Raw genomic sequence first — 72,089 nt, 5'->3', positions numbered from 1 at the left:
TTTTCTGGTGACCTAAGCATTATCCTTGACTCCTCACTCTCCCTTAACCCGTGATACAATCGTTTTCCAAATCTTGCTGTTTCTATCTCCACAATATTTTTCACACCTGTCTCTTTCTCTCTACTCACACAGCCCCCACCTTGGCTCAGGCCCTGATCACTTCTCACCTGGACTATTGCAATAGCTTCTTAATTGGTCTCTATGATTCAAGTGTTTCTTCACTCCAATCTATCTTCCACATAGCTACCAAAGTAATTGTCCGTAAGTATAGATCTAATTATGCCATTCCTGTTCTCAATAAATTACAGTCTCTCCCTATTGCCTACAGGATAAAATATTCATTCTATTTGGCATGTAAAGCCCTTTACAATATGACCTCCAAAGGTTTTCCCCGTCCTTTTTTTTTTTAGGATGGCATTATATATTTATTTTTAATTTAAGGAATAAAACAAACATGTTTATAACAGTACAATAAAAAAAACCCCACTATTGTCATGGAACTACAAATCTACTGTGCACAACTTTCTATTTCTTTCAAATGCACAACAAAATTATCATTAAACTTTCTTCTTTTGTTTTCTTCTTCCCCCAGAGATGTCTACCATTAGACACACACGCATTTAAAATTATTTCATACACATTTCTATTTTCCAGACTTTTATATATTACTGCCCTTCCTGTAATCTATAGTGCAGGAAAGTTGGTCTTGTCTCTGTTTCTCATACATGGCACTCTGTCTCTTGTATTTGTGACTTTACTCTTCCCCTGGACCTGAAGTTCATTCCCTTCTCATCTCATATAATCTCTAACTTCTTCCAAGATGCAGCTCAACTACCACCTTCCACAGGAAGCCTTTCCTAATCTCCCTCATGCCCCAAATGTTGATGCCCTCCTTCTAACTACCTTAGTTTTAAATACCTTGCATTTATTTTATGTTATGTTGTATGTTTTTGTACACACATACATACATATGCATGTATACACACATAAATACATACATACAAACACATTGTTTTCCCTGATAGAATATAAATTCCCTGAGAGTAGGGTGTGTTTCTTTACTATTTGTGCTAGTTTCCTCAGTGCCTAGTATAGTGCTTACTACAAAGCATGAGCTTGTGTTTAATGCTTGTTGATTGATTGATTGAAGAGAAGGTAGACTTACTCTTCAATCAAGATGCTGAATAAGTTTCAGAAACTGAGTCCAGCTAAAATGTGATATTGACTTTACACTTGGAAAGGATGGATCATGGGTAATAGTTTTCCATGGAGCTGGACAGCTTATTTGGCTTTTTAATTTACCCCATGGAGCCCTCCTTTTAAGACTTTTAAAACTGTAGATTTTCCATGGGGAAGACAGGAACAGATTGAACTTTCTGATTGTGTCATAATTCATGTTTATCAACTGAAATTAAGAAGGGAGGGATCACTGGGGGGACTTTCTCCAATGGGATGTGCTACTTGAACCCACTCAATGAAAAATGAAGTGTGTCTGGATTAGTCAGAATGTGGAAATGTTCAAAAGATCATGCAAGATGTGGTTGCAGAGTAAGAGAAATGCCCTATAAGGTCTATTTTATAGACATGGAATTAAAGATGGACCACTCATGTAATACCCAGATGACTGTCTGGCTTTTGAGGAATATGCTTTCCCCCACCCAAAGATAAATGGCTTGCAATTGGATAAAAGTCAAAGTTGCATTTGCTTTCCCATGTCCATAACATTATATTTTCTCCCAAAGGATGTTTAAGGAATGGATCTACTTCACATGCCTGTGGTATTTCTCTTAGAACCTCTCCCTTCTCATAACCTTTTCACTTTTCAAACTCCAGAAGAAAGAAAAAAACCAGAACAAAAATAAAGAAATTAAAAAAAATCCTCAAACATCTTGTAAGAGTTTTAAGGTCCATCCGATGCTGGGAGGGTTTGCAATTCCAATGAGAATCCTTGCAATCTTGCTTCTTTCCTCATATGCTGAATTGTTTGTTGGCACTTAATAAAGATTCATCACTCTCCACTTTTGAGTCAAAGGTCATGCAGTCATAAATCTATAGAGGGTATTTCATATGGGTCAGAAAACTTTCTCTTCTTTTTTCACCATAATCCAAAAATTTCTTTTTAAGCTCTATGACTTGAAGATTTATTGCAGAGTCAGAAGGCAAGGGTACATGGAGAGGAATATTGTTCTGATTAGGAGGGTAAGTCTTAAAGAGTTACCTAAAGCATAGAAAGGTTAAGTCACTTTCCCAGGGTTACACAGAAAATATGTGTCAGAGATGGAACTTAAAAGCAGCAGTTCTTGTTTCAAGGCCAGTTTTCTATCTACTACATGAAGATGATTCTTATCTTATACATAGTATATACTCAATAGATATTTGTTGAGTTACCTGGAACCACTTTAATACTGGAGACAAAATTACAGGGAAAATATAAAAAATCATTGAAGAGAATAAACTGGTTTCAGATACGAATAAATGTTTTAGAAGTATATATTAATGACTAATTGGTGAATTACTCATGCTTTTGATGTAATTATTAAAATTATTTCCTGAAGAAACCATATTAACTAAGCTTGTATTAAACTATTAGTTCCTATTCATACTTGAAAGTCATAGAGCTTTATTTCTTAAAAAATATATATCTACATATTTGATAGTGGCAGCTAGGTGGCTCAGTGGATAGAGCACTGGGCCCAGAGTCAGGAAGGCTCATCTTCCTGAGTTTGAATTTGGCTTCAGACACACTTACTAGCTCTGTGACCCTGGACAAGTCACTTAACCCTGTTTGCCTCAGTTCCTCATCTATCAAATGAGTTGGAGAAGGAAATTGAAGACCACTGTAATATTAGAACCTTTCATTTCCTCTGTGGAGGAAACTTCCAGTGAGGAAATGTATCAATGTAGATTTGTGTCTTCTTTGTAATTTATAATTGTAGGGACTAGAGAGGAGCATTAAAAGGTTAAATGATTTACTAGTTTGTGTCACAGGTGGGACTTGGACCCAAGTTTTTCCAACTGGGAGTCTAGTTCTCTAACCACTATGCAGGGGCTACCTTTCTTCCTTAAAAGTATTCTAACAAATCCATCTTAGTCTTTCCCATAAGTTCCAAGGTATAATACCAGCAAACATTTGTAGGGTGTTTTGAGCTTTTCAAGGGGCTGTCTTCACAATAACCTTTTGATGGAAGTAGTACAAATAACATCATCCTCATTTTACAGATGAGGAAACTAAAGCCTACAAAGGTTAAATGCTTTCCCGAGCAGAGCCAGGATTTGAACGGAGACCTTATGACTTTTAAGATAGAGTACTTTCTACTGGAAATAAGAGCTTTTATTTCTCATTAAATAATTGGATCTAGGTTTCACCATGACTCACAGGCTGGGAGGCCCTCCATGATCTGTCTCATCAGAGTGGGTGGGTGTGTATTAAGGGCAATTGGGTATTTACTTAGTAGCTTGAAAGGTAATATTTACTTTGAGTGTTTTTGGAAATAGTAAACAGGGGGTTGAAAAGAGTATAGAAGCAGAGACTTAGTAGTCTGACATAATGAAAATTGGCTGTGGTGGCCAGGTGGCACAGTGAGTAAGAGCGCTGGCCCTGGAGTCGGGAGACCCGGTCTCGGTTCTGGCCTCAGATACTTAGCATCCACACAAAATAACTGGCAGTTTAACTTTGAGCAAGTTACTTAACCCCAATTGCTTAAAAAAAGAAAATTGGCTTACTTGAATGGTGCATTTAACTCAAACTTATCCATTACTTTCCCCAATATTTGTCTTCTTATTTTCTCTCTACATCTGGAATACAAGATCTGGGTCAATTATAAATAAGAACAATACAAGGTGAGATAAGTCAAGAAATGCCACTCAAAATTGGTTTTATATTGAAAATTTATGGGAAATAGGTTGTTAGATGTGAACAAATAACAATCATATTCCAATCAATGTGTGGCCTTCCTAACTTGTATAGAAGAAAGAATACCAATTCTGGAATCTGAGGACTTGGGTTTAAGTCCTACTCACTGTTTATTGGGCAAGCAATTTCCCTTCCTTGGGCCTCCATTTTTTCTCCTGTAAAATAAATTGGACTCTGATAAATGCCTAAGTGGAGACCAGAGCTTTCAAAAATTGGAGCAAGTTGAGCTATGTTTCATATGAGCCTCTAATGCTTATGTTATCATTTGGACAGAGACCAAAATTCATACCAGATATGATCTCATTTTGATATTTCAACACCTAGCTGGGAAAGTAACTGCTTATGAGTTTTGACACAAGGAAGATGTGACTCCACATTTAAAATAAAATATTTAAATAATAAATTTAATAAAATATTAAAATAAACTTTATTAAAATAAAGTGTTGAAGCAATTAGCTGGTTAGTTACATCTAAAACCTCTTAGATTTCCCCACTAACTTGGGTAGATAATGGTTTTGCTGCTGCACATTATTTTTACCCTGAAGACTTTGTCCCACAGTTCATTGATAGTTCATCAAAATATTTATAAATTTGGTTTAAGTAAAGAGACCTACTTTGAAAGAAGCAAAGGTCTGTCTTTCAAACTTTTGAGAGGCAGCATTGAACAATGTAAAAAGTCCTGGATTTGGAGTTAGAATGCCTGGCCTCACATGTGGGTTCTGCCATATACTAGTTGTGTGATCTTGGGCAAGTGACTTCATCTCTCCTAACTTGAGTTCTTTATCATTACGATCATTAAGAATGTATTTTAGAGCAAAAGATCAAGAATATCAGGGGAATCAATGAAAAAAATGTGAAGGAAGATGGTCTAGCTGTACCAAATCTCAAACTGTATTATAAGATCAATCAAAACAATCTACTAGCTAAGAAATAGAGTGGTGGATCAATGGAATAGATTAGGTACATAATACATTGTAGTAAATGATCATAGTAATATAGTATATGATAAACTCAAAGATCTAAGATTTTGAGACAAAAATTCATTATTTGACAAAAACTGAAAACTAGAACACAGTATGGCAAAAACTAGGTATGGACCAACATCTCACACCATATACAAAAATAAGGTTAAAATGGGTACATGATTTACACATAAAAGGTAACACCATAAGCAAGTCAGGAGAGCATGGAATAGTTTATTTGTCAGATCTATGGATAAGGGAAGAATTTAGAGAGCATTACCAAATGTAAAATAGATAATATTGATTATATAAAATTAAAAACTTTTTGCACAAACAAAACCAATGCAACCAAAATTAGAAGGAAAGGAAAAAACTGGAAATTTTTTTTGCGCATTTCTTAAATATATAGAGAATTGAGTCAAATTTATAAGAATACACACCTTTCCTCAATTGACAAATGGTCAAAGGATATGAACAAGAAGTTTTCAGACAAAGAAGTCAAAGCTATCTATAGTAATACAAAAATACTCTAAATCACTGTTGATTAGAGAAATGCAAATTAAAACAATTCTGAGGTACCACCTCAAACCCATCAAATAGTCCAATATGACAAAAAAGGAAAATGATAAATGTTGAAGGGGATGTGGGAAAACTGGGACACTAATGCACTATTGGTGTAGTTGTGAACTGATCCAACCATTCTGGAAAGCAATTTGTAACTATGCCCCAAGGGCTGTAAAAGTCAGCATACCCTTTGACCCAGCAGTATCATTACTAGGTCCCTATTCCAAAGAGATCAAAGGGAAATGAGAAGGATCTATATGTAAAAAATATTTATGGCAACTTTTTGTGGTGTCAAGGAATTGAGATTTGAGGGGATGGCCATCAACTGGTGAATGGCTGAACAAGTTCTGGTATATGATTGTGATGGAAGATTATTGTGCTATAAGAAATGATGAGCAGGATGCTCTTAGAAAAACATGTAAAGTTTTACATGAACTGATATGAAGTAAAATGAGTAGAACCAGGAGAACACTATACACAGTAACAAAAATGTTTTATGAGGAATAATGGCTTAGCTATTTTCAGAAATACAATTATCCAATACGATTCTAAAGGACTCATGATGAAACATGCTATCTGTCTTCAGAGAAAGAACTGATATTATCTGAATACAGACTGAAGCATACTATTTTTCACTTTCTTTCCTTCACTCATTTTTTGTTTGACTCTTCCTGTACAAAATGACTAATATGTAAATGTTCTATATGATCACACATATATAACCTATATCAGATTGCTTGCCACCTCAGGGATGTGGAAGGGGAAGAAGGGAGGGAGAGATAAAATTTGTAACTCAAAACTTTAAAAAAAATTTTCACATTAGTTATGTTGTAAAGAAGAATTAGAACCAATGGGAGAAAGGACAAGAAAGAAGAAACAAAAAAAGAGAGAGCACAAATAGAATGTGCAACCTGCATTCAGACTCCATTGTTTTTTTTTCTGGATATGGATAACATTTTCCATCAAGAGTCTTTTGGATTTGTCTTAGATCCTTGCATTGCTGAGAAGGGTTAAGCCTATCAAAGTTAGTCATTGCACAATGTTGGTGTTACTGTGTATGATGTTCTCCTGGTTCTGCTCACTTCACTTAGCATCAGTTCATGTAAGTCTTTCCAGGTTTTTCTGAAGTCCACTTGCTCATCATTTCTTATGGAACAACAGTATTCCATTACCTTCATATACCACAGCTGTTCAGTCATTCCCCAAACTGATGGGCATTCCATCAATTTCTAATTCTTGGCCACCAAAAAAGAGCTGCTAGATTGTACAAGTGGCTTCTTTCCCCATTTTTATGATATCTTTAGGATATAGATCTACAAGTGGTATTTCTAGGTCAAAGGGTATGCACAATTTTATAACCCTTTGGGAATAGGAGCTCACAATTTTAAAAAAACAACCAATGTTAAGAATTTTTTAAACATGTAATGGGGGTGGAGGATAAAATACTATTTTTTTTAAAAGAATGTCTTCTAGACATTAAGGCCAAAACTATTTGCTGTGCCACCTGGCTACCTACCACCTGTTTAACAATCCATATTGCTGCAACACTGCACAAGAATTCTCAGACCTTGTATTCCCCAACAATTTATCCTAATCATGGAACATCATGGAATGTATATCAGTGCTTTGGTTTGTGTTTGGAAATTTGTTGATTATTTTAAAGCTATAAGCATCAGCTCAGGAGACTTCATCCTGGTAACTAGCTTGCTGGGTAATTTCACACATTTCACTTCATGTCTCTGGGCTTCAGTTTCCTCCTCTACAATGAAAACCCCAAACTTAACAATCTCTAAATCCTATCCTAAGTTTAACATCTTTATTCTAGTGTAGCCTTTTGGATCACAAATTGGGCAAGAAACCTCCTGGAAACTAAATAATTTTTTCTGTAAACTAGAGAGAAAAGAACAGAAGGTCTAGGCAGGCAGATTTTCACAAAGAAAGCCAGGACAATCCCATAATGCCATAGGAATAGAGAGTTTCAGGCAAGCCATAGCTGTTTTCTGCTTATAAAAGCAGGGATGGTACAAGTTTCCTTAGACTTTGGGTAAAATACATGTTTGACCAATGGTGTGGATCAATTCTCAAAATCTCAGTGCTGGGATTGATCTTAGAGATGATTTAGTTTAACCCATAGCTAAGGAATCCTCTCTATAGTGTCCCTAACATGTTTCCACCCAGACTTTGAAGAGCTCTAGTGATGATGAACTCAAATAAATTTTTGAATAACTCTCTTTAACTTCCCACCATTGTTTCTAGTGCCCATGATTTTCAGGCCAGGTATAAATATCCAATTTCTCTTTTTCATGTACTTGAAGACAGTTATTATATTCCCATTTAAGTCTTCTATTTTAAGACTAAGTATCAAAGTAACTCAATTCAACAAATATTTATTAAGCACTTACTATGCATATACTGTTCTGGTCATTGGGTTCAATGCCATGTGAGGAGTTTTATTTAAGATGAAGACTTAATATGGAGTAATAAAAGATGTTTTGAGGTTGTTGGTTTTTTTGTTTTAGGTCTAGCATGCTTATGACAGTTGGATTGATGGCACATTGAACTTGGGGTCATTGAAACCCGGGTTAAAATCCCTCCTCTTTTACTTCATGTAGAAATGTGGGCAAGTAACTTATTTTTCTGCCCCCCCCCCCAAGTTTATTCATCTGTAAAATAGAGGTAGTACTAGAGACAGCATGGCATAGTGAATTGAGAGCCTATCTTGGAAACAAGAAGACTTGGGTTCAAGTACTTTCTCTGACACATAGTGATTGTGTGATTCTCAACAAGTCTCTCAAACATTGGTACCTTGGACAGCTCTCTAAGACTCTAAGTGGCAGAGCCAGTACCGATCTATATTGACATTAAAATTTCTATACACGGAATGAAATCATAGGTCAATTACCTTCTCCTCCCTTCTTCTATGCCTGTAATACATATCTCACAGGGATTCTGTGAGGTTCAAATAAGATCATGTTTGTAAAGTGTTCTACAAGCCCTAATAGCAATTATTCTCATAACAGAAATGCAGATCATGTACACATCTTGGGTTCCTGCCTTTCCTTTTCTCTTTAGAGCCACTGAGCATTGGTTCTGGGTCAATATTGCTTATTTCTCCATTATACTATAGTAAAAACTGATTATGACCTGTTGTGGTTGATGTTAGTTTGGGATTTTGGGTTATTTTGTGTGTATTTCTTGTTGGGTAGCTGTGACTGGTGCTATTTAATAGAAATGCCTTACCAGAGAGTGGACTGGTAGAGGTAAGACCATGAAGTAGAGTGGATAAGGGAAAGTTTAAGAAGGTTTTGAATGAAGGGAATGGAGTGGCTGGTGAAAGAACTCTACTGAAGGGGATGAGGAGATTTTTAAAAAGCTATTTTGAAAGTGTCTTGACTGTCATAAGAAGTGGAGGGGGTGAAACAAGAATTATTCATAGCCCTAATATAAATTGGATGAGTGTACTCCATTTCTTGTGCAGACAAGAATATGTCAGTGACTGAGTCATGGACAAAACAAACAAAATATAACTTGTATGGTTTAGGAACCTGAAAATCTCACAAGGAAAAGGAAAGAAATAAAGTCCAAGAAGTTGGTCTAACTCCAAGGGATATTGTTGAGAATGTCTTGCGGGAGTCTAGTGAAGTGAATTAAATCTTATGACATCATGGATGGGATGACACTGGATCTGTTATTTCACTGGTATAAGAAGCTCTTGATGAGAAAAAAAAATCCTTCTACCAATATAGATCAACATATTTGCTGCAAATTAGTTTTACAGAGCTTCCTAAAGTGCTAAGAAATTGTGACTTTCCCTGGGTCTATATATCTACTACTACTATATGTCAAAGGCAGGACTTAATCCCAGATCTTTCTGACTCTGAAGTCAGTTTTATATTTACCATTTCATGCTAATAACGTGGAACAGGGAATACCTTTTCCTTGTAACTCAAGTAAAAACTCTGTAGGAATTGTATAAGAAAGGATTTCTCATCTCTTAACCTTATTAAACTGGCTCCGTTTTGATATCCTCCTTTGTATTTGTTGAATAAAGTTTGCTTGAAGACATTTAGAGAGGAGGAATCCAGTGCCTCCTGAGCCATTCATTTTCTTTTTGGATAAATCTAATTGTAAACAAAATTTTCCTTTTCACTGCTCCAGGTTAAGCATTTCTGGTTCCTTCAAAAGATTCTTATATGGCATAATTTGAAGACTTTTCACTGTCAAGGCATTGAACCCTGTTCTAGACACTGGAGATTATCAATGTTCTTCTAAAATCTGATGCCCAGAACCTAATGTAGTCCTTCAGATAAATCTAACCAGGGCATGATAACATAGTAGCACTATGACCTCTCTAGCCCTGGACACCATCCCTATCAATGTTGACTCAAACCACATTAGTTTTTTGATTACAGTTTTATATGATTTACTCCTCAAGTTAATCAACTAATACCCCCACCCCCAGACAGTTTTCAGAGGGATGGATGGGTAACTGTGTCTCTCCCATATTATATTTTGAAATAGAATTTTTGAACCTAAGTTATCCATAATGAATTTCATCATTCAATTTATTACAGGGAACACCAAGTAGATGAAGATATCTGGAACTTAAGAATGTGAGGAGGTGGGGCACAAGCTGGGAAGGACTTTAAATGCCAAACAGGGGAGGGGATGTCATATTCTGTAGGCAATAGGGAGCCAATGGAGTTCAACACAGGGTCAATCATGGGCTTTTGAGATGCTCTACTAGATACCTGCCAAATCAATTGACACTGAACCATTAATGTATATTTATTATTTCTGGCCATTCAATGATTACCAAGTCTACATGCTTGTACTAGTCTTGTCTATACCTCTCCATGTTGTCAACAAGAATTGCATGAGATACTTTATTAAATGTGCTGATAAATCTGGGTTAACTGTATCAATAGCATTTTTTGTCATATGCCAATTTAAGCTTTTATTATTATTAAATATTTTATTACCAATTTAGCTTTTAAAAAAGAAATAAAACGAGTCTCACAGGACCCATTCTTGATGGAGAAAAGTCGACTCTGTGACCATTTTCTAGATATTCATTAAGTATTCATCTAGGAGTACATTCTAGAATTTTGCAGGGGGTTAAAGTCTGTTTCATTGACCTAGTTTAAAGACTCCACTCTTTCCTCTTTCAGAATTTGGGATAACATTCACTTTTTTTCACCCTTGAGAACAGGTACCTTTTTGGCCTTTCTTTGTATCCCTAGTGCTTAGGATAGTGTTTGAGACATAGCTGGTGCTCAATAAATGCTTATCGACTTGATTTCTCCATGATTTTTTTCAAAGACCACTGAGATTGGCTCAGTTTTCACATTTGACTCTTCTTTCTGTGGCCTGACTTTTAGTTCTTCTGGGCCAAGTGATTCAAATTCATCAAGATTGGCCAGGTGCATTCTCCCTTTTCATCTTGGGTATCAATTAATTATCTAGGCAGTATAGCAGATAAACTTCTGGGCATTAAGGTATGAAGAGCTCAGTTCAAATATGGCTTCAGACACTTCCTAGCTATGTAACAATGGGCATGTTACTTAATCCCTGTTTGCCCCACTTTCCTCATCTGTTAAATTGAGATAATAATGGCATCTACCCCAACAGGGTTGTTGTGACATAAATGAGAAAATAATTTTAAAGTAATTAGCACAGTGCTTGGCACATAGTAAGTGCTATATAAAAATTAGCTCTTATTATAAACTTAATGTGTGCCAAGCATTGTTTCTCAATTCCTTAATAGACTTTTTTTTTTTTGGTTCTGTCCTTCCCAGTCCAAAGATGATTTTTTTTATTGAGAAACCATGTGAATACAGAGAGTTAAAGCAAAGCCTGGGGTGAGGCAGAAGTCCAAGAACAAATCTATAGTCCTTCCAGGTTAATACTTTTCCCTTTGTCTCTGTCAATAATGCACTCGTCCTTTTGGTCTTGACTTTTAGTGAGTGACCTTTAGCTGCAATTTAAGGTGCTGTCGCTCTTGTATTTGACAGCTGTGAAGATTCATTCTGAACAGAGCAACAGTTATTGGGTCTAGAGGGCAGGTCAGCTAGCTATTGCTGGGTTTCTACCAAAAGGAAACAAAAACTGAAGATGCAGATTATTGAGTGATGGATGTTTTGCCCTTTGATCACAATCATGGAGGACCATAGACCAGCAGATACTTTAGCTTTCGACTCAGGTGCCTCCTGTGGACCTACATTCAATGTATTTCTTTTTTTTTTTGGGGGGGGGGGGTTCTGGTAAGAGATGCAGAAGCAAGCAAGGATGAACATTGCAAGAAAAAATATGGAGGGGCAGCCAGGTGGCTCAGCAAGTAAAAGCACCAGCCTCAGTGTCGGGATGACTTGGGGGATCGAATCCAGGCTCAGATACTTAGCACCACACCTAGAAATAACTGGCCGTGTAACCTCGAGCAAGTTACTTAACTCCAATTGCTTAAAAAAAAAAAAGAAAAAATATGGACATCTCTTTACCCCTACCCCTAGATTTTCTAATGTTGCTTTAGGGTTAAGATTCACTTGCAGGATTCTGACCTTCCTCCCCTCAACACTTGTGAGCTCAGGGCTTAGACAAACACTCTCAGCTTTTTACAATCAGTTCTTTGATTTCACAGACCATTATTTAAATCACCTTGTGATCATTGAATAGAAATATGAATGCCTGTGATGAGGATGTTAAAAAATGAATTCTCTTTATAAAAAGCTATTGACAATAAGTTCTGGGGAGGAATATGACTTTGTGAACTGAGTTCCTGGATAAGCCAAGGGCATATCCTAGGTAGTCAGAAATAGTCAGTTTCTTAAATTTCAGGAATTTTTCTTTTCAAAGTATATTATGTCAGTCAATAAACATTTATTAAATGCCTACTATGTGCCAGGCATCTGGCTAAGCACTGTATATATAATATTTATTTCTTGTCTAGCTATTATAGAGTTAGAGAAGGATTTGATCAAGAGCTCTCCTGAGTATAGTTCATGAAACTTTTGGCCTGAAGTCTAGTGGTTTTATATGTAGATCAGTAGCCAATGCTGTGTAAAGGATGAGTGCTTCACAGACACTTGGGCTGATTTTTGGAAGAAAGAATTGACTCAAGTGCTTAAGATGGGCTAATTTCTGGAAGATCTCCCTGGACTCTACTAAATTGTATGAGTGAGACTGGGCTTAGGCAAGGACAAAAGAGACACTGGCATCCAATTGACAAGAAGAATCCCCTAATTCCTACTGAGAAGACCTTCTGTATTCCAGAATCTGCCCAAGGTATCTTATAGGACAAAGATGGGCATATGGAAGCATACATAGAGAAAGTTGTATGGGGCCCAGGGAGGCTTTTAGGTAAGAAACCACTTTCTCTGTGAGCCAGGGGGTCTTGAGCTAAGTTCAATAGAAACATGGATGCTAGCAATTTGGGCTCTCTTATGAAAGCCTTTGCCATGTGAGTGATCTCTACATTCCCCACACCACTTTCGATCTGCTCTGGTTAGGTGTGTTCCCACATGGATGAAATTACAGGGGTTTGTAGCACTGATACACCATTTATCCTTTTCATTTGGCCCTTTGAGAGCATTCATGAAAGGACTATATAATTGACATTCATGCAGTGCTTTACATACATTCAGTTTCATTGTGGTGACTGGATGGAGAACTGACCTGGGTTCAAATCCTGCCTTTGACACATACTGTTTTGAGACCCTAGACAAACCATTTAATCTCTCTGTGCCCTAGGCAAATCTCTAGGATCATAGGTTGCAGAGAAAGTGCCTACCTGCATTGGTAGAGGGAGTTTCCTGCAGCAATGAAATCACAACTCCAGTCCCTCTCCTTTATAGATATTACCTCATTTGAATCTCACAGCTGAGAGATCACAAAACAGAAGGTTCTCTTGGTTGACTTTTCATCACTTCCAATACCACTAATCAGGAGTTAAATTGTGACCTTGGCAATACAGCAGCTTTTCCCCTTGGTTTTACTCAATGTATCTCCTCTATAATGAGTCACCTTGATGACCTCAATATACCAGTTATAGTGTGATAAGTCATGGAAGGAATGAATCTCAATTTAATTTTTTAATACTATTAATGACTTAGTAATACATTGTTCAAGAGTCTCTCAAACTAATCTTTCTTTCCAAGGCTTCATCTTAGATTAACCTCCCCAGTTTTCTTTCTCTAATTTTTCTTCTGGGTTAACTCATAGAATCTTGGATTTGAGAGGGACCTGGAGTTTACTTAGTCCGACACCTCTACCTCATCAAGTATGAATCCCATCTACTGTAAGCCCCCAAAGTGATTATTCACCTTTTGCCTGAAAGACTCTGGTGATGGAGAATTCACTATATACCAATACCACATAGTATTCTTTCATAGCCTTGATTTGTAAGAGACTTTTCCTTATGTTGAGCTGAAATCTACTTCCTTATGACATTCTTCCATTGCTCATAGTTCTGCCTCCTGGAACTGAACCAGTCAAATCAAATACCTCTTCTACATAACAATCTTTCAAATATTTGAATACAGTCATGCAGCTATTTCTAATTGTAATCTCTTCTTCAAGTGAAACATAGTGGTAATTGATATTTACAAAACACTTTAAAATAGCAAGCCATTTTACATTTTTCTTATTTGATCTCCAATTCTATGAGGTAGTAACTACAGGTTTTATCATTCCCAATTTACAGATGAGAAAACTGAGGCTTAGAGAGATTAAATGTTTATGACATTCAGCTAGTCACTGTAAAAAGTGGGATTCAAATTCAGGTCTTTATTGACTTCAGGTCCAGCCCTCTTGGTAGAATAAATCACTAGAATTGGAGTGAAGATGAACTTGGTTGAAATCCTACTCCATACACTTATTCACACAATCTCTCTGAGTTAAGTTTCCTCATTGGTAAAATTGGGATAATAGTAGTATTTTTTTTTTTGGAGGGGAAAGGTTGGGCAACTGGGGTTAAGTGACTTGCCCAAGGCATAGCTAGTTTTTTGTGATAATTGTCTGAGGCCAAATTTGAACTCAGGTCCTCCTGACTCCAGAGCCGGTGCTCTATTCACTGCACCACCTAGCCACCCCAATAATAGCATTTTTTGAAAGGACTTTGGTGAAGCTTAAGTAAGATAGTTAATGTGAAGCAAGCTGAAACCTTAAAGTGATTAAGTGATTATTCTTTTTGCTTTACCTAACTTGTATTTGATTAGAATTCAGCTAGTAATATTTTTGTGACAGTTCAGTGTTATTTTTATCATCATTGTCATAATCATCTTCATCATCACCATCATCACCATTGTCATCATTATTACTAGTATCCTATTCTGCTTATTTTCTTTGATGGGGTTCAGACAGAGTCAAGAAAAGTCAAGTCTGCAAGTTCTATGTGCTAGGCACTGTGCTAAGTGCTAGGGCTACAAAGAAAGGAAAAAAAAGGCAACCCCGCCCAAAAAAACCCAAACCCACCAAACAACAGTTCTTGCTTTCATAGTCTCATGGAAGAGACAACCTGAAAGGAGATATGTACAGACAAGCTATATACAGTATAAATTGTAGGTAATTACAGAGAGAATGCACTGAAAGTAAGGAGAATTGGAAAAACTTCTTTCAAAAGGTGGGATTTACCTGGAACCTGAAAGAAGGAGCCAGGAGATAGAGATGAGTAGGGAGAGAATTCCAGGCATAAGGGACAGCTAATGAAAATGCATGGAATTGAGAGATGTTATGTCATGTGCAAGACAGAAATGGTCCATGGCCAGTTCACTCTCCTATTATTCTTTCCTGTTTAGTGTTCTGTAGACTGCTACAAGGTGAATAAAATGACCGTTTTTTGCAATTGGATAAGAGTATTGATATGTAAGTTTATCTTTTGTAGACCCATTGAAAACATTAATTAGCTGTATAGCCCTATGCAAGTCAATTACCTTCTATTTGCCTCAGTTTCTTCAATTGTAAATTGGAGACAATAATAACACCTACCTTGTTAAGGTTGTAAGAATCAGAAAAGATATCTTTAAAAAGCAACTTAGGGGCAGCTAATGGTACAGTGGATAGAGTGCAGGGCCTGCAGTCAGGAAGACCTGAGTTAAAATCTGGCCTCAGATACTTACTAGCTGTGTGACCCTGGACAAGTCACTTAGCCCTTGTCGTCTCAGTTTCCTCATCTGTAAAATGAGCTAGAGAAACCATTCTTGTATCTTTCCCAAGAAAACCCCAAATGGTATCACAAAGAGTCAAACACAAGTAAACAACAACCAGTCTCCTATTCTGGCCAGGCTTCATGGTGGATAGAGTGCAGGACCTGGAGTCAGGAAGATCTGAGTTGAAAATCTGGCTCCAGATACTTACTAGCTGTGTGACCCTGGACAAGTGACTTAGTCCTGTTTATTTCAGTTTCATCATCTATAAAATGAGTTGGAGAAAAAGAGAGGAAACCATACCAGTATTTTTGCCAAGAAAACCCCAAATGGGGTTACAAAGAGTCAAATATGATTGAACCATAACAACCAAAAATATTTAGCATATAGTAGGCATTATATAAATGCATATTTCTTGCCCTTTCCTTTCCTTCTCTAGTCTGTTCTCTACACAGATGCCTAAATGATTTTCTATACTAGCTTCATACACAATGCTCCTTCTGCTATTTATGTGCCTTTGCCCTGGCTGTCCCTCATTCCTGGAATTCTCCCTTTCCTTACCTCTGGTTTTAGAATTCATAACTTCCTTCAAGATTCAGCTCAATGGCCAAGCAAACCTTTCCTAGTTTCCCTAGATGCTAATTCCCTCCTCTCTGGGATTATCCCATTTTCACTTCATATGTGTGTTGTTTATATTATGCATACTCTCTCCTTTATAAGAATGTCAGCCTCTTGAGGGAAAGAACTGCTTCTGCTGTTGTCCTTATGTTTCCAGCACTTAGCACAGTTCCTGGAACATAGTTATCTCTTAATAAATATTGATTGGTGTGAACATAAAATGCTTTAATATCCTCACTAATCTTCAATCTATTTCACATATGTATGTGTATATATACATATATATATATATATATTTTATTTCAATGCATGACTGAGCCATAAGTACAGAAGTGAGTCAAAGGTTTTTTGATTATAAACAAAGGTATCATAAATATCACAACACTTTTGAGTGGGTGGTTCAATGACAATAGAATGACAGAGAATGATCAATCTTATTATCATTTTCACTCTATTATGTTTCTTCTTTTAATCAATCTTTGTGTAGCCTCATTTCAACTTCAGCATCCTGGCCTTCTTCTTCTTTATTCCAACTCACTAAAGTTTTTCCTAAAATGTGCCAACAACAACTTAGTATAGTATTCCAGATGTCATTTGACTGAGGCAGAATAAAATGTCATGAGCACCACTCTTGTTTTGGACATCATAACTTTGTGACTTGAACGTTAAATACAGCAGCATTTCTTTTTCTTTTCTTTTTTAAAAGCAATCAGGGTTAAGTAACTTGCTCAAGGTTACACGGCCAGTTATTTCTGGGTGTGGTGCTAAGTATCTGAGCCCGGATTTTATCCCCAGGTCATCCCGACACTGGAGCCGGTGCTCTTACTCGCTGAGCCACCTGGCCACCCCTCACAGCAGCATTTCTTTAGCAGTTGAAGTCTTTCTTAGGAACCTGCAACTCTTAAGAAATTTCCTGAGCTAAAGCTGCAATGTTCTTTCTTGTAAGAAATCACTTAATAAAAGAATGTTTTTTAAAGAGAGTTAAAAATGTGATTTGGTGTTATTTAATCACAGCAATATGTCCATAATATAAAGGGATTAAAATATAACACACATATAATTGCAACAAGACAGAACATGGGCTAGTATATAGAGGTCTGACCTCAAGGTCAGTAAAACCACATCCTGGCTTTGTGACCATCTAAAATTCACTTAATTTCTAAGACTCAAGTTGCCAGGCAGGTTCAAGTCCTCATTAGAGTTTTCCTTTTGGAAGTTTCTTAGACTAATGAAATCAAAGATCCAACCTCCTCCCCTCATCCCTCCCAATTGGAATGCTAGTAGTCTGTTCATGGCAGGAAGTCACTCAGTGATTTCAGAACCCATATTGGACCTCACCATCAAGGTATTCTCAGGGTGGTACCTTGTTAGTCATGTTGCCCCTCAGGGGATGCTATATGGGAGGATCCATGCATGAGTAGATTGTTAGAATATGTGACCTCTCATCTCCCCTCCAACTTGGAGATTCTGGTTTAAAAAAAAATGATTCTGTGTTTAACACTGAAGATTTCTTAGCTGAATAATACACTTACAATCTGAGGACTTCTGTTCCATCCTCCATGAACAATCATTCCCTTCTGTTCAAGTGCATAATTTTAACTGTTTGCTGAAAGATTAAACCAACCATGAAGCAAAGAAGAGCTAGAACAAAGGCAATATTGTCTATCAATTAGCACTAAAAGGGAGTCCAGAATGAATAGACAATGGAAGCTCAGAGCACTTACTGCCGTAAATCTAGCCTTCTGTGGGCAAGTTGGCAATATGTCCTGAGAGAAACTGATTTGCAAGCCAAAGTCAAAAGCAAGGATGCAAAAGGGATGGATAGGAAAAGGAAAAGGCTTGCTCTTGATTGGTTAGCATAGTTTATCCCCTATCCAAACAACTTTAGACCAGTGCTTTTTGCATGCTTTAGAAAATTCATTACCATAGATTTGTAAAGAGCTAATTGCAAGAGTCTTGTTTTGAAAGAGAAAATGGTTTGAAATTAAATGTACCAATTTTCTGTAATTTAGAGACAGATGATTAGGAGCCTTAAGAATAAGTAGAATAAATTGACTTGATTTGGAGGTTAAAAGCTAGAAGGAGAATTGACCTTGATGTTTCATTTTTATCAATTACTTCATTTAAGCTAATTATACATGACAGAGAAAGGCTTTCATTTGCATGAGTTTAGGTTCCTGAAACTGCAGAGTATACTAATTATAAAGCTTATTTCCAAACTTTGCAGGTATTGTATATACTAAAACTTGAATAGTTAAAACTACTAGTAGGTAGCAAGTGGATGGCACTTAGTGAAACTGAAAGCTTAGCATGTATATGTGATGAAATTTCAAATTGAGTTGTGGGTTCAAGTAGAATTACTGCAAGTGATTTCTGAGTAGGTGGGTGGGGCTCCTCTGCAATGAATCAACAATGTGATATGGGAAACAAAAAAGTGAATGTGATCTAAGGTGCCATTAAGAGAGGCATATGGTATAGAATAACAGAATATTGTTGTTTCTACCTTCTCAATATTTCTTATATATGTTCCTTTCATTCACATAGCTACTACTTTGATACAGCCCCTCACCACCTCATGCCAGGACTATTGCAATAGCTTTCTGGTTGGTGTCTCTCACTGCCTCAAAATTTTCCCCTCTGCAATCCATCCTCCATTCAGCTGCTGAAGTTAATCTTCCCATAGTATAAATCTGACCAAGCTGTTCCATTCCCCTTGCCTCCAATAAACACACTCAATAATCTCCAGTGGGTTCTTATGAATTTCAGAATCAGAAAATTCTGTTTTGCTTTTAAAGTCCTTTACAACCTTGACCTTACTACTCTACATACTCTTTGATTTAGTAATTTCTTTCTTCACACTCCATCTATTGATTTAATTTCCTTTCTTTCTTTTCCTTCGTTCCTTCGATCGTTCGTTCGTTCCTTCCTTCCTTTCTTCCTTCCTTCCTTCCTTCCTTCCTTCCTTCCTTCCTTCCTTCCTTCCTTCCTTCCTTCCTTCCTTCCTTCCTTCCTTCCTTCCTTTCTTCCTCACTCTTCTTCTCTCTTTATTTCATTAAGGACAGTTTTTGTTTTACTCTATAGAAAATTCAGAAGCTGCAAAAGCCTTACAGTTAATCCTCTTTCCACTGGACCTACACTAGACAGGTAACTCATAGTAATAACAGAGAACAAAGTCCAGATTTGATTGGGGAATTCCTCTGATCCACCATCTTATGGTTCTCTCTGCTCTTGTGTTTAAACTTCAAATTTTCTCCACAGCTCCAGTCTTTTCATTAGGAATGCTTGAAGTCCTCTATTCATTGAAGGCACCTTTTAAAAACACAGTTTTTCTGGGTAAGTTATTTTTGGCTGCAAGTCCATATCCTTTATATTCTGGAGTATCATGTTTCAAGTTCTCTGCTTCTTTGTAGTGGTAACTGCTATATTATGTCATCTTGACTATGACTCTTCTCTACTTGAATTCTTTCTTTTTTGCTGCTTATGGTATTTTTTCTTTCGTTTGGAAGTTCTGGGAATTTGCCTATGATGTTCCTGGAGATTTTCATTTTGGGGTTTCTTTCATGAAGTGACCAGTGGATTCTTTCTTTGCCTTCTGGAGATAAGAAGTATGAATGGTTTTATTTTAATATTTGTTGAAGTTTTATGTCTAGGTTCTTTTTTGGGTGATAGCATTCAGATAGCCCAATGATTGTTGATTATTTTGTCTCAATCCATTTTCCAGGTCAGTTGTTTTTGTTATGACTCTCCACATTTTCTTCTATTTTTTCAACCTTTTGGCTTTGCTATAATTATTTCTTTTTGCTTCACTCCATGGTTTTTTACTAGCTGTTTCTCATGCCTGGAATTGTCTCCCTCTTTGCCTCTGCCTACTTGGCTTCCCTGGTTTTCTTCAAGACTCAACTTAAATCTCACCTTGTGTAAGAGATCTTTCCTCTTTCCCCTTCCACCAGCTGGTAGTGCTTTCCCTACTGACATTACCTTCCACTCACTCTGTTTATATCTTGGATGCATTTAATATGTGCCTAGTAGTGTTCCAGGTACAAGAATTGCAAAGACAAAAGTGGAATTGTCCCTGTACTTGAGAAACTTACAGTTTAGCAGGGGAGACAATGCACGAGCATCATATTTCACCACATAATCATCACAGATTTTACACAACATTTTGCAAAAGTGCGGTGCAACCATTATGTGAAGCTTTGGAAAAACTATGCTGGTATTACTTAAAATCACTTATTACTAAACTGTCTTTGGCAAAAGATTAAGATGTATGGAATACTCATGAATATTTGTTAAAGCTAAATACTGACAATGTGCATGCATTGAGAATTCTAGGTTCACGGCTCACACTGTGGCAGAGATAAATGTGTATCCATACGCCCGCCGCTGGCGTACACATTGTGTGTGTGCATTGGCGCTCTGTTTACCTTTTAAGTGGCATGACAAATAGAATTATACCATGCAATAATTACATGATGAAAGGTTATAAACCAATATTTGGACTGGACAAAACAGGGTGCTACAATTATGTTGTGAAATGTAATACACACACACACACACATATATATATATATATAAATATACATAAGATGTGAAATATATCTATCTATATGATAATTTGGGGTGACAGGAGTCATTAGCATCTGGAGGGATCAGGAAAAGGCCTCATGTAGAAAGTGGCACTTTCACTAAGTGTGAAAGGAAGCTAGAGATTATAAGAGGCAGAGATGAGGAGGGAGTACATTCAAAGTAAGGGGGATAGGCTGTGCAAAAGCACAAAGAGGGGAGGTAAGAGGAATGATAACAAGGCCACTTTGGCTGTAGAGTATGTGATGGAGCATGTGATGGGGAGTAATATGGAATAATGCTGGAAAAGAGGCTCGGGGTCAGGTTGTAAAGGACTTTAAATGCCAAACATATGAACTTACATTTTATCTTAAAGGTAACAGGGAACCACTGAGCTTATTGAGTAGGGGGATAACATGATGCAACTCATGCTTAGGAAAATCACTTTGGTAGTTGAATGGAGGGTGGATTGTAGTGGGGAGAGACTTGTGGCAGGCAGACTTACCAGCATGCTATTGCAGTAGTCCAGGTGTGAGAACATGAAGGTCTATAATAGGGTGGTGGCTTTGTAAGAGGAGAGAAGGTGATGATGCAAGAGATATTACAGCCCTGAGAACAGAATGACTATGGGGGATGAAAGACAGGGAAGAGTCAAGGAGTATGACTGTGTTGTAAGTCTGGGAGGATTGTGGTGACCTTGAGATTAATAAGGAAATTTAGAAGCAAGGAGTCACATTTCTCTCATTTATGAATTAAGCTTAGAGAAGAAATTGGTGAGAGGAAAGACTTAAGGTAGGAGACCAATCAGAAGAGAGTTCAGAGTCAAGGGTTGTTTTCAGGACTTGAGTCTGAATTGAATAGAATGGGGCAAAAATAGCACTGCACTAGGAGACAGAAGGCCTAGGTGTATGTAATCAAGTTTAGAGAAATCACAGACCACTGTCCCTAAGGTTTTTCATCTGTCAAATGGGGCTAATGATAGCATCCCAACTTATCTCAGCAGACTGTTGAGAGGATAAAATGGATTTTTATTCAGACATTCAGAAGTATAACCTGCTTTTGGCAGGGGTGGCAGGAGAAGGTATAACAATAAAATTACCAAAATTCCAAATGAAGGAAATCCAAGATGAAGAGATTTTTTCCCCCTCAATAAGGAGCTCTGATCAGATTTTGTTCATGCCCTGCTTCTTTGTTTTCAAAAGTGAGACAATCACCCCAACAGCTAACACCTTTGCTTATGTCACTTTGTGAATAACTCATCTTTCTGCAGCTTAGCTGTTCTTTCTCTAAAGTGGCTTGTTCTCAGATGGGAAATGCCCTGATTGGATAAGTACCAAGCAGCCTAGCATAGTCTAATGCAACTTAATATGATGGTTTGTCCTCACTGAAAGTCCTATAAATGTTTATGGAAGTTGACAATAAAATTTATTACTAGGTTTTCACAGTTAAGGCTGAAGGCAGGGTTTGGTAAACTCTTTGAATAATTCAGGGTTTCAATTATTCAAGTAATTTCTGAAATACTGTTCAGGAACCTTCAACTCCCCTATCAAGAACATTTAACAATCCACAAATCAACCAACAAACATCTGTTAATTTTGCTTGGTGAGTTCATCCACTCCCATTGATTCAATTATCATCTCTATGTAGATGATTCTCAGATATGTTTATCCATAGTTAACACTTCACCTGACTGTGACTATTACATTTCCAACTGCCTATTGGACATCTTGAACTGGGTGTCCTATAGATATCCTAAACTCAACATGTCCAAAATGGAATTCATAATCTATCCCCTGAAACCCTACCCTTCTCCTAAGTTCCCTGTAATTGTCAAAGACATCACCATCATCCCAGTCACCCACATTACCACTCCTCAGTGTCCAATCTATTTCCAAGTCCTATTGATTCTACCTTTTCACCATTTCTTGCACAATACTCCCCCCTCCTTTTCTCTGCTCTCACACTGCTCCTATGGTGCAGGTCCTCACCACTTCACTCCTGGACTATACCATTGGTCTTCTAGCCTTAATTCTCCCCACCCTAGTCCATCCTCAACTCAGCTATCTTCCTTAAGCACAGGTCGACCATATCATCCCCCCTCCTCCTCATTCAATAAACTCCAATGACTCCCTATTACCTTGAGGATCAAATATATAACACCCAGTCTGGCTTTTAAAGTCATTGCCAGCCTGGTCTCTTTCTGCCTTTCCAGTATTCTTAATGTACTCTGCAAACCAATGATACCAGTCTTGTTGCTCCTCACACATAACACCATCTCTTGCTGACTATGGGCCTTTTCATTGTCAGCCTCCCATACGTGGAATACTCTTTCCTCACTTCTACCTCTGGATTTCCTTCAAGTCTCTGTTAAAATCTCACCTTCTGCAAAAAATCTTTCCCTGTCCTCCTCAGTACTGGTGTCTTCCTTCTGAGATTTTCTCCAGTTGACCATATCTATCTATCTATCTATCTATCTATCTATCTATCTATCTATCTATCTATCATCAATCAATCTACCTATCTATCTATCTATCATCTATCTATCTATCTATCTATCTATCTATCTATCTATCTATCTATCTATCTATCTATCTATCTATCCATCCACCTATCTATCTATCTATCTATCTATCTATCTATCTATCTATCTATCTATCTATCTATATCTATCTATCTTGTTTGTACATAGTTGTTTGGGAATTGTCTTCCCCGTTAGACTGTGAACTCCTTGAGGGCAGGGATTGTTTTTGTCATTTTTTTTTTGTTTCCCCAGTGCTTTGCAAAAGTGCCTGGTACATAGTGCTTAAGAAATGCTTTTTGACTTGGCTTGACTTGACAAAGCATATACTTTGTGCCACTAACCTAATAAATTCCAGGGAATCAAATACAAGGATTATACAGTCTCTTCTCCTTAGGAGTTCATGTTCTTGAATGTAGTAGTTGGCCTTGAAGGCAGAAGAGATTTGGATTGGAATTCTGTCTCTGAAACTTATGATCTGTGGGACTTTGGGAAAATAACCTAATAAATCTTAGGTTCCTCATCTATAAAATTTAGAAAAATAATATCTGTACCACCCCCAGTGGGGCTGTTACAAAGATCAAATGAGATAAACACTTAGCAAATCTTAAAAGATCTATATAAATGTCAGTTATTACTATCATTAGCATCATAGTTATTGTTATTGCTGATCAGTGACAAACCTCTCTACCCAGCCCTTCAAGTCACATTTTCAAATGCTTGCCAACTGCCTACCAGGAGGTAGTGTGTCACAGTGGAAAAAAAACCCAACCCATTGGCTACATAGTCAGAGGACATAGGTTAATTTCCCCATATTGATAATTACTACCTCTGTGATGATGCACAAGTCATTTAAATTTACTGGGTCTTGATTTCCTCATCTGTAAAATGAGAAGATTAGATAGATAGCCCTTGAGATTCCTTCCAGGTTTTGATTGGTTTTTATGACACTATGAAAACTAAAGTCACTATTCTCTTCCACTGACTTCCTCATTTCATTTAGCTCATGGTACAATATTCTTTCAAGAATACAGGCTTGAAACATTGAGTGACCTTTGAGTGCTCTTCCTCAACCCCACATACAATCAATTAACTTTCCTTCCACAATCTCTCATTTGTCCTCTCTTTCTCACTGGCATGGGCACCAAGGGCCTTTTGACTGGACCACTTTAATGACTTCCTAATGGTTTACTCTGTCTCTGGTCTTTCCTCTTATCAATCCATCCTCCCCACTGTTGCTAACATAATCTTCCTAATGTGTAAGTCCAACTCCATAATTTCCCTCCTTAAAGGCTTTCAGTGACCCACTACTGACTCTAAGACAAAATATAAACTCCTTACTTTGGCATCTGAAGGCCTTCACAATGTCACTACAACCTACCTTTATCATCTTATTTAATGGCATAACTCTTTGTACACTTTGTGTCTTAGCTAAACTGGGCTAACTATTAGTTAATACCTTGGCTTATCCTGTCCTTACTTTCTCTATACATTTGTGTGTATGTAGTCATGCACAGATATAGAAATATATATGCATATATTTATATCTGTGTGTATATGTATGTGTGTGTGAGTGTGTGTGTATTTTTTCATCTCTGTATTGGTATGGTGCAATGAAAAGAATGTTGGATTAGAAGTCAAGGGACCTGGGTTTGAATCCTGGCTGTGCTACTTTCTTCATGTATGACCTTGAGTTAGTTACATAACCTTTTAGGACTTCCATTGCCTCATGTGTAAAATGAAGGTGTTGCTCAGCTGAACTCTAAGCTCCCCTGAAACTCTGAACCTGTGAGCTTGGAATATACAATGATGATAACAACAATAAGAACAACAATACTTGGGAATTGTATAATATTTTAAGGTTTGCAAAGCATTTTGCATATGTTAACACATTTGATACACACCTTCCACATCTCTAGCTATTGATATCCTCTCCCATTGAGGCTCAACGTTGATCTCTATTCTCCAAGAAGACTTCTCTGCTTTCCCCATCTCCAAGTAGAAATGATCTCTCCTTCAATTTCTCAACCTTCACTTATATCCTTACAATGTTCTAACTTGTATTTGATTATCTACATATGTGTCTTATCCCTTGACTAGACTATAAGGTCCTTGAGGACAAGGACTGAGCTTCCATTCTGTTATATCACCCACAATGCTTTTCATGGTTTGCATGCACAAAAGAAATGTTCAGTACTTTCAGATTGACTGATTGCTTGACTGATCCTTAATAGGCCCTGACTTTGTTTGAGAGGTAATTGAAATAAAAAGCTGCTCTTCTCCTGGGCCCAAGAAGCTCTTTAGTGCCTCTTTGCCAATCAGAGAAGCCAAAATGATTAGTTTCAGCCATACTCTTTACTAATTAAGTATTATAAATGCTCATCAGGGAGCTGCCAAAGTGATTTTCTTTTGTTATTTGAAAACTGTTTTCTTATTGTGAACCTACCAACCATCAACAAACAAATATTTTAAGATGCAAATAATGAGGAAAAAAAATCAATCATGGAAGATATTGATTATCTCTGTAAGTAAAATAATGTTACCAAATTGTTGTTATTCATATCCCCTTATGAAGTTCTCAAAGATTTTTATGCATTAAAATGTTTTATTGATAATCTTTTTTGCATGTCTATCCTTATCCAAGAACTTATCCCCTTTCAGATAGTACTCCTCTCCCTTTTTAACAACTATGTATTCAAACAAAACAAATTAACACATTATCCATGTCTGAGAATGCATGTCTCTCTCAATAATTCTAGCTCTAAAGCATGAATTTCACCATGCCATTTCCTTGTTCAATGAACTCTAGCAGCTTTCTATTATTCATAGGAACAGCTACAAACTTGTCTCTTTGGAATTCAAAATGCTCTATGACCTGGCTCCAACCTACCTTTCCAGACTTATTATATATGACTCCCATTCACAAACTCTGTGATCTAACCAAAATGGCCTTCCTCATGTAGCATGCTCTTATCTCCTATCTCTTTATCCTTGTGAAGGTTGTCTGCTCTGCCTGGGGGCACACCACCCTCATTTTTGCTTCCCAGAATTCCTAGTTTCTTTCAAAACTCAGTTCAAGCACCAATCATGAATAAGGTCTTTCTTGATCTCCTAAGATTCTGGAGTCTTCTCTTCTAAAGTTAGTTTATACTTGTTTTACATATATCTTATTTAAACTTGTATGTATACAAGTTGTTTTGTCAGATAGAATGTGTCTTATCCCCGAGGGTAGGAACTGTTCCATTTTAATCTTTGAGCCCTACCATAGTGCCTATCATCTAGCAGGTATTTTGATAGATATTTGTTGACTGATTGAAGCAGTCCATTGTTTGAAAAGAAGGTCTTTTACACTCTTTTGAATGTACAGTTTTCAAAATTGTCCAATCTGCAAGAAAGACCATTGAGGCAGAACTCTGAGCCAATGGCACTTTATGAAAGAGTCCATGTTCCCCTCCAGTGAAGTGTACTTCTTGATATAAGATGACCCCTTCCTACAGGGACTTAGTTTTATAGTACTTCATACCAAACCAATAAAGATGGAGCAGACCAAAAACATAGAATCTCATTGGTTGATAGACCTTGCCCTTTACTGTCCTGGAGGGTCTACACAAAATACAGAATCCTGTTGTTTGTCAAATGGACTAACGAGCAGACCTTGACAGACCCATCTTGACCTTTCAGGTTGTCTCACCAAACAGATGAGCACACCCATGGGCTGGTAGAAAGGTAGGACACAGATCAGCAACCAAGGTCACTCATTGGCTATGTGCTCATGGTCATCTCCCCATTTTGGGCAATAGAAGAATGACAAGGGACAGAGGGGCAACAAAAATAGCTAGACAACTTTCCATGTAATTGAGTCACCTCTGCCTCATTGGACTTGGTCACCATAACTAGGAAAAGGAAGGGTGGAGGTCCTTTAGTTACCTTCCTATGATTGAGTAAGTGAACTTGAAATCTGCAGTTCACAACTCTGAGGCCTACAATCAGAACATATAAGCACCATCTCTATGGAAACATATCAAACTGATTAATCCTGATTGGAATAAAATAGGGGTCCAATTAATCATCTATCATACGAAAGTGATGTTTCATTAGGCATGGTGGCACATGTCTGCAATCACAGTTCTGAGGATGGGCAGAATGGTAACAGAGGCTGGCATATTCTTGAGCATGGTATAGGGTTGTTCCAAGGTGAGAAGACAGTCAAGTCATAGTGAGAAATGTGTAGAATCAGAAGCACAACCCAGTGTGGAATGAAGTTCTGAGCTGTTGTGGGCAAGCTGGTTGAATGTCTTCATTAGATCCAGTATCAATATGATGAGGGCCACTAGGTTGGCTAAGCAACAGGGAGGGCAAACCCACGTAGGTCAGAAATAGAGCAGGTCAAATCTCTTGTATAGATCAGTATTGTACTTCCAGCCTAGACACGATGGAGGGACCCAGTCTCAAAAAAAAATGCCTCATCTTTTATGAGCTGGTCCTGTTAGTATTGAAATGGGGCCATTTGTTGTTCAAAAGTAGGGGAGTTTTTGGCATTTTGGTAGGTGAACCAGGATTCATTTCTGATGCCAGTTTGTTCCTGCCTTTCCCTGAAGAATTACAATCCCTGTGGTCCATTACAGTGGCTTACTGGGTTCATGCATCTTCTTGCCTTAGCAAATGAGCCATAGATTCCTAACCAATTTGGCATGATTGGCGCTTTGTCCTAGGAGCTGGATTTAGAAAATACTGATAGCATTTTTGGTACCTCAGCAGTATAGAACTTAGCACATCATTAGCAAGAATAATTAGCTAAAACAGTAAGATGCCAGACATCAGGCTGGGGTAAACTTTTTCCTTGCCTTGACCTACTCTACTACTTTTCTCTACCCCCACCCCCTGCCACCACACACAGAGACCTCACTCCATGTCTCAGGGTTTTAGCATCTCTGTCCCATTGCTCCCCTGCCCCCCACACAGGGTAGTGTCCCAGGACCTCCTCCAAATCAGCTGAGGTTTCACTTCATGTTGCTTGCTTATATGTCCTGTTGACAGTTCTGTAGGGACGCCTGGGATATCCCAAGTATGGAGGATTCTGAGTATGGAGAATATAAGAATTTCTCTGCCTGTGCAATGGAGAGGTCTCTCTCCAATGGCACTGGCATTTCTGCCAATAACAGCCTCCCTCCCTCCATGCTTAGTAGAGATGTTTTCTACATCTGGCTTCCATCCCTGTCACGGTCCAGTACATTGCCACTCATCTATTGATTGCAACTACTGACCTTTCTTACCAAATACTCTTCAAAAAGGCTATGAACATGAATGTTCGGGGATTAGTTGTGTGTGTGTGTGTGTGTGTGTGTGTGTGTGTGTGTGTGTGAAAGATATAAAGATAGAGATGGGGAATAGAGATAGGGCAGGGATGGAACTTTCCAGGCAATGAGTGTCATACTGAATAGCTTTTTGCATCTGAGAACCCCTATACCATTTATGAGCTGCATTTTTCTGGGATGTTCTCTGACTATTAGAAATCAGAGTAGTAGTGAATGAAAGAATGAAAAAGTGTGTATTAAGTGATTACTCTGTGGTAATCACTGTGTTAGGTACTGGGGATGAAAACACAAGGAAAGAGATGAGTCTCAAGGAAACTGTACTTTAATAGAAGGACACAATACATTAAGGAGTGATGACCAAAGAAGAATTTTGGTCTGGATGATTACAGGAATGGTGAGTTGATATATGAGGCAGCTGATTCTTTCCTGAAGCCATGGTAGTATTGATTTGATTGTCATTCCCATTACTTACTCTATGCCAAGAGTGAGAGGTGGCAAGTTTGGGGAGATGGAAGAAAGACAACAAGCATTTATCAAGTGCTTACTATATTCCGGGCACTGTGACAAGTGGTAGGGATAGGAATATAAGCAAAAAGAAAAGTAGTCTTTGCCCTCATTGAGATTATATTTTAATAGGGGAAGACAATACATAAAAAGGAGCTGAAAACTGGTGGATATGTGTGTGAAGGTACCCACCCATGAAGGCAAGTTCATAAAGCCAGAAGCACAGCCAGGAAGGAAATGAAGCACAACTGGCCTGGACTTGTTCCTAAAATGGTGACCCTGGAGGGAACTCACCAATGAAGGAAGGGGTTAGCATGGTATAGGGTTATTCCAAGGTGAAAAGACAAGTGAGAAACATGTAGTGTCAGAAGCACAGCCCAGAGTGGAGTGAAGTTTGGCAGGGGTACGGAAAGTAGTGGCAGGTGACAAGGTGAAACAGGTAGAAGCATAAATTAACTGTGAAGCATGGTCTGGTCTAGGACTAGCCAGATTTAATGGACTTTGGTGAATAAGTTTGATAGTCACCCACTTACCAATCAGTATCGCTTACCCTCAGCTCAGGAATCCCCAAATAGAATGGATTAATTTCCACAGGGTATGGGGGCATGGTTTCAGGAGGTCTATTCTTGAGTGTGTTATTCAGTTAGAAAAAGTAAAGCAGTGGTGGGACAAATGGTGAGATGTCTGCATAGAATGGTGGAATGTTATTTAAAGATGAAATGAAAATATTTGTAAAGCACTTAGGACAGTGCCTGGTATGTAGTAGACACTTAATAAACACTTGTTTCCTTCCTGAATGGATGATGGAGTATAAAATGGAATGATGAACTAAACTGAAGTGTTTCACATTGTAACCAAGGGAATTCTTTCATTTCATAACCCAACAGCCTTCTTGGACTTCTGAGTTTTATCATCTCTTTCAACTCAACCTGGGTCAGTAATGAGTAACTGGCATGTTATGGAGGAAGAACCATGGTAATATCTGATCTGATGGATCAACTGTATAAGACAATGAATAATATCAAAGGAGCCCACCCTGGCACTCCCACTAAAATAGGGAAGAGGAAGGCCTGTGATTTCATACTTTGCCCAAGCTCACGAATTCACTCATGTATCTAGGAAAACAGAATGGGGAGAAATTCTAGAATTCCAGTTCAATTTAGAATCTTTAGTGGCTTCCTGGGAGCACCATCAAGAGGGAGGTCTGGGGTGAACAAATTCCCAAGGCAAGTCTCCAAACCACACTTCCTCCTCCATCCCTGATGTCATACTCTGAAGAGTGCCAGTCATTTGCCCTGTCCACCCCTGTTTCATACTGTCTGCAAAGCCAATCATGAGAAGCTCTCTTGAGGATTGCTGCTTTGATTAACTTTAAGGATCTAGTCGCATAGTATAGTAAACTCTATTTATTCAGTAATAAACTAAAGCAAAACATTCAAGAAACTAAAGCACAACATTCACAACAATATAACATAACAACTTATTACTAAGGTGGCCACATAGTCTTAAATAAAACATATCATTCAGTAAGTTACAATTTCCTTAGTCAATACAGAGTGTCCAAGTAAAATCTTTCATCTTTATTCCTTAAGGCAATCATCCTCAAGGGGTAGCAGAAAGTACAAACACCATCCACCCCTAGGTCACAATAAGTCACAATCTTATCAGTCAATGCAGAGTACCTGAATAAAGTTCTCCTTCAGGGCTTCTGTCTAAGAACAACAGACAGGTTGCTTTTGTCTTACAAAACAACAGAGTGCCCACATCACAAGCATTCTCCCTCTCAGTTCTGCTTGGCCCCAACTCTGCTTGAACTTTTCTCTGCTCTGTTGCTTCCTGTTCCACCCTTCCTGTTCCCCTCTTTTGGCAAGCTCCTCCCACCATGGGCTCCATGTCTTTAGGCCTATTAAAGGCAGGGAAGGTCTCCCAACTCCCTTGGGCCTATTAAAGGCAACATAATGTATACTGTTTCCAACAAAGACTTGATACAATCAAAGACAAGGCTCAAAGGCACTTGAATAGCTGAAACAAAAAGCAAAGTACCACTTTGCTTGTCATTACCCTGTCCTGTCTAGATGTAGTGCAGATTGCCTGCCTAGAACCTCTCTCTTGACCATGCTACCAATAAACCCCAGGACCTTCTAAAAGGAAGTTTGTGGAGCAGATAAATTGTATTTTCTGTTCTCTTTCATTTACTTTGAAATTCTCTCTCTCTTCCTCTCCAACATTTACTCTTTTCACAGGAAAGGCTTTTACACCTTGCATTTTCATGAGGAAATTGAGGTTCAAAGAAGTCTAAATGCTGTATCCATCATCATGTAGCTGTGATCAAAGATCTAAATGGGACCTAGGGGGTCATATAGTTCAACGCTCTTGTTTTACAGAAGAGGAAAACTGAAATCCAGGGGGTGTAAGGTCACAAAGGTGTTAAATATAAGAGATAGGATTCAAACCCAGATCCTTTGCCTTCAGGGACAATATTTTTTTCACTGCTCAGCCTCAGTCAAGTGGGAAGTCTGACCTGAAAAATTTTCTCCTCCCAATATATTCATCAGATTCACAAAACCTATAGCAAAAATCCAGATACTTTCTGGGACAAAAGGTCAGAGACAGATAGTTTTTGAGTATGGACACTGCTTTGTGTCCAGAGGATGGCCATGGGCAGCTCCCTACTGCAGGTGAAGTCACATGGAGAATTCTTCAGAGGTACTGATCAGGTCATCCTCACTCACACAACTCCTGATAAATGCCACTTGCCCAAGAAAGTATGCTGTGCTGTTAAAAATAAAACCATCCAGCTCACAGGGTCATTCTCTGAATTTGGTGTGTGACCTTCATCAAGCCCCCTAACTTGTCTTGGCCTCAGTTCAGTCAAAGAGGTATGTAGCACAGTGGAAAGAATACTTAAGTCAGAGGCTTTGGATTCAAATTCTGTCCTTAGGTTTAATACTTCGTGACCTTGGGCAAGTTAATTAAACCAAGAAGGCTTCAGTTTCCTCATCTATAAAGTAAGAGGATTGAAATTTGTGGCCTCTGGGGTCCCATCTAGATCTTTGATTCTAACCATGTAAAGATGTCATATGATTTAGGTTGGGTTGTGGGGGAGAGGAGGAAAATGCTATGAATATGAACCATTATTTTGTTGATCTGAACAATTGGGACACTTATTTCCACCCCAGAGAGGTAGTATGTTATAGTGGATAGACAGCAAGTCTAGAGTTAGAAACACCTGCTTTCAAATTTTGCCTCTGATATGTAAGGTCTGTATGTCCTTGGAAAAGTCATGTAACCTCTTAGTGCCTCAGCTAACTCTAGGACCATAAATTGAAGAGCCTATGCTGATCTCTCCAGAGAGTTTGCTCACTGGGAAGTCCCTATACCAATGAAATCACAAATCTCAGATCTGGTTCTATCCCCCTTCTCCTTTTCTCCTTCACCCCACCCCAATGTTTGTTGTAGTTTCTGATGAAAAGTTATTGTCAGATTTAAGGAATACTCTAAGACTGGCTCTGAAATCACATACTAAGAGATCTTCTAAAGTAGGATCCCCAGAATACTCTAGCCACCAGAGGACTAGACCAGTGATGCCAAACTCAAATAGAAACATATCTCTACTCACTGTATATTGATAGACAAAACCACAAATCAACATTATCTATGTCCTATTGTATTCTTATTTATTGCATTAAATGTTTATCAATTACATTTTAATCTTGCTGGAACTGTAGTTGAAAGTATTGCAGGCTTCTTGGAGTTTGGCACCTCTGGACTAGGCAATCTCTAAGGTCTCTTGATTGTGTAATCCTATACTAGCAGAATATCAAATATATGCTAGCCTGTAGTATGTATTGTATGTGTGTGTGTGTGCATGTGTGTGTGTTTAAAGCTCAAAATCAATAATGTAATTGAATGATTTCCTTTATGTGCCTAAGGTTGTTATTTTAAGTGGATGAGACTATTGGGTTTGCTTCCTGCACTGGTAATCAGCTTTGGAATCATTCGAAGTATCGATCTCCCCAAAGACCACTCAGTTTTCTCCTTGAAACTTTCCCAGAGTTCTTCTCACCGTCCATAGCCCTCCCTCCCAAAGGGCAGAAAGGTGCTTCTGGCCACTTGCTGACTCCTTAATTTCCCTCTCCAAAGCAGCCTTGATTCTAGAAGCAAAATACAACTGCGGAGTGACTCTTTTCACTTGCATTCTGACTCATATCACACAATCTCAAAAACACATACACACCACACACACACGCACACACACTCACATACATAGAGCCTCTCTGTTCAACAATGTGCTTTTTTACACAGTGAAGGGGCCAAACAACAGGTCCACTATGTCCAGAGATATCCTAGGGCAGAGAAACCATTTGGGACCCAGCAAGAGACATTGTCCTCAGTGAGGCACTTTCTCCAGCTTGGGCCTACTGACAATCCAGACCTTTGTGATGACCAAAGAATCATGGCCTGTGAGCTTCCCCTCTGACTCCGCCCTTGTTGGACCCAAAAGGTCACCAAGAGTGATGTCACAGAAAAGCATGAAGTCGGAGTTTGGCCCTAAGGAAGAGTCACCCAAAACAGCTAGCTGTGTCTGGCTTCATGATGGTGGAGTGACTGCCCACTCTGACCCTCCCTTCCCCCATTCTCCAGGGAGGTCATATCCAGCTGAAAGAGTTCCACCCGGGCTTGTAGTCTGAGTAGGAGTTTCCACTAAGAAAAAGTCATCTCCTCATCAAATTCTCTGCTTTCTACGTGCTGACATCATCTCCCCATTAAATTGTGAGCTCCTTTGGGGCAGCGACTGTCTTCTGACTCTTGTCTGTATCCCCAGGGTTTAGCACAATGCCCGGCACATAATAGATGCTTAATTAATGTTTATTGACTAATACCCAGTGTGCAGGTTGGGTTGAGTCATAGGATTATAGAATTTAGAACTGGAAGATATCATACAGGTCACCCCAGCCCTACTACCTCATTTAAAAAATGGGAAACCTATGCCCAAAGAGTTATGAGTTACTTGTCCAAGGTAATAAAAATACTGAATTTGAACCCAGATCATTGGACCAGAGATCTAGAAGAAACATCAGAGACCTAATGGGCTCTCTTCATTTTATAGATGAAGAAACTGAGGCCTGTGGAGATTGTGACTTGCCCAAGGTCATACAGGTATTAAGTATCAGAGGTGGGATTTGAACTCATCACCTCTGACTCTAAAGCCAAGGAACACTCTTTCCACTGAACTGCACTGCCCCCTTTGATTTCAGATCCAGTTAATTTATTGCTAAAGGCTGGGTTTGATCATGAGAGACCATGGTGCCTGTCCTCTAGCCTCTCAATGTCTTCTCTTCTACTTTGTCCTTCTTCTTGTCTGACAGTATCCTGAGTACTCTTCTGATAGAAATCAAACTCCCTAAGTTCCTTTGGGTAGCCTCCTCTAATAATAGGAGCTAACATTTACATAGTGTTTTAAGGTTTACAAAAAGTTTAATGTGTATTATCTCATTTGATCCCTGCAACAACTCTGACGTAGGTATTTGTTATTACCCCCATTTTACAGATGAGGAAGCCAAGGTCTAAGACAAGTTAAATAACCTGTCCAGAGTCATAGTTTCATAGATTGAGAACTAGATGGGACCCTGGAGGCCTTCTAGTCCAGTCTCCTCATTTTACATATGAGGAAACTGAGACCAAGAGGAATTAAATCATTTGTCATCCAGGTAGTAAGTGTTGATGATGGGGGTGGATAGTGTAGATTTGAACCTAGTTCCTTTGACTCCAAATCTAGTGCGCCTTTCCAGTTTGGAGCACCTAGGTGGTACACTAGATAGAGTATCTGGCCTGAATTAAGGAAGACCCCTCTTCCTGTGTACAAATCCAACTTTAGACTCTTCCTAGCTGGGTGACCCTGGGCAGATCACTTAACTTTGTCTCAGTTTCCTCATCTGTCAAATGAGCTGGAAAAAGAAATGGCAAACCACTCCAGTATTTCTGCCAAGAAAACTCCAAAAGGGGTCATAAAGAGGTGGACACACTGAAAAATGACTGAACAACAGCAAAATAATATTGTGTCTGAAGATGCACTCAAATCCTGATTTTCTGACCCTGAATCTGCCACTCAGTTCAGTAAACCACCTTGCTGTCATACCAGAGCCCCTGTACCAGAGGACATAACCCATTTCTGTGTTCCTTTCCCTTTTCATGCCCTCTCCCCACTCCCTCCCCACTTCCTCTCATACTTAGCCACAAGCATTCTTTCCAAGGATCTGTTCCTTGAAAGAGGTGCTGCCTGGCATTCATTGAGAGATGAGGGCAGTGAATCCTGGAGTGGTTATTAACCAGTGCCTGCAAATACCCACTGCTTACCAGGGTCCAAGTCTCTCTAGCCTGGAATTGAGCAATCTGGGGACTCTGAAGCTTCAGAGAGATTTAGGTACTCCAAAAAATATACTGAACAGAGCAATGCAAAACAGAAAAAGTTAGAAACAGGTGACCTAGAAAGGATAGATAAATTTATTGCAACCAAAGGACTATAGATTGAGTAGTGGAAGACATTAGAGACCATCTTGTTTGATCCTCATTTTACATAAAATCAGTAGAGGCCAAGAGAGGGTAAAGTGTTTTGCTCAGTCACATAGGTAGTAACTGAAGCAGATAGGATTTGAATCCAGGTCATCTGATTCCAAAACCAGAGTTCTTTTCATTCATTTAGCCTAAAGGAGAAAAGATTTTAGTGTAACCTAAGGCAACTAAGTGGGATAGTGAATAGAGTGCTGGACTTTGGGTAAAGAAGATCTGCATTTGAATCTTGCCTCACATACTAGATAATCACTTAAGTTTTCCCAGTTTCAGTCTTCCTACCAGTAAAATGGGAGTAATTTCAGCTCTTATCTGGAGGGGTTATTGTGAAGAGCAAGCAAGATTTTATGTGTAATGCACTTTGCAAACCTTAAAGTGCTATGTAACTGTCCTTCTTCTTATTCATTATTAACCTTATGGCCATTTTTGAGTTTGAGAAGGGTATGTAGCATGGGTTGGCAGTAAGTTAAGTAAGGAAAGTAGGTTAAATTGGTCTTGGCTAACTGGGTGCCTCCCCTCTCCATTGTCCTCCTCTGTCCCAATGTGGAACCCACTTAGGTTTGCCCTCCTTGGGAAGCTCCCCTGTATTTTAGACGTTTTCAGGTCTAGGAACTCCTTTGTCTGAATGAATGACTGATGGTACAAATTCCAGTCATCACCTTGGTAGTCCAGCAAGAAAGAACTTTTAGGGCCTCTGATACTTAGGGGCTTCCCAAAATGCATCTTATTGGTGACTAACTCCCCAGTAAGTGTTCTTAACTTGGGGGCCAAGAACTTTATTTAGAAAAAAATTAAATAACTATATCAGTATAATTGGTTTCATTCTTTGGATTTAATTTCATATATTTCATATGATTTGGCTGTGTTGTTTAGAATATATATGTGTATGTGTATATATGTATATATACATATATATATTATATCTCAAAAATATAATTGTGAAAAGGGTTCCATAAGCTTTATCAGCCTACCCCAAGGGTCCATGACCCCAAAATTCAAGAACCCTTGAGTTACTGCATGTATTCAAGCCCTGGTTATCACCAGCTCCTCCCTAACTTTACAGACAATAGAACAAAGGAATATTGATTCAATTTGTTGAATATCTGAGTGTTGGGATTACATAAATCAAGGACAGACTAAGGGACCTTGTGAAACCCTTTCCCCAGCAGAATGACTATATCTGCATGGGTTGGTTTCAGAAAAGTTCTGCCTAGGCACAGGAGCATTCCCTAGATGACTTTTAGAAGATCCTTTCAACCCTTTAACTGAGTCTGTGATACTCTGGTATACTTAGAAGACAGGAGCTCTAAATATAGAAGGCATTATTATTAGCTGTTAAATTTCTTCCCACCTACGAACTATTCTAAAGCTAAGAAAAAGGAAGCTTGAGTCTGTACTGAAGTGTTAAGCAGGAATGAAGGTATGTTGGGGGTGGGGGGAGTGGCAAAGAACAGGGAAGTCCCAGGAGGAAGAGGGAAAAGGGTCAGGTCAGGACGGGGTTGGGGGGGTGTAGTTTACGTCTAAAATAATGAGGTGTGACCCATAAATATGTGCTAGGACTTCTGGAACATACATGAACTTTTCAAGGGCAGTGCACACAGACCATCATCAAATACCTGGCCCTTTGGTTATGGCTAAGGCCTTCTCTGAATATAGTAGGATCCCTCCAGGGAGTGCTAGTTATGGGTATAAAAGTTAGAAATTAAAAGTTTGGTCTAGAATTTCCTAGGACCAGTCTAGAGTAGACCTCAAATCTGGGAGGCTCTAAAAATGGGAATAAATTGGAAATAGACCCATCAATCCATCAATCAATAAGAGGCAGAGTGCTGGAATGGAGCTAGGGAGATCTGAACTTTAGCCCCATCTCTGCCACTAATGAGCTGAATGACCTTGGCCAGGGTGTTTTAGGGCATTGCTTTCCTCAAATGTAAAATGAAAGGTTTGGATGGAATGATGATCACCAAGGTCCCTTCTAGCTCTGACATTCTATGATTCTATGAAAGAGCTCCTGGACACCTACTATGTATCTAGCACTATTCTAGATGTTTAGGTTGGGGTGTGAGCAAAGGCAACTTATCAGGCACAGTTCCTGCCCTAGAGGAACTGGATGCCACAGAGATTGTGAAAGATAATTGACTAGATCTGTAACTGATTGGATGTATAGGGTTGTGCTGGTAAATGTTTAACAACCAAATCTCTGGGAAAAATGTATGCAATATTTATGTTCATGTGTGGAGGAAGGTGAGGAGGTAGTGAGGGACAGGAAGAAGTAGAAGATTATTCAGCAGTTTCAAGCTAGGAAGAATAGAGGTGCCAGACCTCTAAGACATATCTAGATTAGAAGGGGCTCCATGGCCCTGGCCACCTCATCATAGTCAACAGAAGGACAATCCTAGATGCTTTTAAACTGTGCCCTGTGGAATTTTCAGTTTAGAGGGCAATGCCAATAACCATCACAATACAATTTTTTTCAAAGCACCTTACTATTCCAGGGATTTATTTATACAGAGGACAGATTTATACAGACTTATTTATTTATACATTATATATATACACATATACATATATATAGATACATACATACATACATACATATATATATATATATATACTTCTTACTTATACAGATTTATACGGAGGACAAATCCTGTTTCTACATGTTCCTTTTCCTTGAACATATATAATGTATCTCTCTATTGAACATAGAAAACCTGGGAAAAGGCCTTCATGCTAGAGTCTTTTCTCTACTGATTATCTCTAATTTATCTAGCTTGTTTGTACATAGTGGTTTGCATGTTGTTTCCTCATTAGACTATGAACTCCTTAAGAGCTGGAACTGTCTTTTGCCTTTCTTTATATTACCAGTGTTTGGCAAAATCCCTGGCACATAGTAGGCACTTAATAAATGTGGGGAAGAAAAATGTAGCTGAACAAGCCCTGGAACTGAAGTCAGGATGTCTGGGCTGGAGTTCCAACTCTGTCATCTGGTAGCTGTGTGATCTTGAACAATGCCCTCGTCTGTAAATTGTGACTGATGAGAATTCCTGTACTGTCTACTTCCCAGGTTTTGGAGAAGGATTAGATAGGATAATGTATATGAAGTCCCTTGAAAATCTCCAAGTGGAGTAGAAATGTTAGCACTAATGATAGCTCTTGTCTATGGATGTCACGGTTACTGGAGCTTTCACTTCACTATGGTTTGATGCTATTATGAGGTATTGCTATAAAGTAATTATACTACTCTTTAAACAAACACACCAGAACTTATGCCTCTAAATGAGCTTTATCCCTCAGAGAAGTCAATGCCCAGGGTCTAGAGTTTATTCCCATAATGCTGCCCCTGCTCAAAACATTTTGGAAATTGCTCTTTTTAGGAGCTGCTTTTGTAGTCAGTTGATGAGACACAAAAGGAAGTCAGCTCTCTATGCTTACTTTTTGATGACTGGTACCACCACCACCACCACCACCACCACCACCACCACTACTATGATGATGATGATGACGATGACTACTACTACCATTTATATAGAATTTTAAGGTTTGCAAAATGCTTTGCAAATATCATCTCATTTTGTCCTTGCAATAACCCTGGGAGGTTGGTGTTATTATTATCCTCATTTTGTGAATGAGGAAATAGAGGCAGGTGGAGGAGTTGTCCAAGGTCACATATCTAGTAAGTGTCTAAGTTCACACTGATAGAGTGGTTTATGGTTTACAAACCACTTTCTTTACAAAACACCCAGCAAAAGAACGGCAAAGGCTATTATTATTGTTCTTAGCTTTGACTATCATCTTTGAGGTAGCTCATTCCATTCTAATATAACTCTGGCTCTTTGTTTTTCCTGATACTGAGATGTCATCTACTTCCTTTAACTTTGACCCACCTTAGTTCTGCCCTTTCACATGCATAGAACAAATTTCCTTTTTCTTCCTCATAACAGTACTTTCAATACTTGAAATGTGCCATCACATTCCTTTCTCTTCTCCTGGCTTCTCTCCTTTGAGCTAAATCTCCATAATTCTTACCAATATTCCTTGGATGACATAATTTCCGGACCTTTTGTCATCCTGATTCTACTTTGCTGGATGAACTCTCATTTATCAAAAGTTCCCTTAAAAAGTGGTTTCTAGAATTCAAGAAAATAGCAGAAGTGTTTGTCTGCCCAATGCAATGTATGATGTATCTATTAATTCCTTTAACTTGGCTTTATTAACGTCCCATGAGCTCTTTCAGAAGCCTCATTTTAGCTCATATTGACCTGTAGTCAGTTGAAACCATCAAGTGCCTTTCTGTACTAACTGATAATTAAGGCAGGTCTCCACCATTATATATTTGTGGAATTGATTTTTTGAACCTAAATTACAGGACTTTATGTTGATTGTGATTGTGATTTTGATCACTGTTAAATTTGCCCTACTACTACTCTCATCTTAGTACACCTTTTTTTTGGCAGATGTCAAAGATAAAATCTACTGTCATGGGATGAAAACTTGCTACCCCCTTGTATATTAAAAAGGAAGGTGGGGACAATTATGAAAGAGGATTTCTATTCCCAAAGAGGAGTTTTTAAATGGATTTAATCAAGGATAACATCACTGGAATAAATGTACAGACTCTTGAGAAGTACATGGTGAATGAATGGTGAAATACACATTTGAATATGTAAATTCTAAATTAGTCATGTGAGTAAGAAGACATACTTGGTTTATGTTCTATGTAACTCAATGTTCAGCATTTGTACATATATCATGCAGAGAATATGGGTGTATTATTTGAGTAACTATAGTCTTCATGCCACATTATATGCTGTTCAAAACATATGAAGTAACTAGTACCACTCCATTTTGGGCTAAGAAACACAAGGCCAGTTTCTACCACTAACTAGCTAAGAGATTATGGGTGAGTTACTCAATTACTTTCTTCCCTTGTAAGTGTATTGTTATTTCAGTTTCCTCATCTGGGAGACAAGGGCACTGGTCTAAATGATCTCACAGTTTTCCCAATTCCATTCCATAGCTCCACAACGTTAACATACTATACTGTGCACTCACAAAGACCATATCTTCATAGTTGGCTTCAGTCTCCGTCAACAACAGATTTTTTCCTCCTGAGATGGCCAAGGAGCAGCAAGATGGAGAAATCGGAGTTTCCTGTCTTTCTTTCCTCTTCTGGTGGAGTTGCAGGTGCAAAATGTGGGCAGTGGAAAAGAAAAGAAAGACTACAAAGCGGTATGAGGTAAACTATAAACTGATTAATTCGCTAATTAGCACCCGAATAATTAAGAGTGGATGATACAGGTGCAATTTGCCATACACAATCATTGTCTTCTTGTGTAAATTGAATTTTTTTCCCAAAAGTAGGAACAATTTTAAAATGTTGTAAGGGAATTCCATATTTAAAATAACTCAGCAATAAATCCTTTCATAGATTTAACAGTATTTTGGTAACGCATAGTAATAGTCATAGAGTGGGCAGACAGAGTAAAGGCCATCCATTTGAAAGACCTCATTTTAGAAATAAAAAACTCAGAGATTTCAAGCTGGACCTTGGAGGCCACTGAGTTCAACCCCCTTTCAATTAAGCAACTTGCCAAGGTAACATAGCTAGTAAGTGTCTGAGGCAAGATCTGAACTAAGATCTTCCTGACTCCAAGCCCAGAATTCCATCCTCTGTGCAATCCAGAGGAGGAAACAGGCCCAGGAAGGTTGTAATTTGCCCAAAGTCACCCAGACAATAATCAGCAAGAGCAAGAATACAATAATTGCTAGATAATTTGGGGAGAGTTTTTCACATTTTTGCATACTGCTATATTCGGTCCCTTCTTTTCCCTATGGATACATGCTACTTTGGTTCTAGCAGCGCTTAGGCAGCTGGAGATACCCAGAGACTCTGTTGATCATTCTTGGGCTCTGTCAGACATTTCTTCATGCTCTTGACTCAGTTTCCTCATCTGTAAAATGAAGAAGTTGTACTAGAACTATTTAAATATTTATTTATATATCTACCTATCATCTATCACATGTGATACATGTATATATATACATATTATACATGTAAAATTTATTTTTATTTCTACTAAAATGCATACGGGTGTGTATATATGTGTATCTCCAGACCTATCATTTCATCAGTGTAGAGAACACTTGGTATAGTGATCATTTTATCAGCACACATCATTTGTTAAGTATGGTCTTAAAGAATTACCTTAGGCATTAATAGTTGCTCCTGGTCACCAGTACAAATCAGTTTCAGGACTTGAACTCAGTCTTCCTGACTTCAAGGTTGTCCTTTTATCCATTTAACTATGTTGTCTCTTTGTATATGTGTGTATAAAAACACATGTAATTTATTTATATTGGGCAACTAGGTGGCATAGTGGATAGAGTTCCAGGTCTGGAGTCATGAAGACTCATCTTCTTGAGTTCATATCTGTCCTCAAATATTTACTAGCAGTGTGACCCTGGGCAAGTCACTTAAGTCTGTTTGCCTCAATTTCCTCATCTGATGGAATGAGCTGGAGAAGGAAATGGCAAACTGCTCTAGTACTTTTTCAAGAAAACCCCACATGGGGTCACCAAGAGTCAGACATGATCGAAACATGTCTGAAAACAGCTGAACAACAACAATATGGGTATATAATATTTATGGATACTTGCATACATATATACATGCAAAAAAGAGCATAAGAAAAGAAACAAAGAAAAATGAGCAAATTAAGTGACCAACAAAAACTCAGACTTTGGAAATGATTGGAGAAGTGTCTATTCCTTCCCTTTTTTCACAACTGTTAATCTCACTCCAGGATCATGCAGCTAATAAGTAGTAAACCAGGTTTCAAAGCCAGAGCCTTTGTATTGCAATCCAGGGTTCTTTCTGCTACATCATGCAGGTATTGTTTAGTAGCAATTCTGTCTGTCCACCAGTTCTGAAAAGGACTTTTGAGGTCATAGAATCCATATATGGATCAACTGAGGAAAGGCTAAACAAATGATGCTATATGAATTTAATGGAATACTTTCCAACTGTAAAATATGTTTAATGTAATACATATATTATTGCCAGATCAGAAAGATGAATATGAAGAATTCAAATAAAGGTAGGAAGATTGTACGATCACAGAATTTTAGAGTTGGAAGGACTTGAGCAGCCTACATGCCCAAATGAAACCCCATGGAAACAGCCAACAATAAGAAATCCAGACTCTGCCTGAAGACCTCCAAGGGGGATGGGGGAGGGTAGGGGCAGCGGGGATGATGATGACTTTCCAAGGCAGTCATTCCATTCATTAATGGTTCTAATTGTCAGGAAGCTTTTTCCTGATCTCAAGTGACATCAAGACTAAATTATCCTCTTTTTAACTTCCACCCATTGCTTTTGATTCTGCCCTCTAGAGCCCAACAAAGAAGTCTAGTTCTTGTTTAAAATAACAGCTCTGCAAGTACCTGAAATCGTGTTCCTTTCTTTACTCCCAAGTCTTCTCCAAGGTTAACACATTTCCTTTACTTTCAGCTGCTCCTTATACGGCATGGCTTCAGGTCTCTATCATCCTGTTTGCTCCCTTCTGGATGTTCTTCAGCTTATCATTTCCCTTCCAAAAATGTGCTACCAAAACTGAGCCCATGTACTCTGACTAGGGCTGGATCTGACACTTACTACCTTTATGACCTTGAGCAAGTTCACTTTTCCTCTTTGGGTCTTAATTTTCTCATCTGTAAAATGAGGTGTTTGGACTGGTTAACCCCTAAGGTCCAGATATCTACATCTATGATTAATTTGAAATGGGAAGGAAGAAAGCAAAGGTAATACTTGCTGTAGTTATGTCATTAATGACAAGCATAGCAACAAACTCATGCTATGAACATAATAAAGGTGGTCAAAGATCTGGAAAACAAAGATCATGTGGGTACCACCATTAAAGTCAGGATATACATCTTTTGGGGGGCAAAATTAACATAGATATTACTGAAGTTATTTTGTTTATTAGTTTCCTGGCACTACTAATTTCACTTTGTGTCAGTTCCTATGTCTTCCCATGTCTCCTTGTTTTCATATCATCCTTTCTTTGAGTGCAATACTATTCTTTCACTCATAAATGTATTTATATTTAAATAAGGGCATCCTAAGACATATGTTTTTATCCAAAACAATGTGGCTAATGGTTCAATTTCAGGTACTTTGGTGTATTGAAGAGGAAGGAATATCAGTGATGTAATTAGGTTAGAGGGGTATGGTTCTCCAACCCACCCACCCCCCAGAACATTTAGAGAGTTCTGACAGCATTTGTACTCATTCAGAAGCAATTGACTTGAGCACCCTAGGTAGCAAAGATAATTAGTCAAAAATACATTTTAATGCCTTGAACATTCTCCTCCTTCACTCTGACAACTGACCTCCCTGCCTTCCTTTAAGTACCAACTAAAAATCCCATCTTTTACTGGAAGCCTTCCTAACTCCTCTTAATTCTAGGCCCTCTGTTAATTATTTACAAGTTATCCTGGCTTTGTACATATTTTTTATATGTTGTCTCCCCCCTCCTCTCCAGTAGATTAGAAGCTCCTTGAAGGTAAGGGTGGTCTTTTGCCTCTTTTTATGTTGTCAGTGCTTATTACAGTGCCTGGCACATAGTAGGTGCTTAATGACTATTCATTGATTGATTAAAACCAGCTGCATCCTCAATGGGCTTCTCCTCATTCCCCTCCCAGCTATGCTTCTAACTTTCTGCATATCAACACCATGCCTCAGCTTCAGTCTCACCATGGCAGCTTTACTCTCAACTGTGGCCATATTTCTCTGAAACATTGTTCACTCCTATTGATCTCCTTCTCCCATTGATGAGTTCCTCTGAGAGCCTCCATTTTGGAGGGGGACCCAGAGTGGTCATCCTTCATTTCCTTCCTGGCTGTACTTTGGACTGCTCCCACTTTTTCTTTTTGTGTATTGTCTTGCTCCCATTAAAAGATAAATTTCTTGAGGTCAAAGTTTATCTTTCTTTTGTTTCTATTTGTGTTAATAGCTTAGCACAGTGCCTGGCTCATCATATATGTTTAAAAAAATACTTGGTCTATTCCCAAAGATGATTAGGGAAGAAGGAAAATAACCTCTATGTTCTAAAATGTTTGCAGCAGTTCTCTTTGTGGTAGCAAAGAACTGGAAATTGCAAGGATGCTCATCAATTGGGGAGTGGCTGAACAAGTTGTGGTATTGATTGTAATGGAATGCTACCATGCTATAAGAAACGAGGAGCTTGATGAGTTTAGAAGAACAAGGAAAGACTTGCAACAAATAATGAAGAGTGAAATGAGCAGAACCAAGAGAACATTGTATACAGTAACAGCAATATTGTTTTAAGAATGACTTTGAGCAAATAAGTTATTTTGTCTTTTATAAACAAATTACCTGTATAGGACTTATGAAGAAAGATGCTATCTGAATCCAGAGAAAGAATTGATAAATAGAAGTATATATAGAATAATTTTGCATCGTTATAGTATATATGTATACATGCATCTATGCATCTATGTGTATATACACATAGACATATATACATACATATGTACACACATATACATACCTATTTGTGTCTAATAGTAACCATCTCTTGGGGTATGGGCAGGAAGGGAAGAAAAAAAATTACATGATAATTTTGTTGCATAGTTGAAAAGAATAGCGAGTTGTGCATAGTAGATTTGCAGTTTCATGTTTTTTTTTGTATTGTACTGTGTTATGGAAATGCTTATTTTATTCCATAAATTAAAAATAGAATAAAATGAAATACTTATTGCTTCCCTCTTCCTGCCCTGATTGTTTCCACTGCTGTCATCTTTCCAAAAGTAGTAGCCTTGAGGTGTTTTGGAGAGACATTTTAGGGCATGTGTTTGTGTATGTAGCACAGTGCCTAGAACAGTAAGCACTTAAATACTGACTGACTGACTGAATACTATGAAGGCAGCTGCAACTCTGCCTATAGTCAATGCCAGGTCCGCTCCCAGCTTTTCAATATCATTACTCTCATTGAAACCATTCCTGGCTAACTCTGCACTGTTGGCAGATTGTGTGACCCTGTCAGCTCAGGCCATGGTGGGTCAAGCTGCTTGAAGGGAGCTACTTAGGGCCACATAAGAGGATTCAGTGATCGGCTGATTGAGCTCTTTGGCCTGTTTCCAATGTTAAACTGAAAGTATCTTCTTAAGATAAAAACAGATTTAAAATTTTCTGCCTTTCCCATCATGCCTCTGCCTTTTTAGCAGAGGCACAGTGTTTAAGAATTAGGCATTGTCTCTGGATCTTTGAAGAACTGAAATGTTTCCTTTAGCCTCTGTCCCAGGAGAATTGTTATGTGGGAGAGGGGATAGGCTCATGTTGCTGGGCCCCCAAGAGTAGAACAGGTGATAATGGATGGAAATTATAGAGAGACAGATTCCTGCTTATATAAAGCATAAAGAAGAATTTCTGAGCATTAGACCTTTCAATAATTAAATGTGTAGCCTTCTGATGAAAAGATGAAGGTTACTTCTGGGGATCCAAAGAGGAAGCCTTTTCATCCTTTGCCAAGGGTTTTTTTTTTAATTGCAGAATGGGATCATAGTCCAAAAATATTGATGTTGTAAAATAAGAAGTCTGTATTATATGACATCCTAAGATGCTCTCAAGTGCTTAGTCTAAGATCCTAAGGATATGTGTGTGTGTGTGTGTGTGTGTGTGTGTGTGTGTGTGTGTACTCACATGCACACAGGCATTCATTCACCTGGCTAAGTTACCTTTGCCCTACTTTCACAAACAGAATCCAGTAATAGAATCATCGAGTGGTTCTAAAGAGATCATTTTATTAGAATGCTGTTGAAGATTATCTTCTACTTTAGTTCAGGTAAGTAGGTTTTTGAAGGCTTAGCCAAAGAATGATCTGAAATCATTTCTTTTGACCCTGGCATCATCAGAGTCACAACTTCATTGTGGGTGAGGAGGATTCCAGTCTGGTCTTTAATGGCTTCAAGGGGAAGTGGCCACAATACAGTGCCAAGATCATTCACAGGATTTGGAGTCAGAGGTCCTGGTCCACATCCTACATCTGCTCTTCACTACTTTGTGACCTGTTTGTTGTTTCATTTCTTAGGGCCTCAGGCTCTTTAGCTGTGAAATGAGGGTGTTGAATGGAAGTTCCTTGAGGACAAAGTCTATCTTCCTTCCTTTTTTTTTTTTGCTTTTTTGGGAGGGCAATTGGGGTTAAGTGACTTGCCCAAGGTCACATGGCTAGTTTTTTTGTTTTAAGTGTCTGAGGCCAGATTTGAACTTAGGTCCTCCTGACTCCAGGCCCAGTGTTCTATTCACTGTGCCACCTAGCCACCCCTGACTATCTTCCTTTTAATGTGTATCCCTAATGCCTGGCAACACTGCCTGAGTAAATCCTTATTGATTGGTCACTCGATTGATCTAAATTCCCTTTTATTAGTTTTTTATTTTTTTAATTTATTTTTTATTTTTTTACTTTTTGCTTTTTGGAGAGCAATTGGGGTTGCAACTTGCCCAAAGTCACATGGCTAGTAAGTGTGTGAAGTGTCAGAGGTCAGATTTGAACTCAGGTCCTCCTGACTCCAGGGCTAGTGCTCTATTCACTGTGCCACCTAGCCGCTCCAATTCCCTTTTATTATTTATCATTTTCTCTTGTTGTGTAGTCATTGGAAACATATGTAGCAACTATAATATCTCTAACAGTGTTGTAGAATGCCAGAGAAGGAAGGGAATCCAGAAACTGTCTAGATCAACAACCTCATTTTATAGATGAGGAAATTGGGGCCTGAAAGAATAAAGCAATGTGGGTAAAGATTCCCAGCTAGTGAAAGGCAGAGGTGGATTTGGAGCCCAGATTCCAGAATCAGATAATTTAAGAGCTGGAAGGGACCTCAGTTGCTGCCTTATCCAATTTGTTTCAGAAAATGGATCGCTTTTATAATACACTGACAACCAGGTGGTCATCCAGCCTTTGCCTGAATACTTCCAAAGACAGTGAATCAAGTCCACTTTTTTAGGTGCTCCAAGTGTTTGAACATGCTCAATTACATGAAGCAATCATCTTACAAAAGGGAGAATGAGGTGACACAAAAGAAGGGTGGTCATTTTCCCTCATAATGGAAGTGACATCAAGAAGGGAATTGAATACTTTTTAAGCCATCACTGTCAGCCTAGATGGGATATAGGTTGTAGCTATGAGTAAAAAATCCTAAAACAATAGTTATATAGGAAAAAAAGCAAAAATCAGAGAACAAAGACTGTGGGGACTAGAGATCAGTACATTTTTTAGAAGCATTTTGAAGGGGATATTCATATACATATGTGACTCACTTAAAAATAACAACCCTATCATACAAGATCCAATTTCAAAAAACAGATAAAATGGGAATATTTATTGGAAATACAAAAGAATTCACTTGAAGGTTATTTTAAATAACAAACTCACTTAAATAACAAGGTGCATTTTATATATGTATTGATTTAAAAAAAAACCCTCAAATCTTTTCTGAGAGTTATAGCACCTTAAATCCAGAAGAGATCTTATAGAATCATCAAATGAGATAATATATGTAAAGCACTTTGTAAACTTAAAAGCACAATATTAAATCAGTTATTATTATTCATATCTAATCCAAACCCATCAATTTATTCATGAGGAAACTGAGGCTGAGAGACAAAATGATGTGCCCAAGGTCACACAACAAAGACGGTGTAGTTAGAAATACATTTCAGTTTTCTGTTTTTCAGTTTGAGAACATAGCTATTGTGCAAATTCTGAATCAAGACAAGACATACAAGTGTGAAACCTTTAACTATTCCAAACCTTACAGGCTCAGCAGTGTTTGGAGTTGTTTAAGAAAGAAAGAGCAGTCCAATTATTATTTTATTTTTGCAAAAGGATTAGGGCAGATCATGAATCCCCTGAGATATTGTAGATGAGAGATACCCCTTCACTCTTTTGACCCTCAGTTTCCTTATCTATAAAATGAGAAGGTTGTATTCAATATCTAAAATACCTTTCCACTCTAACCGTCTAAGAATTGTTTTACAGACAAAGAAACTGAGACCCAAAGGGAGCTTGCAGTTTTATGCTCATGGGTTAGAATGGGAAAAATTCGTGAAAATAATTTAATTCAACTCCTTTATTTTATAGTTGTCCTATCTCCTAAATCCCAACTCAGTGTGATCCATGAATTGTTACTCTATTGGCACATTCTGAGACTGTTATGATGAAGTTTGGCCAAGAGGGAGCTGGCCTAGTAATTCCATTCCACTCCAGTTTGAACCACCTCACTCCACATCAAAGCCATGACAGTTGCTGTCCCTTTACCAAGGGTGCTGATAGGAATCACAAAACATTCTTGACCATCAGGGTAACTAGGTAACACAGTATAGTATTGGGCCTGGTGTCAGGGGGACCTCAGTTCTAATTCCAGTCTCAGAAGCTTACCAGCTGGGTGACCCTAGGCAAGTCACTTAACCCTGTTTGACTCAGTTTTCTTATCTGTAAAATGAGCGAAAGATGGAAATAGCAAACTATTCTTGTATCTTTGCCAAGAAGATTCCAAAAGGGGTCAGAAAGAGTTGGACCAGATTGAATGACTAAACAATCCTGAACATCAGGTCTCTTCAAACTTAGTTTCAAAAATGTTTAAGGGAGCATCTTTGGAAGTCTTTTGTTAAAGACATAGTTTACTTTTCCATCTAAGAGTAGTGAATCAATAATAGGATAGTACTTGAGGACAGGGCACTTTTGGTTTTGTCTTTGTGAATTATATGCTTATTGAGTGGAAATTGTAATGCACAGTGCTCTTAAAGAATAAATGGCTCAATCTTTTTAGAAACATGTACTTGTAGCTTTAAGAAAGCTCTCTGTCTTCCCCTTCTCCTTCCCCACCCCCATCTTCAGCATTATATGTGGGGGAAGGGGTGTGTGTGTGTGTGTGTGTGTGTGTGTGTGTGTGTGTGTGTGTAAGGAAATGTTGAACCAGGATGGGAAGTCTGATGTACACGCCCCTGTTTCTGTGGAAAAAGAGCCCAAGAACTCTTAGCCTTGTCTAGAGTGACAAGCCAATAATTGAAGAAGAAAATGACAGGGACAGTGATCTCTACTTGTCCACTCCTTCTGTCTCTGTTGCTTTTTTCGTTTTCCTCTCTTTTCGCTTCTGTTCCCCACACCCCCTCCTCTTTCTCTGTTCCTGTCTGCAGGCTTTTTATTCTCATCAAAGCCAGAGAATCCTCTTCTCAGGTTCATGTAATGCCCGTTGCCATGGTACCCGGGAACCTGGCATTATTAAGACAATCTCTTTATTAGTAAGCTCTCACATCCCAGGGAGCCAGACTCCTCTTATTCCATTTGACAAGATGAGGAACCTGAGGTTCAGAGAGGCTTACTGATTCGACTGGTGGTCATCGAAGGAAAGGCCTAACCGAGTCCAGGCGCACTGCCTTCTTTACAGCCTGCATATGACTGCCAGACTCATCTTTCATATGCATTGGTACCATCACACCACTCTTCTGCTCTAAATTTCCTGGTAAATTCCTAATGCCTACCAAATGAATAATGCCCAAATAGGGAGTGTGGTTCGGTGTAGTGGAGGGAGTCTTGTCCTTAGAGTCTAGATGACTTGAGTTCAAATACCATCTTTGATACATGCTACTTGGGTGACCTTGGGGAAGTCACTTTCTTTCCCTAAACCTCATTAGGATCCTCATTAGGGAATGAAGGGCCCAGTCTGAATGGTCTCTGAAGTCCTTTCTAGCTCTAAGCATATAATTCTCTTAATCTTAGCCTGGCCTTAAGGCCCTTTCCAAATTGGCATCATCCTACCTTTCTGGTATCACTTCATCTTCCCTTCCCCTGTGTACTCTAGGTCTCTGCTAAACTGAACTACTCAGGAGTCGGGGTGTGGGTGGGGTGCAGCTAGGTGGTGCAGTGGATAGAGCACTGACCCTGGAGTTCAGAGGACTTGAGTTCAAATCTAGCCTCAGACACTTACTAGCTCTGTGACCCTGGGCAAGTCACTTAACCCAATTGCCTCCAAAAACCACCCCAACTCAATTACTGGGTTCCTGCTCCACCTCTCCAATTCACACACACACAAATATGCATACACATATACACTCATGCACACTACATTAAATCATCCCATTCTTTTCATCTCTATCTTCACATGCAAATACAATTTAGTGTCCTAAGCCTAGACTATTTTCTCTTCCATCTTTATCTACTGAAATCCTTCAGCATCCAAACCAAATATCATCACTTCCATGTTAGCTTGATTGGAAAATTACTTACCAGACTGATTTCATATTACTCTCCTGCCCATACTCTATTTTCTACTAGAACTGCCTACTTGTCGTTCCTTTTATATATCAACCTGCGTTTGTGCTTTTGCTTGAGCTATCGCTTTTCCTCTCCCTCCTCATCTATGATGCCTCTTGGACTCCCTTGCTGTCTTCAAATTTCAACATTATCATTTCCTACACAAATCTCTTCTATTCCTCTAGTTAGTTTTCCCCATCTTTTATTTGCTGATTCAATTTGACCTTCAGATTATCATCATCATCATCATCATCATCATCATCATCATCATCATCATCATCATCATCATCATCATCATCAACAACAATCAATTCTTCTCATCTACTTTGAAGAGGTTCACCTGAACATGGCACCTGGACAAGTTACTTATTTGCTTTTACTTTTTATATTAATGTTACATGGATTATGGCACAGGTGGATAAAACAATTTTTTAAAATAATTGATTGAAACTATCAGGTTGTAAGCTCATCCTCTAGTCTTAGTGAAAGCATCTTTGATAGTATTCAGGGTGACAGGGATGATATGAACCTCAATTGTTTGCATGTAATTTTTATTTTCTCTGCTGGGTCTCGACATTTTGAAGCTTTTAGTTCCCTGTAGCTTGGAGTTTATGAGTATTTGGGATGGTGACACTGTATCACCAAAGCAATATTCATAGCATTAATGGCAACCATGAATATGCTGGCATAATTATGAATTGCAAAATATAACAAACTCTCCATACAAAAGACAGAAACAAAACATTTATTCAGACACCTGAAAGCCAAATGCCAACACCAGAAAACCAAATTCCAATACTAGAAAACTGAATTCATCATAGTAACAAAGAAGTTAATACACTTTATCACTGCAGGAAGCAACACCACCCCAAAACCTTTCACTTGCTCAGGCCTTCCCACAAACAGACACTCACAATTCTAGCTATCTCCTTGCCTGTACTCTTTCTTCCCTCTGTTCTAACTGCTCTGCTGCCCAGCTTCATCTCAGCTCTGTTCCATCGCTCCTGCTCTACCTGTTCAGCAAATTCCTCCTACTACAGGCTCCATGTGATTACATGTGGCCTAGTAAGGGGAAGGTAAGATCTTCAAATTCTCATTACCATTAGAGACACCTATTATAATGTTCCTAAGTTTTAATGACCAAAACCAAGGTTCAGACTGTGATAATGGTTTGGTTTAAGTACAATTTGTTGGTTTAGTTCTTTGAATATCTTGAGGTTAGTATTTGTAATATGGGGATTTATCATTTGTCAGTCCATGAAAAATAGCAAGCTTCTGATTCTAGCTTCTAGATCATGTCTTGCTAGGTATTTGGAAGGCTTCAAATTTTTATACATCTTTGTGGATGTATTACATAATTTCTATTTTTTTTGGTCTAGTATAAGTTCTGGAGTTCTCTTTCCCTCCTCCCACATCTCTCTCTCTCCCTTTCTTCCTCCCTCCATCCCTCCATTCCTCCGTCTCTCTCTCTCTCTCTCTCTCTCTCTCTCTCTCTCTCTCTCTCTCTCTCTGTACTAGAAGGTCAGGTACCCTTACCATAAGTGTTTATTTTTCCTTTCAGAATTCTACATAAAACCCTGGGGGATTGGGGAGAATTTCTCTGGTACTATTGCTCATGAGCCCTCAATACTGTTCTACCTCATTTATTATTATTGTTATTATTATGGGAATATAATATCACTCAAAATGATTTATTTCCATAAATTATGTGAAAATTTATTTCTAGCTCCTAGATTTAGTTTGCCAATAGTAAATAGTATAGGGAGAAATATCTTAAATTTTTCAGTGTGAGGGATGTCATGGGGGAATAATCTTGCATTTTAATTTATTTGTATTTAAAATGTGTAACCTCTTTATTTATATCTTTAGTATTTTGTTGAATACCATGTGTGACTTATCATCTTCTATATGAGGTAATTCCCAGTTTAAAAAATGTTTCTGATTTCTTCCTTTCCATTGTCCACCCCCACTTCAAATTGAACAACAACAGAAAAAAAATTGAAACCCATAACCTCACAATAAACATATAGCACAGGAAAACAAATTCCCACATTGCCCATGTCCAGAAATACATGTCTGGATTTTAAGTCCATCATTTATCTGTCAGGAAGTGGGTGGTATGACTCACCATCCATTCTGTGGACTCAAGGTTTATCACTGCATCACAAAGACTTCTACAGTCTTTCAGAGGTTGTTTTAAAATCTATTATGTTATTATCATTGTGTAAAGTGGTTCTAGTCACTTCACTCTGTTCACATCAGATCACAGAGGTCTATGCAGTTTCCTCTTAAAGCCCCTGTAAGACAATCACAAGGAGTAGAGAGGAGAGAGCCCCAGCATGCCTCTGACCAGAGGAAGGTCTTGTGAACCTCAAAGGTTGGAAAATTTTGGACTTCCCATAGATGTTCTAGCTATGTACTCAGAATACTAATGGTTGAATGAACAACTGCTAGAATTCTGAGACAAAGACAAACTATCCTCATTGGGGAAGGGCAGCCATAGAATTCTATAAAGAACCCTGAAGAAAGCTAAATACACCTCAGGACAACTTTTTGAATACAGTACAAGGGAATTAAAGAACATATGACAAAGGGTTAACTCATGAGGCTTATCAGTCAGGGGTATAACTAATTGATTCAATTGATTCCCAAGCTTGCACTTGCATAATTTAGATATTATTAATTTTTATTAAAATAGAAGTTCTACCAAAATGTAGGAGCAGTGAATCGACAAAATTGCCTGGGTATAATAATTGAATTCAATTCTTACTAACAGTCCTCATAACAGTTATCGCATATAACTGAGTCATCTGTGGCATCACGGAGAGAGTATACTCTATGTCCTCATTGCAGCTGGACATATAATAGGCACTCATTAAATCCTTGGTGACTTGAATAGAATTATTTTCTTCTTTTTTCTTTGGCTTTAGGAAGGTATGTTCCCTAAAGACTATTATCATCTGCCAGTGTGTGATGATGGGGAGTGCTTTTTATGGCAAAGTACTGTGCCTTTTTACCCCACATTCCTCTTTTCCCTGAGGGTCACTCTGACCATAGAGTCATTATCTCAGTTCACACATCTGACACTGTCTTGATTGGCCTATAGAGGCAAAAGTCAAAGGTAACCATGTCCTTCATATCTAATCAACTGACTGACCATATCTTGGAGAAGGTGTGTAGAATAGGTAGTTACACAAGTTGTAGTGGAAGGGGAACTAGAAATTCTACGTTTATTCTATAATGACATAGAATCTCAGAAGAGAAAGTTATTTCAAAATCCATCTAGTTAAAACCAGAACTAATCATCATTCTTCTCTGATGTTGCTTTTGTTCGTCCTTCATTCTCGAAGAGGACCATGACATCAGAGAGGTGATGCCATGACATACAAGTGTATTGGATTTAAGTAAGGGAGGACTGTGCAAAGTCAACAGCCTCATTTTCTTCTCTGGAACCATTTGGGTCCAGTGGAGAGATAGAAATCAGGATAACCGAAGATGGCCCTGCATGCAATCAGAGACCTTGGTGTTTTTAAGCTAAGGTCTTTCCCAGGTCTCAGCTTGTCTGAGGCAACACCCATTCAGTTATTAAGGCTAGGTAGAAATGATGGAGAGAATGGCCTCTTTATCTAGTAAAAAAAATCTGGAAAGGGAAGACCCTAAGGTTTTCTGGCCAAAACAGCAATAATCCCTGATAAATGAGCATCCAGTCTCCAATGGGAGCGCCTGTTACCATATGGTAGTCAGGCTATACAGTGGATAAAGTGGTGGACCTGGAGTCAGGAGCACTTAAGTTCAAATTCTGCCACCAAAACTTACTAGCTGTGAGCAAATCACAACTTCTCAGCCTCAATTTTCTAATCTGAAAATGGGGATGATAATCGCACCTCCCCCACAAGGTTTTGATGAGGTTCAAACGAACCAATGTATATAAAGTGATTTGTGAACCTTGAAGTATGCAGTCACTATTATTGTTATCATGATTATTTCCACAGGCTAGCAAAATTAATCTATTAGAGATGTATCACCTTGAGTTTCAAGGGTACATTAAAGAAAGCCTCTTAAGAAGTAAGTGTCCCAGGGTGGCTAGGTGGTGCAGTGAATAAAGCATTGGCCCTGGAGTCAGGAAGACCTGAGTTCAAATCTGACCTCAGACACTTAACACTTACTAGCCATGTGACCTTGGGCAAGTCACTTTACCCCAGCTGCCCTTCTTCCCCCTCCAAAAAGCAAAAAAAAAAGTGTCCCATCCAAAGGATAACCCATTAAACTGATTATTATATTCATTTACACCTTTATTGTTGATGTTGTTGTTCAGTCACCTGTAACTCTTTGTGTCCCATGGACCACAGCACACCAATGCTATCCATGGGGCTTTCTTGGCAAAGATACTAAAGTGGTTTGCCCTTTTTTCCTTTAGTGGATTAAGGCAAACAGAGTTAATTGACTTACCCAGGGTCACATAGATGGTAAGTGTCTGAGGTCAAATTTGAACTCAGGTCTTCTTGAGTCCAGGCCCAGCACCCTATCCATTAAATCATCTAGTTGCCTCTTTTATACCTTATCACATGGTAAGTTCAACAAATATTCATTAATTGACTTGACTCAATGTACCATCCCTTTGATTAGACTGCTTACATGGGCCAGCTTCCTTTATCAGCTTATCTTCTGTGATAGTGATTTATATAGCCTTTTAGAGTATTAAGACCCTTTTTTAAATGTCAAGAAATTTGTGAATTCCAATTATTGTAGTTGTACCATTAAAACCTCTTAGTTAACCTCTAAGATAGCATGATGTAATGGCCAGAGCCTTCAACTTAGTGTTGGGAAGATCTGACTGCCTCATATATTTCTTAGCTCTGTGATCCTGGACAAGTCATTTAACTAAGTTCTTTGAATGTCAGTGTCCTAATTACAGGTGAAATGGTACCTGGAATAGCATTATCTCCTTCACAAGATTGTTTTGAGCTCAAATGAGAGAATGTATACAAGATATCTTACAAACTTTAAAGAATTACAAAATGTGAGATATTATTGCTAAAGTTTGAGAAAATACAAATAAGAAAATGAATATAAATTGAGTAATGATTTTAAATAAATTAATGTTTTATTAATCACAATAACATCTACATAATTGAAACAATAAATGCATTAGGGCAGGCACATTTTATTCTATCTACAGGAGCTGTTTGCTTCTTTATTGTGTTAAGTCATATCACATATTTTATTAGAGCTAAATTAAGATCGGTGTGTCAATCCTTGGGGGGAATATATGGATTTCTGAATCTCTTTTCCATAATGTTGCAGCCTCCCAGGGGTAAACGGCCTGCATGTTGAGAACCACTACTCTGTGACAAGTGACTGATAGCATGTCACCAAAGGAATGGGAGTTTTGATGATGAAGGAGAAAGGAGTAATATTGGAGAGTGAGGCATTGCTCAGATAAATGGTCTGCATGGGGTACTGCAATGAAGTAGTGAAGGTGGGGAATACCTTTGGGACTTCTAATTTTCCCTCTAATTTTTCAGACATAATAGGATAAGAAGACATAGGGATAGGACCTGTGATTTCACTGGTAGAGATAGAGAACTACTGGGTGAGGAAATTCCATCTGCCAATTCAGGTCGGCACTTCCAATGTATAGTCTGAAAGGTGCCTAGAATGCTGGGAGGTTTATTGACTTGTTTTGACTCATAGAGCCAGTAAGTGGGAGAGGTGATATTTGAACCTAGGTTTTTCTGGTTTTGAGGACAGTTCTTATATTCTTCCATTCTGCCTCTCAAAATATAATATGTAATAAAATGTAATATGTTATAATATATAAAATATAATAATGAAATTTCTAACAAGAATTCATTTCTACACTATTTTATGTTTGCAAGAGACTTTACATACCTTTCCCCATTTGATTCCGACGACAACCTTTGTACATAGTGTAAGCAGTAGGAATGAGAATAGTGACATTTGTTATCTCTTTAGACTGTATAATATCTTTGTGAGAAGGTTCTAATCGTATAATAATAATCATAATAGCTAGCATTTGTAAAGTGTTTTAGGGTTGACAAAGTACTTTACAAAGATTATCTTATTTGATGCTCATAAAACAGTGAATGAAACAGGCAAATAAAGATGAAGTAACTTGACAAGGTCACACAGCTGACAATTACTTAAGGCAAGATTTGAACTCAGCGTTTTCTGACTCCAGGCCTAGTGTTCTATCTGCTGCACCCCTTAGGAATCTCATTAGAAAACTAAGGATCAGGAATATTAAGTGACTTATTCATAGTCACATAGTTAATTAGCAACTGAAACAAAATTTAAACCCAGTACTAGCTGAAACCAAGCTCAGCACTCTACTCACCATGCCATGAAATTGTAGGTGGTGTGTGTATGCTATTGTTATTAGCTCTTAGAAGGCACTCATCTGAAACACATGATCATAACAAGTTTCTCCCCAGATGCATCATCCAAGGATAAAAATTCTCCTAATAAAGATGGCTATTGCGTTTCCATTTTCATTGAGTAAGAGTAGCTGAGAAGAAAATAGCCAGGTTGAAAAAGAGACTAAAACTAGAGAATCAGGACAACTCAAATGCAACTAGATCAAGGCAAGAAACAGATAAAGGATAATAATAATTGCTAGCATATATATGGTATGTTCTATGTGCTAGGCATTATAATAAACACTTTACAAGTGTTATCTTATTTCTCACAACAAACCTGGGAAGTAGGTGCAATTATTATCCTCCCCATTTTTTTCAAGGGGGGAAGGTAAGGCAATTTGGGTTAAGTGACTTGCCCAAGGTCCCATGGTTAGTATCAAGCACATGAATCTGGATTTGAACTCAGGTCCTCCTGACTCCTGGGCTACTCATTGCACCACCTAACTGCCCCTTTTTATCCCCTTTTTATATTGAGGAAACAAAGTTAAAGTGAGATTCAGTGACTTACCTAGGGTCACACAGGTAGCAAATGTCTGAAGCCAGATTAAAAAAAATATATTTTATTTTTTTCTAATTACACATAAAACATTTTTTAAAACATTTATTAAAAAAATTTGAGTTCCAAATTCTTTCCTTACCTCCCTTCCCCTTTTCCTCCTTGTGAAGGCAAGCAATTTAATATAGATTATACATGTGTAGTCATGCAGAACATATTTCTGTATTAACCATAATATGAAGAATATACAGACCAAAAAAAAAGAAAACATAAAATAAAAAAAGTATGCTTTAATCTTCATTCAAACTCCATCAGTTCCTTCTCTGGAGGTAGATGGCATTTTTTATCATGAGTCCTTTGAAATTATCTTGGATCTTTGGATCTTGGATCTTATCTGAGAATAGATAAGTCCTTAATAGCTGATCATCATGCAATGGTGCTGTTACTGTGCACAGTGTTCTCCAGTTTCTACTCATTATATTTCACACCAGTTCATGTAAAACCTTCCAGGTTTTTCTGAGAGCATCCTGCTCATCATTTCTTTTTTTTTAATTTTAGGAGGGAACGCAAGGCAATTAGGGTTCAGTGACTTGCCCAAGGTCACACAGATACTAAGTGTCAAGTGTCTGAGGCCAAATTTGAACCCAGATTGTCCTGACCCCAGGGATGGTGCTCTATTCACTATGCCAACTAGTTGCCCCTTATAGCACAATAATGTTCCATCACAATCATATACAACACTTCTTCAACCATTTACCAATTGATGGTCATCCCCTCAAATTTCAATTCTTTGCCACCACAAAAAGAGCTGCTTTAAATTTTTTTGTACATATAGGGCATTTTCCTTTTCCTTTGATCTGTTTGGAATACAATCCTAGCAGTGCTAGGACTTTTATAGCTCTCTAGGCATAGTTCCAAATCGCTCTCCAAAATGATTGGATCAGTTCACAACTTCACTAAAAGGGTATTAGTATCTCAATTTTCCCATATCCCCTCCAACATTTGTTATTTTCCTTCTGTCATGTTAGACAATCTCATAGGTGTGGGGTTGTAGCTCAGAGTTGTTCTAATTTGCATTTGTCTAATAAATAGTGATTTAGAGCACTTTTTCATAGGATTGTAGATAGCTTTGATTTCTTTATCTGAAGACTCTCTGTTTATATCCTTTTGTCATTATCAATTGGGGAATGACTAATGTTCTTTCAAATATTACTCAGTTTTCTATATATTTGAAAAATGAGGGCTTTGTCAGAGAAATCCTATGCAAAAATTTTCCTTCAGTTTTTTTTTGCTTTCCTTCTCCCCTTGGCTGCAATGATTTTGTTTATGCAAAACCTTGCTAATTTAATGTAATCAAAACTATGCATTTTAAATCCTGCAATGCTTTCTATGATTTTTTTGGTCACAAATTCTTCCCTTATCCATAGATCTAACAGGCAAACTATTCTACACTCCCCTGATTTGCTTATGATATCACTCTTAATGTCTGAATCATGGACTCATTTTGCCCTTATCTTTTTATCCTGTTTAAGATGTTGGTCTATGCCAAGTTTCTGTCAGACTGCTTTTCAGTTTTTCAAGAAATTTTTGTCAAATACTGAGTCTTTGCTCTAAAAGTTTGGACCTTTGCATTTATCAAACACTAGATAACTGTGGTCATTTACTACTATGTATTATATACCTAATTTATTCCATTTATCCATCATGCTCTTTCTTAGCCAGTACAATATTGTTTTAATGCTTACCATTTTGTAATACAGTTCAATATTTGATAATAGGCTATCTTCCTTTTTATTTTTTCATTAATTTTCTTGATATTCTTATCATTTTGTTCTTCTAGATGAAATTTGTTTTGTCTTTTTTTTAGCTCTATACATTTTTTAATAGTTTGGTATGGTACTGAATAAATAAATTAATTTAAGTAGGATTATAATTTTTATTATATTGGCTTGACCTGCCCATGAGCAATTAATATTTCTTTGGTTACTTAGATCTGACTTATTTGTGTGAAAAGTGTTTTGCAATTGTGTTCATATAATTCCTGGGTTTGTCTTGGCAAGTAATTTCCCAAGTATTTCATATCATATACAGTTATTTTATATGGAATTTCTCTTTCTATATCTTCCTGCTGGACTTTGTTGATAATATAGAAATACTGACGATTTCTATGATTTTATTTTACAGCTTGAAATTTGCTGAAATTGTTAATAATTTCAACTATTTTAGTTAATTTCTAGGATTCTGTAAATATACCATAATATCATTTGCAAAGAATGATAGTTTTCTTTCCTCATTGCTTATTCTAATTCCTTCAATTTCTTTTTCTTCTCTTACTGCTCTAGTAGCATTTCTAGTACAATATTGAATAATAGAGATGATAATGTATATCCTTGCTTCACCCCTGATCTTACTGGGAAGACTTCTAGCTTAATCCTATTACAGGTAATGCTTACTGATGGTTTTAGGTAGATACTACTTATCATTTTAATGAAAACTCCATTTGTCCCTATGCTTTCTAGTACTCTTAATAGGAATGAGTGCTGTATTTTGTCAGAAGCTTTTTCTGCATCTATTGAGATAATCATATAATTTTTGTTGGCTTTGCTATTGATTTGGTCTATTATGTTTATAGTTTTTCTAATATTGAGCTAGCTAGCCCTGCATTCTTGGTATAAATTCCACCTAGTTATAGTATATGATCTTTGTCATATGTTGCTGTAATCTTCTTTCTAGTATTTTAAATTTTTTTGCATCAATATTCACTAGGGAAACTGGTCTATAGTTTTCTTTCCCTGTTTTTGCTTTTCCTGGAGTAGGGATCAGTACCATATTTGTGTAATAAAAGGAACTTGGTAGGACTTTTGCCTATTTTTTCAAATAGTTTTTATAGTATTGAAGTTAATTGTTCTTTAAAAGTTAAGTACAATTTACTTGTGAATCTGTCTGGTCCTTGGGATTTTTTCTTAAGGAGCTCATTTATGGCTTGTTTAATTTTTTTTCCTAAGATAGATTTATTTAAATATTCAATTTCCTCTTCTGTTAAGTTGGGCAATTTATATTTTTGTAAATATTCATCAATTTTACTTAGATTGTTATTTATTGGCATGTAATTAGGTAAAATAGTATCTAATAATTGTTTTAATTTTCTCTTCATTGGTAATGAATTCACCCTTTTCATTTTTGATACTGGTGATTTTCTTTACTTTTTTGTTTTTTGAAATGAAATTAACCAATGATTTGTCTATTCTGTTTTCTTTTTTTTGTAAAACTGTATCTTAGTTTTATTAGTTCAATGGTTTTCTTACTTTCATGATTATTAATTTCTCCTTTTATTTTCAGGATTTCCAATTTGGTGTTTAATTGGGATTTTAAATTTGTTTTTATTTTCTAGCTTTTTTGATTGCATTCACAATTCAATGATCTGCTCTTTCTTTTATTTATATGAGCATTAGAGATATAAAATTTCTCCTAAGTACTGCTTTGGCATAAATTTTGGTATATATTCTCATTGCTGTTATTCTCTTTAATGAAATTATTGATTGTTTCTATGATCTGTCCTTTGAATGACTCATTCTTTAGGAATAAATTATTTAGTTTTCAATTAATTTTTATCTATGTTTCTGAGCCTGCTATTGAATGTAATTTTTATTGCATTAAGAAATGAAAAGGATGCTTTTAATATTTCTACTTTTCTGCACTTAGATGTGAGGTTTTTATACAACAATACATTTAATTTTTGTGTAGGTGCCATTTATCACTGAGAAAAATATATATTCTTTTCTATTCCCATTCATTTTTCTCCAGAGGTTTATCATCTAACTCTTCTAAAACTCTATTCATTTCCTTTTTTGGGTTACAGTTACCTAGTTCTGAGAGGGGAAGTTGAGGTTCCCCACTAGTATAGTTTTACTGTCTATTTCCTCATGTAACTAATTTATCTCATCCTTTAAGAGTTTGGATACTATATCATTTCATGCATATATGCTTAGTATTAATATTACTTCATTGTCTATGGTACATTTTAGCAAAATGTAGCTTCCTTTCTTATGTCTTTTGATTAGATCTTTATTTTTTGCTTTATCTGAGATCATGATTGCTATCCCTGCTACCCCTGTCAACAGAAGCATAATAGATTCAGCTCCAGCCCCTTACCTTTACTCTCTGTGTATCCTTCTGCTTCAAGTATATCTCTTGCACATAATATACTGTTGGATCCTGGTTTTAATCCACTCTGCTACCTGCTTCCATTTTATGGGTAAGATCATCCCATTCACATTCACAGTTATGATTATTAACTGTGAATTTACATCTATCCTATTTTCCTTTGTTTATCCTTCTCTTTATCTCTCCTTTAATCCTGTCCCTCCTCAAAAGTCTGTTCTGTTTCTGACCACTGCCTCCCCCAATTCACCCTCCCTTCTAACTTCTATCTTCTATATCTGTATCTGTCTATATCTTCTCTAATCCTCCTCTCCTTATAATTCCCTGTAGGGTAAGATAGATGTCTATACCCATCTGAGTGTGCATATTATTCCCTATTTGAGCAAATTATGATGAGAATAAAGTTCAAACCTTGACTGCCACTCTCATCTTCTCCTCCAGTATAAAATCTCTTCCTTTCATACACCTTTTATGTAAGATAGTTTACCCCATTCTATCCCTGCCTTCCCTTCTCCCAGTGCATCCCTCTTTCTTATCCCTTCAAGTTTTTTAGATTATCCCAACACAACTGATTGTACCTGTGCCCTTTGTCTATGTATACTTCTTTTAACTTCTCTAATAATTATAAAATTTTTAGGAGTGACAAGTACCACCTTCCCAAATAGGAACTCAAATAGTTTAAACTCATTGACTCCCTTATGGTTTCCCTTTCATGTTTACCCTTTTATGCTTCCTTTAAATCTTGTATTTGAAAGTCAAAGTTTTTATGCAGCTCTGATCTTTTTTTTTTTGCTTTTTTGGAGGGCAAATGGGGTTTAGTGACTTGTTCAAAGTCACATGGCTAATAATTGTGTCAAGTGTCTGAGGCCGGATTTGAACTCAGGTTTTCCTGATTCCAGGGCCGGTGCTCTATTCACTGTGCCACCTAGCCACCCCCTAATGAGACCTGGCCTGGTGTTTCTTTCTTTTTTCTTTGGAGGGCAATTGGGGGGGTTAAGTGACTTACCCAAAGTCACATGGGTAGTTTGTGTGTGTGTGTGTGTGTGTGTGTGTTTTAAGTGTCTGAGGCCATATTTGAACTCAGGTCTTCCTGATTCCATGGCTGGTGCTCTATTCACTGTGCCACCTAGCTGCCCCCAATGAATGCTCATCTTTGCCCATTTTACAGATGGGAATGCTGACATTTATTTTTTTTATCATCTTTTTTTTTTTTGCTTTTTTGGAGGGCAATCGGGGTTAAGTGACCTGCCCAAGGTCACATGGCTAGTTTTTGTGTTAAGTGTCTGAGGTTGGATTTGAACTCAGGTCCTCCTGACTCCAGGGCTGATGCTCTATTCACTTCACCATCTAGCTGCCCTGAGCTCTGATCTTTTCATCAGGAATGCTTGAAGTTCTCTATCTCATTAAATATCCATTTCTCCCCTTGAAGAATTATGTTCAATTTCACTGGGTAGGTTCTTCTTGGTTGTCATCCTAGTTCCTTTCCTGTCTGGAATATCACATTGAGTTTCTTCATCTGTAAAACAAGTTGGAAAAAGGAAATGGCAAACCACTCCAATATCTTTGCTAAGAAAACCCTAAACAGGGTCATAGAGAGCTGGACATGACTAAGTGACTAAACAACAACAAAAGTGTAAGAGAGTAAATAAAGATAGATACAGAACCTGCAATTCCATAGGTATAAGAAACTCTTAGATGAGAAGATTCCTTCTCCTTATGCAAGTTGTCATTTTCTCTGCCACTTAGAGTCTAAGAGAGAGTTGCCTAGTGCACTAAAAGTTTAATGACTTGCCCAAGGTCACATAGCCAGTATGCACCTGGGACATGAATTTGGATCTTTCTAGCTTCATGCCTCTCTATTCTACCATGCTGCCTCAAGGCAGTAAATAATTGGCTCTAAATTAATTGGTACAGAAAATAAGTGGCTATTAGAGGAGAGGTGATGTAATGTGGTAGAAAGTACTAGCCTGACAGTCAAGGGACTTCCAGGGTTTTAGCCCTAGCTCTGGCATTAATTCATTATGACTTTGGGATGGTAGAGATGAGTTGTAGAGTAGAGAGTTCCCATTGATCCCCTCAGGCATTTACTGTCTGCATTACTTAGGTGACATTAACCATGTGCTAAGTTTCATTGCTATTTATCATTCTATGTGTATATCCCCTCCATCAGTATGCTTGCTGGCTATTCATGGTGATGAAGCCATCAGTGTTAAGAACAGTCATTTGTTCCATGAGGTGGTGAGTAGTACATGAAGAACCAGGAATAGAGATAACAACATGTGGTCAACAACTGAGGCTGAGGGTCAAAGACTGAACAATAGAGTTTGTACTCCAACGGTAAATATCAAGTTCTAGAGATGGGTCCTGAAGGCTGAGGTTTGTACAGAAGGATCAGTAGATAGGGGCAGAAGACAGGTTTTAGCAAATTGAGGTCAGGAAAGTCAAAGAAAACCAAATCAAGCCAAAAGATTGATTAAGTTCTGATGCAAGATCCATGTGTCCCCCAGGAAGCTAGGTGGTACAATGGGGCAAGCACTGGACTTGAAGTCAGGGAGGAATTTAGTTCAAATCCTGTATTGGACACTTACTAGCTATGTGACTTTAAGCAAGTGATTTAACTTCTATTTTCCTCAGTTTCTTCAAATGAGGATAATAGTAGCACCTACCATTTAGGTTTCCTGTGAGGATAAAAAGAAATACTTATAAAGCACTTTGCAAGCATTAAAGCATTATATAAATGTGACTATTGTTAATAGTACCCAGCCATTATGTAGCAGAAGTAGCAATTGAATTCAGGCCTTCATGGTTCCTAGACAACTTCTCTAGACACTATATCATACTGCTTTATATCTTGTGTAAATAAAAGATTATATTTATATGTATATATATACATAATTTATTTTAAACATTAAAAAACTTTTTAGTTCCAAATTTTTTTGCTCCCTTTAACTCCAATTCCACCCATCGAGGAGGTAAGCAATGTGACATCAAACACACAAGTAGAAGCATGCAAAACATATTTCCATATTAGCCATGTTGCAAAAAAGCAAGAAAAACACAGTGAAAAACTTATACTTCAATTTGCACTCATTTCATCACTTCTCTCTCTTTGGAGGTGAACAGCATTTTTCATCCGGAGTCCTTCAGAATTATCTCAGATCTTTGTATTGAGCAGAGAAACTGAGACTTTCACGTTTGATCATCATTACAATATTGCTGTTCTGTGCACATGTATGTACATACCCCTAGTTCTCCTCACTTCACTTTACATCAATTCATATAGGTCTTCCCATGGTTTTCTGAGAGCATCCTGTCTGTCATTTTTTAAAACACAATAGTATTCCATCACAATCATATACTACACCTTATTTAGCCATTCCCCAATTGATGGGTATCCCTTCAAATTTCAAATATTTCCCACCATAAAAAGAGTATATAGGGGTGGCCAGGTGGCTCAGCGAGTAAGAGCACTGGTCCCAGTGTTGGGATGACCTGGGGATTGAATCCGGGCTCAGATACTTAGCTCCACATCCAGAAATAACTGGCTGTGTAACCTTGAGCAAGTTACTTAACCCCAATTGCTTAAAAAAAGAGTATATATGTATATTTATTTACACATATAGGTCCTTTTCCTTTGATTTCTTTTTGGATATAGACCTAGTAGTGGTATAGTTGGGTCAAAAGGTATGCACAATTTTTTTTTTTTGGTATGCACAGTTTTATAGGCCTTTGGGCATAGTTCCAAATTGTTCTCCAGAATGGTAAGATTGGCTCACAACTCCATCAACAGTACATTAGGATGCCAGTTTTTCCAAATCCCATTCAGCATTTGTCATTTTCCTTTTGTCATATTAGTCTACCTGATAGGTGTGAGGTGGTAATTTAGAGTTGTTTTTAATTTACATTTCTCTAATCAATCATTATTTAGAGCATTTTTTCAAACAACTATATATAGCTTTGATTTCTTCTTCTGAAAACTGCCTGTTCATATCCTTTGATCACTTATTAGATGGGGAATGGCTCTTGTGTTTATAAATTTGACTTAGTTCCCCATATACTTGAGAAATGAGGCCTTTATCAGAGAAACTTGCTATAACATTTTTTGATTTTACTTCATTGTGTGGTACCTTTTAGAAAAATGTAGTTTCTCTGATTATTTCTTTTAATTAGATCTATTTTTTGCTTTTGCTTTGTCTAAGATCAATTACTACTTCTGTCTTTTTTTTTTACTTAAGTTGAAGCATAATAGATTCTGCTCCAGCCTCTTATTTTAACTTTTTCAGTGTGTATCTTTCTGTTTCAAGTGTATCTCTTGTATACAATATATTGTTGGATTCTGGTTTATAATCCATTCTGCTATCCACTCCCATTTTATAAGTGAGTTCATCCAATTTACATTCACAGTTTTGATTAATAATTGTGTATTTCTCTCCCTCCTATTTTCCTTTGTTTATCCTTCTCTCTCTTTTTACTCCATCCCTCCTCAAAAGTTAGTTTTGCTTCTGACCACTGCCCCCTTTAAGTCAGCCTCCTTTTTATCATTCTTCCCCTTTCATCATTCTTTCCCTTTCTCTTATCCCTTTTTGGGTAAGATAGATTTATATACCCAACTGTGTATGTGTGTGTGTATGTATGTGTGCGCATGTGTGTGTGTGTGTGTGTGTGTGTGTGCATTCTTCCCTCTTTGAGCCAATTCTGATGAGAGTGAGGTTCAAGCATTGCCTGCCTCTCCTCCCATTTTCCCTCCCACTGTAAAAACTCTTTCTTTGTTCATCTTTTATGTGAGATAATTTTCCCCACACTTCCTTTCCTTTCCTTTTTTCCCCAGTGCATCCTTCTTTCTTACCCCTTGATTTTTTTTTTTAGGTTGGGTCAACAAAATTGACTTATACCTGTGCCCTTTGTCTATGTACATTCTTTCTAAGTGCCCTAATAATTATAAAGTTCGTAGGATTTACATGTATCATGTTCCCATACAGGAATATAAACAGTTTAACCTTATCAAGTCCCTTCTGATTTCTCTTTCATGTTTACCTTTTTATGCTTCTCTTGTATCCTGTATTTGAATGTCAAATTTTCTATTCTGCTCTGGTCTTTTCACCAAAAGTGCTTGAAAGTCCTTTATTTCATTAAATCACATTTCTCCCCTGAAGGATTATACTCAGGTTCTTCTAGGTTGTAATCCCATCTCTGTTGCCTTCAGGAATATCACATTCCAAGCCCTCTGCTTCTTTAATGTGGAAGCTGCTAAATCTTGTGTGATCCTGTGACTCCATGATATTTGAATTTTTTTCTGCTGCTTGCAATGTTTTATCCTTGTCCTGGGATCTCTGGAACTTAGCTATATTATTCCTGGGAGTTTTCATTTTGGGTTCTCTCTTAGAAAGTGAGTGATAGATTCTTTAAATTTCTATCATACCCTCTGGATCTAAGATATTAGGGAAATTTTCCTTTATAATTTCTTGAAATATATGGTCTAGGTTCTTTTTTATCATGACTTTCAAGTAGTCCAGTAATTCCTTAAATTATTTCTTCTAGATCAACATAATTGATCTCTTTAGGAAGGAGTAGAAAAGCTGCCTTTCTACAATGGGGCCCCAAATTATATAAAAATTTATATTGGATGTAGTCAACATACAAGAACAGAATATGGGTTCTCAGTTTTACAAATCACTTTTTCTCTCACCTATCCTATCAAGTAGGAACCAAAAATAATTATTATGGCAGGTAGGTGGCACAATGGATAGATTATAGGCCTTGGAGTATTCAAATATACTCTTAGACATTTCCTAGCTGGGTGACCCTAGTCTAGTCACTTAATTACTGTCTCAGTTTCCTCAATTGTAAAAAGGGATTAATAATACTAGTTATTGCTTATATAATACCTACTACGTGCTAGACACTTTACAAACATTATTTAATTTAATATTTGCAATAACTTTGGGAGGTAGGCATTATTATTATTCCTATTTTACAAATGAGGAAACTGAGTCAGGCAGAGGTTAAGTGACTTACCCAAGATGACTCAGCTAGTAAATATCTGGACCTGGATTTGAACACAGGTCTATCTGACTCCAGGCCTAGACCTCTATCCATTGTGCCCACCTAACTACCCTATCATAATACCTCTTTGCAGGGTTATTTAAAAGATCAAATGACATAAAGTGTATAAAGCATTTTGCAAACTTCAAAGCACTCTATCAACCTGTCTAGCACTATTATGCCTATTTTTTAGATAACCAAATGAGGAAAGAAGTAAAATGATTTTCCTATAACTGTGAATTACAAAGCCAAGACTAAAACCTAGTTTTTATGGCTTCAAGTCTAGGTCAGATTCTGTCATGCTAGTCTGTCTTCCCTAAAGAAATTGGGTTGGAGGCTGCCACTAATAGGGCTGGGGTGGAACTGCCACCAGAGTCCTAGGAAGCTTGCCAAGAGTATTGAACAGGCAGCTAGGATCAGCTATCTGGATACAAACACACCTGTTATATCCCTATCAAAGGTCTAAGCCTGATGAATTTGGAACTGGATGTAGGCAATGCCTAGCCAAATGTCCTAAGAAATGGACACCAGACTTGAAGGAACATCCATATAGAGGTTCTGGGGTCATGACTGAGTCATGGCAGACTCCATAATGACAAAGGAGTAGCATAAGTAATGTGACCTTAGGGAAACTTGTTCGATCAGTCAATTCATCAATAATTATTTATTAATTGCCTGCTCTGTGCCAGGCACTGGGCTAAGGACTGGGGATATATAGAGAGGCAAAAGACAATACCTGCCCTCAAAGAGTTTATAATCTAATGCAGGAGACAATACACAAACCAATCTATCTCACTGCATCCTGGCTCATTGCCAGTCATCTTGACTTATGTTTTGCCACCGGATGCCGATGAATCTGGAGGAGAGAGTGAGGCTGATGACTTTGCACAGCCCTGCCTCACTTAAATCCAACTCACAATTCATCACTCTTATGATGTCATTGCTCCTCTTAGAGAATGAAAGACAAACAACAATATGAAGCAAGCTAAATATAGGATAGAATTTGTAGGGGTTGGGGAAAGCTCCCAGTAAAAGATGAGATTTTAGTTGAGGCTTAAAGGAAGTCAGGAAAGGAAATCGTTGAGACTGAAGATATTTAAAAGCCAGCCAGTAATCCACTGGTCAAATTGTTCTTCAGTCATATAATTTATTTATCACTCTGTTATTAGTGATTTGACCCATCTCTTGTAAATAGACTTATTCTAGGCTCATTATTATGCTTTAATTGTGAGAAGGTGCAGTGCTGGTAGAAGAAGACAGATGCTGGAGCTAGAAGCATCCAGTCAAGGTGACAAAAGTGGAAGGTTACTGCTATAACATAAGAAAGTGTGGGGTCGGAAGTTTTAGCCAAAAAAGAAGCAGACTATGAAGAAATATGAGAAGAGATAGAAATATACATATGGTAGAAGCATCGATTAGTGGCAGTATGATCTAGTGAGCAGAATGCTAGTAGAGAGGGTGGAGATTTGTGCTAGTAGGGAGTTTGGAGATTTGTATCCTAGTCCCAACTTATCCAGTAACACACTGCATGACTTTAAGCTTCTTCACCTTGCCTGGTGTCAGTTTTTCCATCTACAAAATGGGAGAATAATATTTATATCCCATCTAGCTCATGGGATCAAGAGGAATGAATAAAATGATGTAGAAGCACTTTGAAAAGTACAAATTGCTTGCTATACAGTGGTAAATTGTTATCAGTTTTTTGTTTTGTTTTGCTTTTTGGAGGGGCAATTGGGATTAAGTGACTTGCCCAAGGTCACATGGCTGGTAACTGTTAAGTGTTTGAAGTAGGATTTGAACTCAGGTCCTCCTGACTCCAGGGCCAGTGCTCTATTCACTGTGCCACCTAGCTGCCCCAGTTGTTACCATTATTAATAGGAGTTATAACAGATATTGGCATAGCCATCCTAGAATCATCAGAATTGGAAGATACCTCAGAAGTTCTCTAGTCCAAACTATGCCTGAGAAAGAATCCTCTTTATAATAAAACTAAAAAATGGTCATCTAGCTTTTGTTTCAAAATCCCTGGCAAGAGAGAACCTGTCTCCAGGAAAATAGATCTAATTATTAGGAAGGTTTTAAAAATATTCACCTGAAATTTGCCCCTCTCCACTTTCCGCCCATTCCTCTCTCTATAGTTTGGTCAAGCAGAACAACTTTGATCCATCTTGCACATGGCATCTCCTACAATTGTAATCACGATAATTTATATAGAAACATTTGCAAGGCACTTTATTATGTTATTTGATCCTTAAAACAGCTCTGTGAGATACTTTTCATCTTTTATTTTTGAAGATAACCAGTGACATCATGGGGGTGATGTCTTGACTTGAGTATGGATTGATTTAAGCATGGAAGAATTGTACAAAGAGCCTCACACCCTCTTCCAGAGTCATTGAAGTCCAGGAAGGCCAGATGTCTTGACTACATATGTCACTATAAAGAAATGTGGACTGGACCTGGATCCTTGCTATGGTATGGCAGTATGAAATTCCTGCACACTTGTGGATATTCTGTTCATCTCATTGACAATTTTACTGATGGCACCACACAATGAGAAAGCCAAAAGATGGACAAAAATAAACATAGGATCCCAATTCATGAAGTAACTACTTGTTCTCCATCTCTATGTAATCATAGTCAGCTAGGTAACACAGTGGATAGAGGTCTGGACTTGGAAACAGGAAGACCTGAGTTCGATTCTGGCTTCATGTACTTACTAGTTGTGTGACCCTAAGCAAGTCACTTAATTTTTTTTAAAGCAATTGGGGTCAAGTAACTTGTTTAAGGTTACATGGCCAGTTATTTCTGGGTGTGGTGCTGAGTATCTGAGCCCAGATTTGATCCCTAGGTCATCCCGACACTGGGGCCAGTGTTCTTACTTACTGTGCTACCTGGACGCCCCCAAGTCACTTAATCTTTGCTTGAGTTTCCTTAACTGTCAAATGGGGACAATAATAGCACCTACCACTCAAGATTGTTGTAAGGTTCCAATGAGATAATAATTGTAAATTGCTTAGCAAAGTAGGGAATCGCTCATTTCCTTCCCTTTGGCTGTTAGTCATGATGTAGTGATATGATACATTTTGGGGGTAGCTAGGTTGTACAGTGGATAGAGCACAAGGTCTGGAGTCAGGAAGACCTAAGTTCAAATTCAGTCTCAGACACTTAGTAGCTGTGTGACCCTGGGCAAGTCACTTATCCCTGTTTGCTTCAGTTCCTCATCTATAAAATGAGCTGGAGAAAGAAATGGCAAACCACTTCAATATCTTTGTGAGAAAACCCCAGATAGGGTAATGAAAAATCAGATACAATCGAAATGAATGAACAACATGATATATTTATGAGTGCACAACACCTATGGGGAGATACCATGGTGCAGGGGAAAGAGTTCTGGTTTTGTAGCAGGGGAAATGAGTTCAAGTCCTGGTCCTTTCTCTTAATACATATTATTTGAGGACTCTGCTTCTTCCCTGTAAAATGAAAGGTTCAACTAGGCTACCTCTCAGGCTCCTTCCAACTCAAAATCTATGACCCTGTTGTTGAAGTGAATGGAATCACTGGCTTTGGGTATCATGGGCAAATGCTTCCTCTTATACTTCCAATTATTTCCAAGTAAAGGTATTGTCTCAGATCTCTGCCTTACACAAGAACCTGTAAGCCAACTGTCTTGCAAGGAATGATGACCCCCTGATAGGACACAGATACATGACCCCAAAGTAGGACCTGTACCTCAGGGGACACAAACAAGTTGGTTTTGCCTTTAGCTAACAATCAAAGTCCCTTACCCTAAGCAGGGCTCCTGATCTCACGCAAAAAAGCAAAGATGAGGTAGTGACAACTTTTTGTCTTAAAATCTTGCCAGATTCTTAGCCCCTCCAAAGCAGTTGAGACTTATTGTCAGGACATCAGATGGGCTAACCTCAGCAAATCAGCACAGTAAGATATACAG

This window comes from Petaurus breviceps, unplaced genomic scaffold (genome assembly GCF_028583685.1).
Source record: "Petaurus breviceps papuanus isolate PSGF00001 unplaced genomic scaffold, PetGlider_PUasm1.0 220, whole genome shotgun sequence".
Lineage (NCBI taxonomy): Eukaryota > Metazoa > Chordata > Mammalia > Diprotodontia > Petauridae > Petaurus > Petaurus breviceps.
The sequence above is the reverse complement of the archived record's forward strand: the minus strand, read 5'-3'. Positions refer to the sequence as shown.